The sequence below is a fragment of the Lepidochelys kempii genome, chromosome 6 (genome assembly GCF_965140265.1).
Source record: "Lepidochelys kempii isolate rLepKem1 chromosome 6, rLepKem1.hap2, whole genome shotgun sequence".
Lineage (NCBI taxonomy): Eukaryota > Metazoa > Chordata > Testudines > Cheloniidae > Lepidochelys > Lepidochelys kempii.
In genome coordinates this window covers 2,145,367-2,213,112 of record NC_133261.1, presented here as the reverse complement: position 1 = coordinate 2,213,112, position 67,746 = coordinate 2,145,367, and the positions used below count along the sequence as shown (strand labels likewise).

The window sequence follows — 67,746 nt, the reverse complement described above, 5'->3', positions numbered from 1 at the left end:
AGGGCTGGGCAGGGGGGCAGGGCTGGGCTAGCAGGGGGCTGTGGGTCAGGCGTGAGGGGCACCGGCAGGGCTGGAGTGGGGGGGCAGGGCTGGGCTAGCTGGGGGCTGTGGGTCAGGCGTGAGGGGCACCGGCAGGGCTGGGCAGGGGAGCAGGGCTGGGCTGGGCTAGCAGGGGGCTGTGGGTCAGGCGTGAGGGGCACCGGCAGGGCTGGAGTGGGGGGGCAGGGCTGGGCTAGCTAGGGGCTGTGGGTCAGGCGTGAGGGGCACCGGCAGGGCTGGGCGAGCAGGGGGCTGTGGGTCAGGCGTGAGGGGCACCGGCAGGGCTGGAGTGGGGGGGCAGGGCTGGGCTAGCTGGGGGCTGTGGGTCAGGCGTGAGGGGCACCGGCAGGGCTGGGCAGGGGGGCAGGGCTGGGCGAGCAGGGGGCTGTGGGTCAGGCGTGAGGGGCACCGGCAGGGCTGGAGTGGGGGGGCAGGGCTGGGCTAGCTGGGGCCTGTGGGTTAGGCGTGAGGGGCACCGGCAGGGCTGGGCAGGGGGGCAGGGCTGGGTGAGCAGGGGGCTGTGGGTCAGGCGTGAGGGGCACCATGCTGTCACTCACCCACGTAGACCCGGCCGTGCTCGGTGCTGACGGGAATGGCCCGGAGCAGCCTTCGTCCCGTCTGCAGCCCTTTCTCGTAGAATTCCTTCATTAGTGGGTGTTTCTCCCCATAGATCCCCGTGGGGCGCAGGGCGCAGGTCACCAGCCATCGACCACCCCCCAGCTGTGGGCAGACATGGGGGTGAGCACCCGGATGCCTGGGTTCCCAGTCCCTAACCTGGACGCCTGGGTCCCATCCCCTCACTCCCCAGAGGCTGGGTGCTCTGTGTGATGCCCTCCCGGACGCCTGGGTCCCATTCCCCATCCCAATCTCTCCCCCCCACCCCACCCCCCGATGGCTGCAGAGTCGTTAGTGGGCTAGTCCTGGATGTCTGGGTTCCATTTCTTTTCCCGGACACCTGAGTCCCATTCACTCCCTCCCTGGTGCTGGGGGGCTCCCTAGAGGTGCTGACCGTTCCTTGACTCGGACACCTGGGTCCCATTTCCTTCCTCCTGTGGGGTTACAGGACAGAGGATGCAGAGGTCCATGGCGAGGGGGGTCTAACGGATGCGTAGGTCTCATTCCCCATCCCAGGGGCTGTGCCAGGGGGTTGGGGGCTACTTACAGGCATCCCATTGGCCTCAATGACCATGCGCTCGGCCCGCGCCTTGCTCAGAGGGTACGGCTGCTCGTGCAGGGCATCATAGGCCGAGTCCTCATTCCCCCTGCAACGGGCAAGACACAGACACTCAGGGGCAGTGCCGCTTCCTTCCTGCCCGTCCCCTTTCCAGGATCCCACGGCCCCCACCATCCCTCTGCTCTGAGCTCTGGCAGTCCCCGCACCCCTCCTCTTAAGCCCTTCCCCCTCTGCTGGGATCCCACTACCCCCACCATCACCTTGCTCTGAGCTCTGGCAGTCCCCGCCCCCCTCCCCTTAAGCCCTTCCCAGTCTGCTATGATCCCACCACCCGTCTTGCTCTGGACCATGGTGTGATGAAGTGGGACTGTTCTTAATGTTTCCTCTGAATACTGCAGGGGTGCCTCAGTTTCCCCTAGGCATTTCTTAAGTCTCTAGGTGGTGGGATAAGAGGGTGTAATTGTTGCAGAGCAAAGGGCCACTGTACATAAATGGCCGACACTCTGTCTCCTGGCAGCTGATGGCCTGGCCCTTCCCCCGTGCAAGGTGAGAGCTAAAGGGTTGGAGAACAAAGGAATCAGGTGACGTCCTGGCCCGGGAAAGGGACAAAGCCCAGAGGAGGAGGGGCTGGAGGGTGAGTTAGTTGGGGGCTGGCTGGGGACGTGGAGTGAGGTGCAGACGGGGTTGTCTGGCTCACTGCCCCCCAAAATGGACCCGGCTGAGGAGTCTTGTTCTCTTCACCTACAAGCTCTGTGTTAGACCATGTTCCTGTCGTCTAATAAACCTCTGTTTTACTGGCTGGCTGAGAGTCCCGTCTGACTGCGAAGTTGGGGGACCGGACCCTCTGGCTTCCCCAGGACCCCGCCGGGGCGGACTCGCTGTGGGAAGCGCCCGGAGGGGCAGAGGAGGCTGAATGCTCCGAGGTCAGACCCAGGAAGGTGGAGCCGGGGGAGCTGTGTGTCCTGCAGACAGGCTGCTCCCCGAGAGGAGACTTCCCCAGCGTCCTGCCTGGCTGCATAGGGGGCAGCTCCAGAGCATCGCCCGGGGACCCCGGGACACATGGCCACCTGCCCAGCCTCTCCCCCTCTGCTATTCCCCACCACCCCACCCTGGAACCTCCCCAGCCGGCTCCAAGCAATGGAGGGACATTGAAACAACCCCCAGCCAGCGCTGGGTGGAAGCTGCTGTCCCCAGCCACCCACAGCTGGAGGGGCCACGCTGGAACCGTGTGCAGCAAAAAACAGACAGAGCACAGCTGCTTGCCTCCTGAAAAGCTTCAGGATATGAGAACAGGACCCAGGCATCCGGGATGGCAGACAGGCGTAGCCCGGGCCGGGGCGGGGAGAGACAAAGATGGGGAACGGGACCCAGGCACCCGGGAAGGGCGTCACGGCTCAACGTGCCCAATGCCTGCAGTGTGTTTGTTTCATGTGGCGGTTGCCATGGGGCTGGGGTGGGACCCCTGAGGGAAGCCCTGGGTGGGGCTGGAAACAGCTGAGCCGGGGTGGGAGCCAGAGACCGCAGGCAGGGAGGGGCGGGGAGTCATGGAACCACAGAGTCACAGAACCGGAGGGGACCTCGAGAGATCCCATCCCCTGCACTCACGGCAGGACGAAGTATGATCTAGACCCATGGTTCCCAAACTGGGGGGGTCATGAACCCTTGGAGGGTTTGTGAAATGCATCTCAGAAAAAATTCGGGAATGAGGGACAGAGCCATCCCTAGGGACCCCGGGCGTGGGGGCTGGCAGCCCATGACCATGACTTCCTGGCAAAACGACTTGAAGCTTTGCTATAGCCGGGTGTTTGTTTTCCTGGACTGCTCAGGACCCGAAGGCTTGGGGGAGGAACTCTTTAATTGCGTTGGCTTCTTAAATACCTTCCTGCTATTTCAGGTCTGATACTCCCTGATAAAACACGGAGGAGGCTTAATCGAAGAGATAGAAGCTACAGCCGTGAAGTCTTGGAAGAGCATTGCCGTTTTCATAATGTAATACAATTAATAATGTAACGATACGTAATAATGTAATACTAAATGGTGTGCAGTGAGGGTACCAAATTATTTCGAAGAACTCCACATCTGTAATTTATGCTCAGGCAAGGGAGAAAATCCCTGGAAATGTTCATTTTTCAGAGGGGGTTCGTGAGAGCCGATATTTTCGTGAAAGGGATTCGCGGGTTGTTTAAATTTGGGAACCACTGATCTAGACCATCCCTGACAGGGGTTTGTCCAACCGGCTCTTAAAAATCCCTAATGATGGAGACTCCACCACCTCCCTGGGCAAGTTATTCCAGGCCTTAGCCACCCTGACAGTTACAAACTTTTTCCTAATGTCCAACCTAAACCGCCCTTGCTGCAATTTAAGCCCATTGCATCTTGTCCTATCCTCAGAGGTTAAGAAGAACAATTTTTCTCCCTCCTCCTTGTAACAACCTTTTACAGACTTGAAAACTGTTCTCACGTCCCCTCTCCGTCTTCTCTTCTCCAGACTAAACAAACCCAGTTCTTTCAATCTTCCCTCACAGCTCATGGCTTCTAGACCTTGAATCGTTTTTGTTGCTCTTCTCTGGACTCTCTCCAATTTGTCCACATCTTTCCTGAAATGTGGCGCCCAGAACCAGACCCGATACTCCAGCTAAGACCGTATCCGCGCGGAGTAGAGCGGAAGAATTACTGCTCGTGTCTTGCTGCCAACACTCCTGCTGATACAGCCCAGAAGGATATTTGCTTTTTTTGCTACAGCGTGACACTTTGAACTCATATTTAGCTTGTGATCCGCTCTGACCCCCAGATCCCTGTCCGCAGTCCTCCTTCCTAGGCCGTCATTTCCCATTCTGTGTGTGTGCAACTGGTTGTTCCTTCCTAAGGATGGAGGGCCTTTAACCCCTAGGACGCCTGGGTTCTGTCCCTGGCTCTAGGAGGGGACTAGGGTCTAGTGGTTAGAGCGGGGGGGGGGGGCTGGGAGCCAGGAGCCTAGGTACCTGTAGAAGGGATCCCCCTTGGTGTTGGGGCCCACAACCTCCATGCTGCTGGTGTAGATCAGATACTGGGTCCCATGCTCAATGCAGGCGTCAATCACATTCTTGGTCCCTGGAGGTGGGGGTTGGGGGAAAGGAAAACATGAGGTTAATCAGGTATCTGAGCACCCCTAACTCTGCCTGGCATGAGAGCCTTCTCCTCCACAACCCAGCCCCTGCACCAGGTCCTGGAACAGCCAGAGGGGTGGGGGCTGGGAGCCAGGACTCCACGGTACCTCAGTTTCCCTTCTGCACCTAAATTCTCCAGCTCGGGAATCATTCTCTGTTCCTCAGAAGAGGCGGATCGGGCTGCTGGGGCCGGGACCTTGGGCAGGGCTCGTGCGGGGGCTAGTGGGCCCCCCCGGATTCACTGGCCCACCCAGTAACGCTATTTGTGTTTGGTAAAGAGCTCGCAGAGGCGTCACCTGCAGCCTCTTCCCTCTTTAGTCACTGGGCTGCATGGGAGGGATTTTCCGAAGCTCAGGGTTTTCCGTGGAAACCTGGAGACGAGACAGACGGCCCGAGCCAAGAGCAGCGGAGATCGCTCCGAGGAGCGGGAAAGGAGAGGAGACGTTCAGGATTGCAGTCCCAGGCTCAGCCTCAAGGGGGTGCTGGCTGTTGGGGGTGGGGGGGGGTGTTCCCGGCTACTCCAGAGCCAGCAGGGGGGCGCTATCGAGCGCGAGGCAGGAAGGCTGGCTGCCAGGGGAGAGCACCCCCGCCGCGCTCCCTACAGCAAAGCGCACCCCCACCCCCACCCCCAGCGACGTGAGCCGCCCCAGCCCCTTCCCATACCGTGAACGTTCACCTCTGTGATCTTCTCGGGCGGGACCCTGCCCCACACGTCCACCAAGCTGGCTGCGTGGATCACCACGTCCGCCCCCTTCACGGCAGCTCCAACGTCCGTGGGGCTACTGATGTCCCCCCGGATCAGGTTCACCTTCACCTTCTCTGAAACAGAGAGACAGAGCCCCGGTGAGATGGCTTGAAATGGGGCAGCGGGCTGGGAGCCCGGACTCCTGGGTTCTCTCCCCAGCTCTGGGAGGGGAGTGGGGTCTGGTGGTTAGAGCAGGGGGGCTGGGAGCCTGGACTCCTGGGTTCTCTCCCCAGCTCTGGGAGGGGAGTGGGGTCTGGTGGTTAGAGCAGGGGGGCTGGGAGCCCGGACTCCTGGGTTCTCTCCCTCGCTCTGGGAGCAGAGTGGGGTCACTTCTTTTACTGGTGTCTTGACAGTCCCCGATCCTCTTTCCTGCCAGCTGGGCCGGGTGTCATCCAGGATTCCTGGCTCCCATCCAGTGCCAGCCCCCCTCCGCATTCCTGTCCGGCCACCACCTGACCCCTTCGTGTCTCTCCATCCCTGCCTTCCAGCTGTTTCCTCGGCCTTCGGGGGAAGGAGACGTTCCTCCGGCCTTGAAACACATTTTCCGATATGAGCCACCAGAGAGAAACAGACAATGGGACATCCTCCCGCAGAGAGAGGATCACGCAAGCACAGGAGATTTGGGAAATGGGAAACAGGACAGGGCGCCTTTCGCCTCTAGGGGGCGCCGGCCCTGATCCAGCCCCAGGGTGGGGACTGGCTGGCTCCGGGGGGTGTGGGGTGGGATTTGAGGCCCAGATGAAAGGTGATTTCTCAACTCAATTTTCTCAGAAAAAACTTGATTCCCTGTTTAATTGGCTCCAGTCAGGAATCCAGTGGAAACTCTCCAGGCATTTAGAAACGGAGCCGTGATTAATTTATCTTATGGAGCAAAGCAAGTTTGAAAGCCAGTTTCTTCCAATGGAAGTTTCCTAACACATAGCTCTGCCGGTGCCCCTCGCTCCCGACCCACAGCCCCCTGCCAGCCCAGCCCTGCCCCCCAGCTCTGCCGGTGCCCCTCACTCCCGACCCGCAGCCCCCTGCCAGCCCAGCCCTGCCCCCCAGCTCTGCCAGTGCCCCTCGCTCCCGACCCGCAGCCCCCTGCCAGCCCAGCCCTGCCCCCCAGCTCTGCCGGTGCCCCCTCGCTCCCGACCCGCAGCCCCCTGCCAGCCCAGCCCTGCCCCCCAGCTCTGCCGGTGCCCCTCGCTCCCAACCCGCAGCCCCCTGCCAGCCCAGCCCTGCCCCCCAGCTCTGCCGGTGCCCCTCACTCCCGACCCGCAGCCCCCTGCCAGCCCAGCCCTGCCCCCCAGCTCTGCCGGTGCCCCTCGCTCCCAACCCGCAGCCCCCTGCCAGCCCAGCCCTGGGCTCCCCCACGAGCCCTGCCGGTGCCCCTCACTCCCGACCCACAGCCCCCTGCCAGCCCAGCCCTGCCCCTACCCCTCACTCCCAACCCGCAGCCCCCTGCCAGCCCAGCCCTGCCCCTCCAGCTCTGCCGGTGCCCCTCACACCCGACCCACACCCTCCTGCCAGCCCAGCCCTGATCTGCACCCCTCTTTCTGCTGGCTCTCCCGTTTCACCTCTCTCTTTGGGCAGGGGCTGGCGGGAGCAGGATTCCGGTTAAAGGCCTGCCTGGGTTATGCTGGGGTGTTGCCAAGGTGAACGAGTCCAGAGCCTGGCCCAAGACCATAAATATCAGGGCCCTGCCAGCTCAGGATCAAATCAATTCTGTTCCTGCCTCCAGCTCACTGACAGTTTCTGGTCCTGCCTGGGAGCAGCTCTCCGCTGCCTCCAAGGGGTCAGGCGCGAGGCAAACGCTGACCCCACAGCGTGGGTGCTGCTGGAAACCAAATAGACGCTCCAGCCGCCTGCTCTAACCCCCAGACCCCACTCCCCTCCTTCAGCTGGGAGAGAACCCAGGAGTCCTGGCTCCAGCCACCCCCCCACACACTCTAACCACTAGCCCACACTCCCCTCCCAGTGCTGGGATAGAACCCAGGAGTCCTGGCTCCCAGCCCCTCCCTGTTCTAACCACCAGACCCCACTCCCCTTCCAGGGCCAGGTACAGAACCCAGGCATCCTAGGGACTAGTGATGAGCACTCTGGAGCTGGAAGTCCCTCCACCCCCACCCAACACGCACACACAAAACACAGACACAAATGCTATTGTTCTGGGGTGACCCACAGAGGCAACTGCTAGAGATTCAGCCCTCCCCCACGCAGCTGTCTGATCCCCCCCCCACACACTCACTCTGAGATCACCACCTGCATGCCGAGCCCTCAGATAGGAACCAGCAAAACATGTTACTTCCTTCAGTGTCCGTGTGTGTCTGTGTGTACTTCCCCCGGCTGGAGGGAATCGGGGCCAGGTGGGTTGGAGACAAAGTGGGAATGGTCTATACTATTTTTAGGACCTCCCCCATGTGTGCCTCAGTTTCCCTCTGTACTTTGCTTGGCTGCCTGGGGTGGGGGAACAAAAGGGTTAACGCTGGTCGTGGAACAGCATAGGAGACGGGGTGGGGAGGGGTCGGACACCGGGCTGTCTCGGACACAGTAAGGGACGGGTTGAAAATGACCCAGATCAACAGGGATCCGCAGAGACAAGCTCAGCTCCCAGGATGCTCAACCGCGGGAAGCTCAGGCCGGGTGGCGGGGATGAACTCAGCCTGGCCCTGCCTGGAGAATGAGGCCCGAGCTGGGACCAGCAGAGGATAAAGCAGGGGGGTGCTCCTGGAGGAAGCTGGGCACTCACTCCCGGCTCTGGGCGAAGCTAAGGGGGGCCAGGGCTGGAGGCCAAGTGAGCAACAAACCTGGCGCTGCTTGGACAAGGTGGCTGGATGTCCCTGCCAATGCTAGCTGGGTGCCGTGGGTCCTGCAGCGTGGACATGCCTGTACACCCAGGGGTCTGGACTCGCCAGGCAAGGCTAGAGGAGCAAAGCAGTGGGGGCTGGAGCCCAGACACTCCGTCTCAGAGGCGGGGAGGCTGCAGGGCCGCCCCTGAAGGAAGAGAGGGACCCCTCGGGGGTCCATCCCAGGTACGGGGGTCCCTCCAAGAGACTGTTTAAAACCTGGGGCGTAGCACCAGTCCTGTGGCTCCAGGACAGGTGGTGGCAGAAGTGGGATCCACAATCCACCAGGAGCATTTGCCGAGAAGTGACTTGTGGGCAGTAAAAACAAAGTCAAAGGAAACAGCAGGAGAACGGTGCCTAAGCCCCGCTCTCGCTCGGACAGGGAGAGAGGGGTGAGCACCGGCAGATCCTGGATCTGGAGAAGGGGAGGGGCAAGAGGACCCACAGAGGGGTAACTGGGGAAAGGCCCTGGGGTGCCCATTCCGCAGGGAGCCAAGATACCAAATTGTTGCCTCAATTTACAGGGGTTGTGGGGGGGTATGGATGCCGACCTCATGGCCGGCGAGAAGTCCTGCACTTTGAACCTGGTCAGCCCCGCGGCCCGGCCCCTCCCTCGCACCCCCTCCTCGGTCCCAGAGCGAGAGTGGTGGGTGGCCGGGGAAGTTCCCAAAGGCCCCATTGCTGCTGTCTGAATTCACACCTTATCAGGGTGTTCAGAGGACTCAGGGTGTGACACCCCCCCGCCCCCCCAGCAGGAGAATATCTCCACAAGCGGGGGCCGGGTGCAGGGCTCACGCCGCTGGAGGATTCATTTAATCCGGCCGGGTTGGAGCGACTCTCGGAGATCCGCCCCCACGAGGGCAGAACGTGGCTGGACAGGAAGCTGGGGGAGCTGCTGAGCGTAGGCCGGCGGGCAGACAAATTTGCAGAGAGTAAGCTGAAGGGGAGTGGGCCAGGTCGGGGGCTCCCACGCGGGCAGACCTCCTGCAAGGGATCTCAGGGGGAGGTGCAACCTTTATAGGAAAAGAGGGCACAGGTGTCCGATGAAATCAGGTTTGCCCGGAACGGAGGCGATCACTCATCCGCCGCCCAGCCAGGGAGGGCAAACTCTGGGATTGATCTCTGGGGGGAAAGCCATCACCCAGCCAGACCCCTTGGGGGCAGGGAGGATCCCACGGCAAGCACCATCTCCTGCTGGAGTCTCCTGGGTCTCAGACTCCTGTGGTCCCCAGTGGGGTCAATGGGGAGACCGCTACTGGGTGGAGAGATTCTAGGATGGAGGGAAACCTGGCATGATAATGACATAGCGAGGACACTTATAAGTTTGCGGACGATACCAAGCTAGGAGGGGTTGTGAGCGCTCTGGAGGATAGGATGAAAATTCAAAATGATCTGGACAAACTGGAGAACTGGTCTGAAGTCAGTAAGATGCAATTCAACAAGGACAAATGCAAAGGACTCCACTTAGGAAGGAACAATCAGTTGCACACACAGAATGGGAAATGATGGCCTAGGAAGGAGGACTGCGGACAGGGATCTGGGGGTCAGAGTGGATCACAAGCTAAGTGTGAGTCAACAGTGTCACGCTGTTGCAAAAAAAAGCAAACATCCTTCTGGGCTGTATCAGCAGGAGTGTTGTCAGCAAGACACGAGGAGTAATTCTTCCGCTCTAATTAGGCCTCAAGTGGAGTATCGGGTCCAGTTCTGGGTGCCACATTTCAGGAAGGATGTGGACAAATTGGAGAGAGTCCAGAGAAGAGCAACAAAAATGATTCAAGGTCTAGAAGCCATGAGCTGTGAGGGAAGATTGAAAGAACTGGGTTTGTTTAGTCTGGAGAAGAGAAGACGGAGAGGGGACATGAGAACAGTTTTCAAGTCTGTAAAATGTCGTTACAAGGAGGAGGGAGAAAAATTGTTCTTCTTAACCTCTGAGGATAGGACAAGACGCAATGGGCTTAATTGCAGCAAGGTGGGTTTAGGTTGGACATCAGGAAAAACTTCCTACCTGTCCGGGTGGTTAAGCCCTGGAAGAAATTGCCCAGGGCGGTTGTGGAATCTCCATCATTAGGGATTTTTAAGAGCCTGTTGGACAAACACCTGTCAGGGACGGTCTAGATTATACTCAGTCCTGCCGTGAGTGCAGGGGACGGGACTGGACGACCTCTCGAGGTCCCTTCCAGTCCTGGGATTCTGTTCCAACCCCCTCCAACGCTGCAGGGCCGTGGGACCCGGGCTAAGGGCCCAGGTGCGGAGCTATTTGGCTCAGATCCCTGGACAGACACAGGACGGCTCGGGCAGGGGGTGGGAAGTGGGGGCTCCCCAGCTTGGATGCCCTCCTCGGGAAGGACAGCGTCACTTCGAGCCACAAGTCAGGCCCTGGAGCTGTGCCAGCTGAAAGTTCAAACCAGGGCTCAGAGCGGAGACGTCATCGAAAGTGCAAACAACTGAAATGGCAGGGAGCGGACGGTCCCTCCCCAGGCTTTGCCCCTAACACAGAGGAAAGGCCCTTGAGCCTCAGGACGCCCATCATCAACCCTGGCCCGTGAGCGGGACCGAGCCCCAGCCAGCTCTGCACGCGAGACATGAGTCACACGGGCGTGCCTGCAGCTCGCAGCCGTGACCCAGGGAGCAAGCTCCCGGCCTGCCCGCCCTGGCCGGGACAGCCGAGCCCGGTGGGATCGGAGCCCATGGCAAGAGATGCGGGCAGGCTCACCCTGGCCGGGTCGCGGGAGAAGCCCCAGGGAAGGGGAAAGCAGCCGAGAGGTGGCGGCCGGCCACAGAGACACCCGCTCAGAGTGTGACACGGCCCCGGGGGGTTCCCTTAACCAACAGAGCCCAAATCACAGCCCCCCGGGGGGCAAGGGGGGGGAAGAGGACCCTGCCCTGGGCAGGAGGGCAACGGGGCCCTTGCATGCACACAGCCCTGGGGGGACCTGCCAATGTGGGGGAGCACCCTGCGCCCCTGGCCAGCAGAGCCCCAGGGATAGGGCTCAGTTAAGACCCAACTTTGCAGGGGGACAAACCTACACTGCCCCTTCCCCCAGATACTCAGGGGGTCCTTCCCTCCCTCCCCCACAGCTTAGGGGGATGGGCACCCCAAGCCAGCTGAGCCATGGGAGAAGGTGAGTCCCCTGCCCCCCTCACCCCCTGGCAGATGAGGGGAGGGGGTCATGGCAGGACCCAGCCCACTTTCACACCCAAAGGTTTCAGGGTGGCAGATGGGTGCTGAGTGGGGGGGGCATGAAAACTTCCCCCTCCCCCCATACACCCAGTTAGCATCATCTAACGGAGCAGCCCTACCGGGGGGAGGGGAAAACTGCTCCGCACGGAGCGTCAGCCCCTGAGTTTGGTGGTTAAGAAACCAAGCTGGAAGGATCTGAAAGTGGCTGGCAGATAATGTGGGCGGCTTTGAACTCCCCCCGGGACACGGGTTAACACGCCCCTGCTTGGTTTGGCCTCCAAAGGGGAGGGGAGGAATGAAGTGGGAATTTCCTGTAATATTTTCCAGAATCCCACTCTGCCTCAGTTTCCCTCTGTTCTTTTCACAGCTGTCCCGGGAGGGCGGGGGGGACGGTTTGGAGACCTACAGCTCAGTCTAGGAGGTGGGGAGGCCACGGGGCCAACCCTGAAGGAAGGGGGCGGGGTCCCTTGGGGGTCTGGCCTATTGGTGGGGTTCCCCCAAGGGACTGTTTCAACCCTGGGGTACAGCCCCATGCAGCCCTGCCCCCTGCTGGAGGGAATTGGGGGGGGGGAGGGTGCACACCCCACGCCTCACCTGTCCCCAGCTGCCCCAGGGCCGGATCCAGCTGCAGATCGAAGACACGGACCTCGGCCACGTTGGGCGACCGCTCCACCAGCATCCGCACCAGATGGGAGCCCAGAAACCCGCAGCCGCCCGTCACCAGATAGACCTGGCGGGCCCGGTGCCACTCCATCAGGCCCTGCGGGGAGAAGGCAGACAGGACGGGGGTTAGGCAAGGGGGGTGGAGATGGCAGGCCAGGGGGAGCTCAGGCCGGGGAGGCAGGCGGGGAGTTCGCATACCGATCCTTTCTCTCTGCCCTGGATGCCTCCTTCCCGTCCCCTTCACTCCCTGGGAAATACGGGGCCCCTCGAGATCAACTCTCAGCACTGTGGTCCCGGACTCCTGGGTCCCAGCCTGCCACCATCCCGAGACCCTCCCGTCCCCAAATGGCATGGCTCAGATGTCCCAGACTTAATGACCCCTCTGTGGCAGCTGCCGACTCCCAGGGCTATAATTTACGGCTTTGCTACCCCGGATGCCTGGGTTCCTGCCTCAGGGTTGCGGCTTGTGGGAACCATAAGCAGACTGGAGAGCAATTTCCTTTCTGAAATAGCGAAAGACAAAAGGAAGTCTGTGTGTTTATGAGCCCTTGTCAATAGCCAGGAAGCAAAGCTGCTCTTGAATTTACAACAGCCCAAACCATTTTCCACATCACAACGAACAACAGGGGAGGACAAGCGGCGGCTGGGCTGGCTCTGGGGTGGGGAACCAAGGGAACAGCCGTACAGGGACGCCGAGATGCAGCCACTTCTGGGGCGGGGCAGCTGGGGAACAGCCGCACATAAATAGGTGGGAGAGATAGCTTAGTGGTTTGAGCATTGGCCTGCTAAACCCAGGGTTGTGAGTTCAATCCTTGAGGGGGTCATTTAGGGATCTGGGGCAAAAAAAAATTGGGGATTGGGCCTGCTTTGAGCAGGGGGTTGGACCAGATGATCTTCTGAGGTTCCTTCCAACTCTGATAGTCTATGAGTCCAAACACCACACGGGGGACGGCTCACCTGGCCCTGAGATGCAGCCACCTCGGGGCGGGGGCAGCTGAGGAATGGCCGCCCAACCCCTTTCCCAGCCTCCTCTGCGTCTCAGAGGGAACATTTCACGCCGTAAGCAGCTGGGCTATTTTAAAGAGCGGTCTGGAGGTGACCTTAGCATGTCCTGTCGCTTTTCAAAGAACTTCCTTTTCTGGCTCTTTCTGGTTCACTGCGGTTGGAAGCCGTGTGCTGTAAGGACTGGGGGGGCTCGGTAGGGGGCGCTCTCCCCTGGCAGCCAGGGCCGGCCCCGATGCCCCAGTGTGACACTAGGGGGCGCTGTGCTGCGAGGATCAGGGCAAAGGCTCAGTAGGGGGTGCTCTCCCCTGGCAGCTAGGGCTGGCCCCACTGTGGTGTCTCTCAGCTGCATGCATTACAGTTGAGTTTTTCTATTGCATTAGCACCTTCACCCTACAAAACGTTGGGGCCCCGTAGTGCCGGGTGCTGCCCAGACCCACAGCGGGAGCCAGCCCCTGCCCCGCAGGGCTCACAGTCTAACCGGACAAAGGCAAGAACGCTCTGCCCCTTTTACAGCTGGGGAAGCTGAGGCTCAGAGAGACCCAGGACTTGCGCAAGGTCCCACAGGGAGTCTAAGGCAGAGCCAGAGATAGAACCCAGGCGTCCTGGCTCTCAGCCCTGCTCCTGCTGTAACCACTAAACCCCGCTCCCCTCCCAGAGGCAGGGATAGAACCCAGGAATCTGGATCACCCAGCCCAGCACCCTAAGCACGGCTCAGTTCCGGTCTCGATTTCCCAGCAACAGGAAGGCCAGTAAATGCGGGAAACCTGCTTAGGAGAGGGAAATGACAGGGATCACTTGGTGCTTCCCTGACGCAGGACAAATTATCCACCCCCAACCCCCCAGCAGCCCAGCCAGCCAGGGTCTGCACTCAGGCAGTGACTAGATGCTGCATGCCAGCCAACCCCATCCCTCCTCCGAGGGCAGAACCCAGGAGTGCTGGCTCCCAGCCTGCCTGCTCTAACCACTAGATCCCACTCCCCTCCCAGAGCCAGGAGAGAACCCAGGAGTCCTAGCTCCCAGGCCCCCCTGCTCTAACCACTTGACCCCACTCCCCTCCCAGAGCCAGGAGAGAACCCAGGAGTCCTGGCTCCCAGCCCCCCCGCTCTAACCCACTAGACCCCACTCCCCTCCCAGAGCCAGGAGAGAACCCAGGAGTCCTAGCTCCCAGGCCCCCCTGCTCTAACCACTTGACCCCACTCCCCTCCCAGAGCCAGGAGAGAACCCAGGAGTCCTAGCTCCCAGCCCCCCGCTGCTCTAACCCAACATGGTGGGAAGGGAGCGCACCCGTGCTCTGCCCCTTGGCAGCAGGGCACGCAGGCAGCCGAGTTGTTGGGAGCCAGCCATTTAATCCAGCGTCTGTAAATAATTGCCAGGGGATGTCCCCAGATCACCGCACACCAGCTCAGACTTCAAGCGGTTGACAGGGAAGAGATCCCCCCCCCCACTCCCCGGCACTGCAAAAGTCATTGCAAGCCCCCGGCTTATGTGGGGAGAAGGGGGCCGGCCCTGGCACAGCTGGGGGAAGGGGGGGCCACACAGGTCAGGAGGGAGGGGCACTGGCAGAGCTGAGAGCGGACAGGGGTGGAATCTGTCTCAGATCGGCCCAGGCCGGTGCGTCTCGTCTTCTGGAGACAGAAGAGGTTAGATCCATCTCGTTTATCAACCATCTCATGGGCCCGGCCTGGCCGGACCATCCCCACGGCACACCCGCAGAAAGCCGGGGCTGCACCGCACCGGGTCGTGCCGATGCCCCGCAGACAAGGGGGGAGGGATAGCTCAATGGTTTGAGCATGGGCCTGCTAAACCCAGGGTTGGGAGTTCAGTCCTTGAGGGGGCCATTTAGGGATCTGGGGCAAAAATTGGGGACTGGTCCTGCTTTGAGCAAGGGGTTGGACTAGATGACCTCCTGAGGTCCCTTCCAACCCTGAGATTCTATGGCGGGCCAGGTGTTCACAGTTACCCGGCTGCCTTCCGGCAGGGAGCGAGACACTTTCCCGCCCGCTTCAGAAGCCTTGGCTCATTACCCAGGGCAGGGCAGCTGGACGTGGGGACATGAAGAACAGACGGAGCCCGTCCTGAGAGCCCTCCGGTCTTGGGAAAATCACAGGTGAACAGCACCTGAGCTCAGCACCCTGCAGGACAGCAACCCCTAGCGTCGCCCTGGGGCATTGGGGCCAGCCCTGACCACCAGGGGAGAGCGCTCCCTACTGAGCCCTCTGCTGTGCCCCCTAGCGTCGCTTTGGGGCATTGGGGCCAGCCCTGACCACCAGGGCTCTCATCCTGGTTCATTCCCAGCCCACAGTAGCTGTGTTCCCCTGTTGGCGCCTCCCGGCGCCCCCCTCCCCGCTTCCAGAGGCGAGTAGCCAAGGTGAAGCAGAGATAAGATGCGTGGGCGAGCATGGCCATGAGATTAGAACCAGCTCTGCCCTTGACCGGCCGCCAACACGTAAAGCCGTCACCCCGGCCCTCCCAGAGCTGGGGATGGAACCCAGGAGTCCTGGCTCCCAGCCCCCGCTGTTCTAACCCACCAGCCCCCACTCCCCTCCCAGAGCTGGGGAGAGAACCCAGGAGTCCTGGCTCCCAGCCCCCGCTGTTCTAACCCACCAGCTCCCACTTCCCTCCCAGAGCTGGGGAGAGAACCCAGGAGTCCTGGCTCCCAGCCCCCGCTGTTCTAACCCACCAGCCCCCACTCCCCTCCCAGAGCTGGGGAGAGAACCCAGGAGTCCTGGCTCCCAGCCCCCGCTGTTCTAACCCACCAGCTCCCACTTCCCTCCCAGAGCTGGGGATGGAACCCAGGAGTCCTGGCTCCCAGCCCCCACTGTTCTAACCCACCAGCCCCCACCCCCCTCCCAGAGCTGGGGACGGAACCCAGGAGTCCTGGCTCCCAGCCCTCCCCCATACAGAACTCTGGGCCCATCTGGCCACTCCCAGAAGGTGCCCTGCACCGATTAGGGCCATGCGGAGCTGCCCGACCCCGGCTGAGAGATGCCCCGACGCATGGGTGTGACCCGGTCTCATGTAAACGAGACCAGCCGGACGAGCAGGTGCTGTTACTTCAGAGCATAAGAGTCCAGCCAGGGTGGAAACACGGCCCTAGTTCTTCGAGCAGATCGCAGCCCCCAGCCAGGAGAGGCGTTAACCCCAGGCCCAGAACAGGGGCCAGAGACCGGGCTAGATGGGCCCCTGGCTGGCAGGGCGGGGGCAGGATGCCAGGCTGGACGGGGCTGCAGGCTCCGACAGGGAAGCACCTGTTCTCATGCAAGCAGGAAGGGCCGCGAAGGGGTTAACCGAGCAGAGATGGAAATGGAAAATTTCTCAGACGCTGAATTTGCTCCAGCTTCTACGCATCAGAGCAACTGGTGTGTGTCCCCCCCCCGCCCCCCGCACAGGGAGTCCTAGATCCCTTCCCCCGCCAACTTCAACCCACCAGAGCCCACTCCCCTCCCAGAGCTGGGGAGAGAACCCAGGAGTCCTGGCTCCCAGACCCCACTCTCCTCCCAGAGTTGTGGAGAGAACCCAGGAGTCCTGACTCCCAGACCCCACTCTCCTCCCAGAGCTAGGGAAAGAACCCAGGAGTCCTGGCTCCCAGACCCCCCTGCTCTAACCCACCAGACCCCACTCCCCTCCCAGAGCCGGGGAGAGAAGCCAGGAGTCCTAGCTCCCAGCCCCTCCCCCCGCTCTAACCCAGCAGACCCCACTCCCCTCCCAGAGCTGGGGAGAGAACCCAGGAGTCCTGACTCCCAGACCCCACTCCCCTCCCAGAGCCGGGGAGAGAACCCAGGAGTCCTGACTCCCAGAGCCGGGGAGAGAACCCAGGAGTCCTGACTCCCAGACCCCACTCCCCTCCCAGAGCTGGGGAGAGAACCCAGGAGTCCTGGCTCCCAGCCCCTCCCCCCGCTCTAACCCACCAGACCCCACTCCCCTCCCAGAGCTGGGGAGAGAACCCAGAAGTCCTGGCTCCCAGCCCTCCCCACCCAGAACCCAACATAGAACCCAGGAGTCCTGGAAGCGCCCAGCCCGGTGCGCAGCTCCCAGCCCAGCACCCCCAGGGCCACGCAGCCCGGCAGTGGCGCGGGAGGGGGCGGATCGGGGCCGGCGGGGGGCACGGTACCTGCTCGGCCCTGGGCTCCCAGGACTCCGGGGTTCCCGGCTGCCCTCCGCTGTGTCCTCCCTGCAGTGCCATCCTCCGGCTCTGAGCCCCTCCATGGTGCTGCCTTTGTACGCACTGACAGCTGCCGCCCCGCCCTCCGCCTGCGGGTCCTAGTGCCCGCCTAGCGGCCTCCGGACTCCTGGGTTCTCTCCCCAGCTGCGGGAAGGGAGTGGGGGGCTAGTGGGTTAGACCGGGGGGGGGGCTGGAGGGAGCCAGGACTCCTGGGTTCTCTCCCCAGCTGCGGGAAGGGAGTGGGGGCTAGTGGGTTTGACGGGGGGGGGGGGGCTGGAGGGAGCCAGGACTCCTGGGTTCTCTCCCCAGCTGCGGGAAGGGAGTGGGGTCTAATGGGTAGAGCGAGGGGGCTGGAGGGAGCCAGGACTCCTGGGTTCTCTCCCCAGCTCCGGGAAGGGAGTGGGGGCTAGTGGGTTAGACGGGGGGGGGGGGGCTGGAGGGAGCCAGGACTCCTGGGTTCTCTCCCCAGCTGCGGGAAGGGAGTGGGGGCTGGTGGGTTAGACCAGGGGGTGGGGCTGGGAGCCAGGACTCCTGGGTTCTCTCCCCAGCTGCGGGAAGGGAGTGGGGGCTGGTGGGTTAGACCAGGGGGTGGGGCTGGGAGCCAGGACTCCTGGGTTCTCTCCCCAGCTGCGGGAAGGGAGTGGGGGCTAGTGGGTTAGACCGGGCGGCGGGGCTGGGAGCCAGGACTCCTGGGTTCTCTCCCCAGCTGCGGGAAGGGAGTGGGGGCTAGTGGGTTAGACCAGGGGGTGGGGCTGGGAGCCAGGACTCCTGGGTTCTCTCCCCAGCTGCGGGAAGGGAGTGGGGGCTAGTGGGTTAGACGGGGGGGGGGGGGCTGGAGGGAGCCAGGACTCCTGGGTTCTCTCCCCAGCTGCGGGAAGGGAGTGGGGTCTAATGGGTAGAGCGAGGGGGCTGGAGGGAGCCAGGACTCCTGGGTTCTCTCCCCAGCTCCGGGAAGGGAGTGGGGGCTAGTGGGTTAGACCAGGGGGTGGGGCTGGGAGCCAGGACTCCTGGGTTCTCTCCCCAGCTGCGGGAAGGGAGTGGGGTCTAATGGGTAGAGCGAGGCAGCGTGAGGGAGCCAGGACTCCTGGGTTCTCTCCCCACCTAGGGGAGGGAGGTGGGGTGGGGGGCAAGGAGTCAGGACTCCTGGGTTCTATTCCCCTTTCTCCCTGGAGTCTGTAGGTGCTGGCGGGGCGGCCCCAGGGCTCGAAGCGATTTCAGTCGGGGAGGGGGGTGCGGGGGCAGCAAGAACCTAGAACCTACTCCCCCCTCGTCACCGCGTTGGGCTGGATCCGAGCCGACACCCCCGAGTGGGGCAGGGCCCCCGTGTCCCCCCCTGCCCCATCTTTCTATTCTCTGGCCCCCATCCTTGGCCTGTGGGACCCCAGTGGCGTGGGGAGCGTGGCCGGAGGGGGGGGGAATACCACGTGCAGGGGCAACTGGATCCATTCAAGTTCCAGGCTGGGATCCCCTGTCTCCCCCCCCCGCCCCCAAACCACTACCTGTTTCGGCCCCGTGACTGACAGGCCCTTTTTCCGCTACAACAGAACCACTTCCCTATTCCCAGCACCTCACCGGATCTGGGGCGGGGAGGGAGCCCCCCCCCTTCTTCCCCCACCTGGCCGGGGCGGGCGGGGGTGGGGGGTGCTCTTGGAAATGCACCGAGCGCCTCTTGTGGCCAAGGGGCAGCAGCCCAGTTGCGGCACTTGCTGGATTTAAAATAAAATCGCAGCAGGTGTGGGAGGAGCGTGGGGTGAAGAGTAGGGAGGGGAGGAAGAACCCAGGAGTCCTGGCTCCCAGCCCCCCCCGCTCTAACGCACTAGACCCCACTCCCCTGCCAGACCTGGGGAATAGGACCCAGGAGTCCTGGCTCCCGGCCCCCCCCGCTCTAACGCACTAGACCCCACTCCCCTGCCAGACCTGGGGAATAGGACCCAGGAGTCCTGGCTCCCGGCCCCCCCCCGCTCTAACGCACTAGACCCCACTCCCCTGCCAGACCTGGGGAATAGGACCCAGGAGTCCTGGCTCCCAGCCCCCCCGCTCTAACCCACTAGACCCCACTCCCCTGCCAGACCTGGGGAATAGGACCCAGGAGTCCTGGCTCCCAGCCCCACCCCACCCTGCTCCAACCACTACACCCCACTCCCCTCCCAGTCCAGGGAAAAGGCAGCTATCCAACTCCAGCAGGAATTCACCCCCCACCCCAGCTCCAGCCACATGGGGGGGGGGGGCACAGGGCAGATCCAGGTGGATTCTTACCTTGCCGGCCTGCGCCGCTCGCCAGGAGGCGGTGACGCAAGGAGACCGTAACCGGATCCCGGGGTTCCTCTTTCACCCAGCGAGACACTTTCGCTTCTAAACAGCTGGGCTCGCCAGCCAGCCCCGGCGTGTCTGCCACCAGCAGGGCGGGGATCCGTGATGAGCTCTTGTGCCGGATCAGAGCCCGCGACCCCCCCCCTCGAAGGGGGGGGTCTATTCCGCACCCTCCCCCCCAGCCAGCCGGTCCCCCACCCTTGGGCCAACACCTCCTAGAGGGGAAAAGCCCCATGTCCCATTCCCGCCCCCCTGAGCAAGCTACTCTCCTGGCCAGGGGTTGGAGCAGGGCCGGGCCCCCCCAGAGCAGGAGTGGCCAACCTGGGGCTCCGGAGCCCCGTGCGGCTCCTTGTCTAGGCACCGACTCCCGGGCTGGAGCGACAGGCACCAGCTTTTCAGTGCGCCGGGGGGTGCTCACTGCTCAAGCCCTGGCTCTGCCCCCACTCCACCCCTTCCCGCCCTTCCTCCCCCCAGCTGCCCAGAGCCTCCTGCACACCACAAAACAGCTAATCGGGGGGGGGGGGGAGGAGACAGCGCTGATCAGCAGGGCAGCGGGTGGGGGCAGGAGGCACGGGAGGCAGGAGCTGATGGGGGGGCTGCTGGCGTATTACTGGGGCTCTTTGGCACTGTACATGGGTAAATTCTGGCCCCGGCTCAGGCTGGCCACCTCTGCCCTAGAGGGTAAAGGCCCCATGTCCTATTCCCCACCCCTGGGCCAGCCAGTCCTGGGTCGAGATTGGAAAACCAGCCAATCACACACACTCTCTCTCTCGCTCTCTCACAGATGAGCGGGGAGAAGGGGGAGAGAGAGACACACACGAAAACGTAAGACGCACAACCAGGATCAGAAAAAATATAAATAACCCCCGATTGGGTGCCTGTATTTTTTTTTTTTTAAACAATAAAAGTTTAATGACATTTATAAAAATGTGCTCTCGGGCACCAAGTATTGAATCCACAACTTATTAACATATGTACAGTAGGGAACCGAGGAGAGCAAATTAAAGAGAGAGCGCACGGAGTGAAATCGCTCACATTGTGGTGAAGAAGGGGCAGGGGAACGTGTCTGTTTTCTTCACTCTCTGAGCTGAACACAGTCGTTCAGCTCCCCCCGCTGGAGAGATCTTTGACAACACACACAGAGAAGGGGGGGGGGACTTTTGGGGGGGTGTTTTTTGACCTACCCTAGAGCTCTGGGAGTCGGTTCTGAGTGGGTTTTGTCTAATACAGATGTATGGGGTGATCTTTTCTCCCATCTGAGTTTCTGATCTCGGCTCAGAAGCTAATGCTGGACAGAGATCACTGGAAACTGCTTTGCATCCATGTCTAGTTCTTGATATTCTCTATGTCCCGACCTGGAGGAAGATTCCTTCTTTGGGGGTTATTTCCAAGAAAGCGACAATTCAGCTGGGATGGGAGAAGAGAGATCCCAAAGCACCCCATACCCAAAAGATCCAAACCCTCAAAGGCAGAAGGGAGGAAATCTCAAGACGACAGATGCCTGTTTCAGAGACCTACTTAATGTGATTGCTGAACGCAAGGTTGGCTGAGTTCCAGTAGAAACGGACGAGGACTTTGACAGGTTGGGATGCAGACAAGACACAGGTCTGGTTGACTCTTAAATCGAAGTCCGTCAGATGGTCTGGCATCGCTTTCCATTCATGGGGAATGTCTGGGGAGTTAAGAGGGGAAGAGTTCGTGGCTTTGGAGTTAAATCAAGAGGAGGTGTTGACAAAAAAAGAAAAAAGAAAAATGAAATACATCAGCTGCTGGGGTCAGAGGGCAGGGCGATTCATGCCGGTTTGGGGCAGCTATCAGGACAGATATTCCCCACAGTAGATGGGGTTTGAAATTGATTTTCTCCCTCCAGAATGAGCAAAAGGTGAAGCTGTGATTTTTCAAAAGCCTATCCTCGTCGGCGGGTCTGCGCCTTTCCAACCAGGGCGATTTAGAAACCCGACTCCCATTTATCATTGAAGCTCAATCTCGTCTTTGGAAAGACGCAGGGCTCGCTGAGATCCAACGAGACACAGGAGCTGTGGCCCATACACACTGAAGGCAACAGAGTTAGACGTCTATATACCGTCGAGAATCTGGACCTGTCTCTAAATCCTGTGGGTCTCTAAGTGACCAAGGTAGCTTTGAAAAGTTTCAGAGACTAGCCTAAAAGCCTTGACGAATATACATATTCCAGAGCAAGGGCCTGAAATCTTGCTTTCTGAGCTGACAGGAGGTCCCCATTTTCCCCACACACGTGTGGAGCCAGATTGGCAAAAACATTTACTCGGACACCAAAAGCTAGAAGTGAGCCCAGAGATTAAAATCAGTATTGAGAAAATGAGGCAAGTTACAAACCATTGCAGACAGAAACGGTTAAAAAAAATCAAACAAGGAGCTGGTGGGTTTAAATATTGGTAAACCAGCTTCAAATTGGGGGAGTTCTGAGTTGTTAGGCACATGTTAAATGCCGCGTATCACAGCCCTACAGAGATTGCTTTCTGGCTTAGAGCCCGCTCGGAAGAGGGGACACATGAGTGTAAGGTTTTAAAAACAGGCCTTTTCTTCTCTTCTCCTCCGCGCCCAAGAGGGAAAATTGATGTCCAAGATGATCTCATTGGGAGGAAAAGTTAGGCACTGTATTAAAGTTGAATTAAAAAATACACAGAGGAAACTGCCAGTTTCAGTGGGTTTAGAGGTTCGAGTCTATAGCCCATGGCTGATGTATTTCTACCTAGCGAGTTGCAGGGGGAACGGCAGGTTTAGACGTTGTCTTCATTGTGCACAGGGTGGAGTTTGGACAAGACACACGCTCAGTTATGATTCAGCGAGAAATAAATTTGTCACAAATGTCACTCTACAGGAAGGGGCAGATTCTGCTCCAGGAGTAAATCCAGAGTGAATCTGCTGATGCCAAGTGTGAATCTGCAATCAATTCCACTGATTCCAACAAAAGTTTGTTACACCAGAGGAAATCTGGAGTAACTTTAATGGAGACTCTCCAGGTTCAGACTGGTGTGACTGGGATCAGAATTTGGCCATAGCCCTGCAGAACTCAGTGGAGTCACTCTGGATTTACCTCAAGATTCTCCCACTGCCCATCTCAGATGAACCATTACCCAGTTCAATTTCATTTGCTAAAAACTCTCCAAGGGACAGGGACAGCAGCTGCCAGAAAGACCAGTGTGTTTTCCCAGCATGGCGATGTGATGGTAGAAACAAAGCAGTTTCCAATCAAAGCCAGGAAGGTTTCCAACAGCCAAGGTTCAGCGGTTCGATCTCATGAGATGTTGAGGCCTTCGGACTGCCATCAGGAGAAAGATTTGCGCTCAAGACAAAAAGCTTTCGAAGCAGACTTGAGGAAAGAACAGCCTTGATTCTTCAGACACTGCCATTTCAGGGGTGCCCACACTGACACCTGAAAGAGGCCTGACTTTCAGGAAATGCTGACTATCTTCCCCCTGGAAGCCAGATATTTGTGTGGGATCTCGAGCTAGCCAACCCAAAAATCACTAGCCAGTTTGGAAAAGTGGACACTTGGCTGGCAAAGGAGAACAGTGCTAAGGGTTACAATTTGGCTGTCGATCTCAGCTCTGGCTTTACACCTTGGAGTCCCGTATAGGAAGGGCAAATGTATTGGCGTCTAGATCGGCCCTGTGGATGAGAGAAGAGAATTTGCGGATGGATACATGGATAATCTGAACCTTGGGAAGGTGAATGCAAAACTTAACGAGAAGAGAATCTGGGGAAGGAACTGTAGGTATGGATAATCCAAACCTCGAAAAGGCAGATGCAGCAACAAACAAGATTTGGTGATTTACGCTTTAGGACAGAACAGCCCAAAGCTCAGAAACAGGGACAGGAATTTAACTGCTTTCCCAAACCAAATCCCATCAAAACACAGAGTGGAAGGCAAATCAACATCTCATAGATTGGACCCTGGACAGTCCAGCCACCTTGACAAATCTACTGGGGGGAAGCATTCATCTTTTGAAAACAGAGCCATAATCCCAACCAGCGTCGGGTTGAGACGCGCGAACGACACCACAAAAGCTGGGGCAAGATTGGCTTGTGGATATGGAGCCCGATTTCCTGTTTTCCCGTCTTTCAGAACCGACTCCCATAAAAAAAGCAACTCAAACTATATTTTCTCCAGTGCCCATCCATAAAGGGCTTTCTGCTTTCACCCCAGAGATAATAAAGCAAACTTTCCCTCGAAGGAAATTAAATTGAGGCGAGGGGAAAAAAAGAGCTGTTATTTACAACCATTTTTTTTCTTTTTTAGTAGGAAGAGGGAAAAAAAATAATAAAAAGAATATTTACATACCAATAACTTTTGTGTGTTTCTACAAGAAACAGCCAGTCCATCTGGAATATATACACAACTTTCTTCTCCTAAAGAAAAATTAACAGGGGGTCTTGATTCTGGTCTCGGCTTACGCTGGAGATACGCTCTGCCCGAGCGACACTGGGGTGAGCGAGAGGAGAATCCAGCCCCTTTATTATTATCTATTTGTGTTTTTATTTTTTTTAATATGTCGGGGGGGAGGGGCACACACTGATTGGCAGCAGGATACGGAGATGAAGTGATTTGATTGATTCTGTTATATTTGAGAGGGGACTGGGTATTGTTTTGTTTTGTCCAGAGGGAAAGATTTCTCCCCCTTTAGAGGGGAAAGAAATATCAGGACTTTAATGCTAAAGGGGTGCGGGACTTTGCGAGGCACTGCAATCAAAGGGTGAAGGCTGTGATCATTGTGAAGTGAATCAGGAGTGGCACCTGTTATAAAATTGATGAGAGGGGGAACAGAACAGTAGAAACCCGACCATGCTAAACAGATCCTCCCCCTCTGTAGAGGGCGCTCGGGAGCTACCTGGTGCGGGTGGGGGACTGGGTGGGAAGAGCAGCAGGGACAAACAGATGGGGGGACAGGAAGAGTCTGCTTCAGGCTCTAATGCTTTGGACTCCGACCCCTTGGATGATTAGATACACAGCTGGCGCTTTCAGCTGCTTGCGTACTGACCATGGCAAGACCACGGCATTTCCCACCATGCTCGGCTCCCTTCCCCTGACAACTGGGTGGCGACAGGTGTCCATCAAGCAGGAGGACAGGGGAGAAGGAAGGGGTCCTGCAGGCAAGGACCCGAATTCCTCTTCAGAGGCAGGGAATATAAATGCAACGCAAAACTCCCAACTGCGTTGGAAAGAGGGCAGCTCCGCTCCCAGCACACACTCTGCTCTGCTGCCCCCAAAGCATCCTGGGGATTTGGGTCAAGCGCCCCTGGTCCTAAGCAGATCTGCATGCTGGGAGTCATGGGCGGGGAAGGAACGAGTCTTGCCTGGGAAAAGCTGCTTCCAACTCAGCTCCTGCCAAAATGCTGTCAACATTGGCTCTGGAGCCAATCTGCAGGGTGGTTGGGGATCACTAAAGGCAACCTGAATCCGGACCTGGCTTCCCCAGGGGGAGGGTGGATCCCGGCAGAGAACCGACTGGCCGCGGGCCCCATTACCAAGCCACGTGGAGCTCATAAGGCGCCGGAGGACGGGGCAGGGAACACAATAAATACGGCTCTCAGTTCAGGGTGCCGCGGCAGTTCTCGGTGCCGCACAGGCAGGGAATCTTGTTCTCCTCGATGGGGAACTTGTAGTCGTAGGTGATCTCCTCGTTGACGCTGATGGGCTGCTTGGAATAGATGACGATCTTCTTCTGAGCCTCTATGGTGATCACTTTGGCGTAGCAGTTGGGCTGAGGGATACAGGGAGTGGGGTTAGCTACAGCCACGTTATCCACACCCGCCCCAGCTGGGAGGGCCCTCCCGAGGGGACATGGAGAGCCCACCCCAGCGCCCCTGAGCCCTGCTCTCATCGGTACACAGGCTACGGAGGGCAGGGACCCAGGAGATTGGGGATCAATCCTGCTCTGCCACTGACTCCCTGTGTGAACGCAGAGTCGCTGCATCTCTCCGGGCCTTGGCTTCCCCAGCTGTAAAGCGGCACCATATAGGCAGGGTGGCCCAGACTGACAGACCAAGCTTGGAGACAAGCGAGGGGACGGAGGGGCGGACAGAGAACTGGGAGGGAGGGACGGGTGGAAGCAGACAGAGCCTGGATGGGTGGATGATCAAATCCAGGAACAGAGGGAGCCCGGCCCAGCGGCTCCGACCCCTACCCAGGGCTCTGTGTACAGACTCTCATGAAGCCACCAGATCCGGGCCTGGGTGGAGAGGGAGGGGATGAGGAACAACCTGGAGCACAGATGCCCCCACACCGACTCGACAGCCACTGAGGCCCCTCCCTGAGCCCACAGGCACCCCCACAGGATGAGAAGCCAGCAGCCTGGTCCCCCCTCCCTGAGTCCACGTGTGCCCCCACTCAGGGCAAGAAGCCCAGCAGCTCTGTCCCCCCTCTTGAACCCACAGGCGCCCGCCTCAGGGAATGAAGCCTGCAGCTCTGTCCCCTTTCCTTGAGCCCACAGATGCTCCCCCAGCATGAGAAGCCAGCAGCCCTGTCCCCACTCCCTGAGCCCACGGGTGCCCCCCCGGCCCGGGTGAGAAGCCAGCAGCCCCGTCCCCTCACCGTGCAGCAGTGGTTGATGAAGCGGGCCAGGTTGCCGCACTTGGTGGCATCGATGATGGTGTCGTGGTCGACGCGGAACAGGTAGCTGCTGCCGATGCCCTCCTGCACATAGCGCTTCTCCCGCATGTCGGCCACCACCTGCAGGCAGGGGGATAGCGGTGAAGACACCGAGAGCCTGGGCCATGCACTGCCCACAGCCTGCCACTGAGCCCTGCGGGAACAGCTGCACACCGACGGCTCGCCTGGCACCGCATTGCAGCCAGCTCTGGGGAGGGGCAGCTGGAGAAGAGCCGCACTGCACACGGATGGCTCACCCGGTGCCGAGATGCAGCCACCTGTGGGTAGGGCAACTGGGGGACAGACCCTTGTCAATTTCACCCCCCCCACACACACCGCCCCCCCCCCCCACACACACAGAGCCTGGCACCGAAAGGACTCCCACCCCCGGACTCACCTGCCGGATGTTCTGCCCCACATACTCAATCACCATCTCATCGGCAGCGATCGGCTCCATGGCGAACAGGCCCCACTCGTGGATACGGCTCCGGCCAAACCGCAGCTTCTTCTTACGGAACTGGAGTGAGGGTTACGGTACTGGTGTGACTGGGACACACTGGTCTTAGGGGCAGTCATGTCCCTGCACCGAACTGCTGCCCCACACCCTGCTGCACAGGGCCCCTAGAGCCGCAGTGGGCAAGGGGGCCAGGGCTGACCGCCAGGGGAGAGCGCCCCCTGCTGAGCCCTCCGCCCCCCTCCCTGCAGCACAGGGCCCCCTAGTGCATTGGGGTCAGTGCCTCCCAAGACATCCTCTGCCCTTCTGCAGCCAGGGAAGCCGGTCCTGCCCCACATGCCCCACCGAGGATCCGCAGCGCTGAGCACGTACCTTGAGCTGATTGAGCTTCAGCAAGTCGCTGTCCAGGATGGCAGAGGAGCCGATGGCGCTGAGCAGACGCCGCTGCTCCGACCTCCGCTCCGACAGGATGCGGTTGGTGCCCTGGGAGACGGCGGGAGAGGGGGTTAGAGCATCTGTCCCCGCAAAAGGGATCACACCACCGACGCCCCCACCCACTCTCCAAGTCTGCAAGGGGAACAGGCGATCGGGGATGATTCAGCCCTGGGTGGGGACAAGCGAGATGGGCCCGACTGGGGCATCTCCATTTCTGCCAGGGGAACAGGCAGTCAGGGACAATCCTGCCCCAAGTGGAGATGGGCCCCCCAGGGCGTCTCCATCTCTGCCAGGGGCTCAGGCTGCCGGGGACGCTCCTGATACCTGGGTGTCCATCACCTCCAGCTCCTGTGCCGTCACAGGACACACGTCGAGATATTTGTCCTTCTCCTTTTTGCTGATGGGGTAGTAGCCTTCACTGCGGGCACAGCCAGTCTGGTGCTCCCGCAGGTCCGACGACTTCCGCTTCCGCTTGGGGTTGGCAATGTTGGTGAGTGGGGGCAGAGGTTAAGGAAAAGGCCGGCTGGGAGAGACCAACATGCCCAGACTCCTCATCCCCTCCACGGGACAGGATCCATGGGCTGTTCAGCCTCTCTCGGGCTGGCAGCATCAGGCTGTGCCAACAGGGGCAGACAGGGATGCCAACCGCTCAGGCCACAGGGTACAGATCCCACAATCTCATGTTCTCTAGGACACCAGGCATTCAGCTGACTGCTAAACCTCTGGGGCCTTATGGGAGCCAGCGCCCCCAGAGGGGAAGGGTCCCGTGTCCCATTTCTCACTCCCTGAGCCAGCAGGTCCCTCACCCTGGGGCCAGATTGGAGCCAGCTCCCCCTAGAGGGGAACCCCCCCTGCTCCCCGTCACCTTCCCCACCTCCAGCCCCGTGCTGAACGGGATGGGAGCCAGCACCCCCTAGAGGGGAAAGGTCCCGTGTCCCATTGCCAGCCCCCCTCCACCCCACCTGGGATGGGATGGGAGCCAGCGCCCCCCCAGAGGCTCCACAGTAAGGATATTGGTGTGGTGCACCCAGTGGGTGTCGTTGAGCCAGTCGGTGCTGTTGTCCTCCTGCAGCAGGCGCTCGTAGGTGAGTTTCAGGTAGTGCATGTCCTCCACGTCCAGTCCCGAGTTCCAGATGTCGTAGAGGATGGTCATCTGCTCGAACTCGCTGCGGGTCTCGAAGGAGGGAAGGGGCTGAGGCCAGGGCTTGTGCGAGTGGGAGCGCAGCGTCCGCCGGCGCGTCTCGCCAGCGTCAGCGTCCTCGCTCTCCTCCTCCTCTTCTTCGCTCTCCGAGGGGCAGGGCTCCGAGGCCGGGGAGTCCGGTGCCTCCTCTTTGTCTCGGTGTCGCTTCCTCCTGGCCCGCTCCTCCCCAGCCAGTGCCAGGAGGGCGCCCACCTCGGGCTCAGCCTTGGCCTCGCTGGCCTCCGCCACCACCTCCTCCGGCGCCTCCAGCACCTCCCCGACGTGCCCTCCGAAGAGATCCACCCGCAGCAGCTCAGCTGGGCCCGGGGCCGCCTCCTCGGCCTTGGCTGCTCTCCGGGGAGCTGGCGGTGCCGCTCTCACAGCCATGGCGTAGTTGTGCTCCAGGAGGATGCTGTTGTCTCGGGGTGCAGGCAGGGCGCGGGGGGGCGACTGCTCCTCCGCCTCATCGGACGTCTCCGTGCCCTCCGAATCCTCAGCCTCCTCTTTGGCGCAGCCAATGGGCATCTTCAGGGCGATGTCTGCCAGCACGGCCAGGTCCACGCCGCCCTCCTCGGGCTGGTTGGCCAGCTCCAGGAGGGACGAGGCGCCCAGCTGCTCCCGAAGCCGCAGCCGCTCGGCCTCCCCGCTGGCCAGGGGCCGGGGGGGCTCTGAGGAGCGGGAACGGGAGCGACGGCGGCTGCCGGCAGGTGGCTCCTCGGCCCAGCACTTCACCAGCGAGGCGTGGTCGGCCGGCAGGTTGCTGATGGTTCTTGGGCTGGCTTTGGGGGGCTCCCGCTTACGCCCCCCACTGAAGGGAGGCTTGGGGGCAGGGGGCGGCGTGGCAGGGCGGGGGGTGTCCTGCGCTAAGGGCACTTGGGGCATTGGCGAGGCGGGTTCCACAGGCACTACCAGGGGGGACGCTAGCTCCTCGGCAGGGGGCGGGGGAGGAAGGGGAAGCGGGGGCGGGGCTGCTTCGGCCACCTTCTCTGCCCCCGCCTTGGCCACCTCCTCCTCGCCAGGGGCTGAGAAGGAGACTGTTTTCCGGCGCTTCTTGGGGGGTGGCAGGAGGGGGATGGGCGAGGAGGGGCGGGGAGTCAGCTCAGCCTCACGCTCCTCCGGGGGGGCGGCTTTCTGCTCCGCTGCGGGCTCTGTGAGGAGGGAGATCACGGGGGTTAGAGACCCCCCCAACCACACACCGAGATGGAACCCAGGGCCCCTCACTGCCTCCTGGCCTGGCCCGTCCTGCAGCCCACTTCAGTGCCTCCCACCACAGGCCTCAGCCGGAAGAGCCTTTGTCAGCTCAACCCTTTCCCGACAGGGCCCCCATCCTGCCGTCCGTGGGCCCCGACACATGGCATGATATCCCTGATCTCCAACAACGTACTCTCACCCTCCGCTCCTGCCAGACGGGGCATCTCCATCTCTGCCAGGGAGCAGATGGCTGGGGACGACCCTGCCCCGGGTGGGCATGGGCGAGATGGGCCCAAATGGGGCATCTCCATCTCTACCAAGGTCGGGGAAAACCCTGCCCTGGGTGGAGGCAGGTGAGATGGGCCCGGATGGGGTCTCTCCATCTCTGCCGGGAAGCAGACGGTTGGGAACGATGCTGCCCTTCCTGAGGGGATGGATGTAATTGGTTATGTACCTAGCGTGGCCTCTTTGACCTTCTCCAGTTCCGTGCCTGCCAAGGACGCAGCTTTGCTCTCCTTCCCTGCTGGCTCCACGGGGCAGCTGTCCATGGTGGACTCGTCCATGGTGTTCTCCGCTTCGTCCGAGGAGGAGGAGGAGGAGGAGGACGAGCTGCTCTCAGAGTCCGAAGCGCTGTCGCTGTCTTCGTCTGATTCCTCGTAGAGGGAGTATATAGAGGAGTCCTCGCTCTCTGCTGCTTCTAGGCAAAGCAAAGGGCAGCTCAGTCTCCACTGTATAGCGATCTATTGTCGCGATGCAGCCACCTCTGGGGAGGAGCAGCTGGGAACAGCCGCACAGTGACTGCACAGGGATGGCTCTTCCCGTGCCACGATGCAGCCACCTCTGGGGAGGAGCAGCTGGGAACAGCCACACAGTGACTGCACAGGGATGGCTCTTCCCGTGCCACGATGCAGCCACCTCTGGGGAGGAGCAGCTGGGAACAGCCGCACAGTGACTGCACAGGGGTGGCTCTCCCCGTGCCACGATGCAGCCACCTCTGGGGCGGGGCAGCTGGGAACAGCTGCACAGTGACTGCACAGGGATGGCTCTTCCCGTGCCACGATGCAGCCACCTCTGGGGAGGAGCAGCTGGGAACAGCTGCACAGTGACTGCACAGGGATGGCTCTCCCCGTGCTGAGATGCAGCCACCTCTGGGGCGGGGCAGCTGGGAACAGCTGCACAGTGACGCCTCTCCCCGTGCTGAGATGCAGCCACCTCTGGGGAGGAGCAGCTGGGAACAGCTGCACAGTGACTGCACAGGGATGGCTCTCCCCGTGCTGAGATGCAGCCACCTCTGGGGCAGGGCAGCTGGGAACAGCCGCACAGTAACTCTGCACAGGGATGCGCGGCAGCTGAGGAACAGTGCTACCACATGGGGGCGGCTCGCCCAGTGCTGGGGGGCAGCTGGGTAACAGCCCCACACAAACATTCAATCTTTCGGGGGGAAGCGATGGAGAGTTCTGCGTTGGGCTGGATGCACAGGGGGGGCGGAGGGAGCCAGAGCGCAGCAAGCGGATCTGGCCAGCACACCGGGGTTCGTGCTCCGACCCTTGCTGAAGAGGATCCAGGACTTTTGATCACCATCGAACATCAGAGGCCTGGTCTCTGCCTCACCTGACAGATGGATCTTTATGTGCTGTTAACACTGGGCACTGGGGCCAGCACTGATTGTCAGGGCTGAGCGCCCCCTGCTGAGCCCTGCCTCGCCCCCTAGTGCCAACAATGGGAAACATCCCAGTTCTTTTACCTTCTGATTCCTCTTCCTTGTCGCTGTGTGCTGCATCCTCCTCTTCCTCCTCCTGCCGCTGCTCTTCCTCCTCCTCCTCTTCATCCGGCTCGTCGTCTTCCTCCTCCTTGAAAGGATAAAGTAGGGCACATGGAGAGAGCTCTTGGGGTTCTGGAAAGGCTGGGAGAATCTTTTACCTTTGGGGGCTCCCTGACCCCCAGGCAAACCACCCTCAACTTACCTGGGAGATGGAGTCTTCAAATGGGATGGGGAAACTGAGGCAGACAGACGGGGAAGGGATTACATGCTGGGAAGATGGGCCCGGACAGGGGGTCTCCACCTGTGCCGGGGAACAGACTGCTGGAGATGGGCTAGAAGTGGCGGCTACTCTCACCTTCTCCGAGGATGACTCTTCAGAGGTCTCTTCCCCTTCGCTGTCCAGGCAGAAGAGCTTCCGGCGCTTGCCCGGCCCCTTGATCCACTCTTCATCCCGCTTGGATCCCTTTGGTCCTTGAGCAGCCTCCTTGTCTGTGAGGGGCAAGGGCAGGGAACATTTACAGGGAGATGGACCCAGGAGTCCTGCTGGCTGCCAGCCAGCCAGCCCGCCCCCGCCCCCGGCCCCCTTCTCCAATCCACTAGAGCCCACTGCCCTCCCAGAGCTGGGGAAAGATCCCAGGAGTCCTGGCTCCAAGCCAACTACTCTAACCCACCAGACCCACTCTCCTCCCAGGGCCAGGGACAGAATCCAGGAGTCCTGGCTCCCAGCCCCCACTATTTTAACCCACTAGAACCAGCTCCCCTCCCAGTGCTGGGGATAGAACCCAGCTGTCCTGGCTCAAAGCCCCCCCCACTCTAACCCACAAGACCCCACTGCCATCCCAAAGGTAGGGGGAGAATCGAGGCTCCCCGCTCTCACCCACTAAACTGCCACCCCCCTCCCAGGGCCGGGGATAGAACTCCCAGTCCCACTGACACCGCTCACAAGAGACTGCTCACCATCCTCCTCCTCCTCCTCTGCGGGAGTGGAAGGCCGGGGTCGCGTCTCTTCACTGCCCTCCGAGATCTCAGAAGGCTCTTTCCTTTTCACCTGCAAAGAGCACAGTGGCTGCCAGGGACAGGAGCAGCTTGCGGAGTTGACAGGCTAAGAGCAGGCGCCCCCTTGAGGGGAAAGGCCCCATGTCCATCTGACCCCCGTCACCCCATCAGCCAGCCAGTCCCACGCCCTGGGACCAGATGAGAGCCAGCGTCCCCCAAAGGGGAAAGGCCCCATGTCCATTCCCTGCCCCCCCATCAGCCAGCCAGTCCCACGCCCTGGGACCAGATGAGAGCCAGCGTCCCCCAAAGGGGACAGGCCCCATGTCCATTCCCAGGCAGCTGAGGTACATTTACCTTGAAGGATGGGAGCCTGAGTGCCCCACGGAGGCCGGTTCCGAAGCTGAAGCCCTCGAGGCTGACGGTGCCGCCGCTCTTGGCCCAGTCGACCAAGGACAGCAGGGCCGGATCTTTGAGTTTGGTTTTCTCCTTCTCCTCCTCCTTGGCCTGTTGCTTGGCTGCGTTTTGGAAGGGCTGAAGCCAGGACACCCTATTATAACTCTGCCAAGAGCCACGTGACAAGGCCCCACGCCGGGGGGGGGGCTGAGTTCTGCCTTGGGAACGGCACGGGGTGCAGAAGTGCACATTGAACCCAGCCCCCCTGCTCTAACCCACTAGACCCCACTCCCGTCCCAGAGCTGGGAACTGAACCCAGGAGTCCTCACTCCCAGGCCCAGCCCCCATTCAAACCCACCAGACCCTCTGCCCTCCCAAGGGTGGAATAGAATCCAGGCACATCCTGACTTCCAGCCCCCACTCTGAAAATGGAACCCACCCCCCTTTCCGACAAGGCCTGAGTCAGGAACAGTGCCAACCAGTGGCTTGACACAGTGAGGGGTGGGGGCACGCCCTCAGCATCTGGAAATGGGGAAGCGGGAGGGAGATAAAAGGGCTGGAGGGGCTCATGGCTGCGGGGATGGAGAGGCACACTCCTGCACCACCCAGTAGGCTGGCGGTAGGGTGCGGGGGAGCGGTCAGTGCTCTGATTTCCAGGGGGTTGGTGGAGAGGGGGAGAGATACCAGGGCTGGAGGCTGGGGAGGTCCCACTGCTCCAACTCACAACGGGCTGGAGGCTGGGGAGGCCCCACTGCTCCAATAGTGGGGGGCTCCTGGCTCTCACCTTGGCTTTCTGCTCCTTGCGCTCCCACCACTTGTCGAAGGTGCTGAAGGCCACATTCTCCACCATCTTGCGGTTGAGGTCACGCTGCATGATGCTCTTCATCTCCTGCGTTAGGGTGGCCAGGACGCTGTCCACAGTGGAGGCATGTGGGTCGCAGGGTGCCTCCTCCTGGTAGCCCCACGTCGCTGCCCGGTAGTCCAGCAGTCGCTGCGGTTGTGACGGGGGCGGCGGAGGCGGGGGCTGCTCCGAGCCGGGCGGTGGCTCCTCGGTGCTGGCTGGCTGCTGCAGGAAAAGCTGGTCTCTCGGGAAGTGGCGGCTGTCCTGGTCCAGCAGGTAGTGCCCATAGAGTGGGTGGCTGGCGAACGCTGCCTCCTGATGGTAGGGGAAGGGCTCTTCGAACTGCCCCTTGCCCTGTCGCAGCTGGTGCAGCCGGCTCAGCATCTGGGTCTGCATCTGGAAGGACATGGGCATCCCGCCCCACTGGTTGCCCAGCCGGTTCATCAGCTCCAGGGAGTTAACGAAGTCATAGATGTGGGGGGGAGCAGCCGCCCCGGGTCCTGTGCCCGCCGTGCCTGCCTGCGCCCCGTAGTCCGGGAGGCCCGGCGCCTGCAGGTGGTGGGGCGGTGGGGCCTGGGGGTAGTCGGCCTCGCCCGTCAGGTGGGGCAGGGAGACTGACATGAGGGGCTGCAGTGGGTAGGTAGGGGGCGGCTCCGGCGGGTGGGCGAAGGCCGAGACACCCAGCGGGAGGTGGCCGAGGCCCGCAGGCAGCACCGGGAAGTGTGGATCGGCCGGCGCCGACCCCGTGGGCTCCTCCTCCGCCTCCTCCTCCGAGATCTCCATGTCCTCGCCCGATGACTGCTGGGAGGCCTAGGGAAGGAGGCGGGGTTATGACACGCCCCCCCTGTTCCAGCAACAGGCCCTGTCCTACCCAGACACCCGCCGCCCCCTCCCGCAGCACTCCCACCCCCACCCCACCCTCCAATCCCACCCCTCTCCTCCCTCTGCAAACCCACATCATCCCCACAAGTCCTGGCTCCCAGCCCCCCTGCTCTAACCCACTAGATCCCACTCCCCTCCCACAATTGCTGATAGAACCCAGGAGTCCTGACTCCCAGCGCCCCCCTTCCCCCGCCCTCTAATGCACTAGACCCCACCCCCTCCCAGACCCCAGAAGCAGCATCTCACCCTGTCCTGCCCGTTGGCCTTAGGCGACTCTACCCCGGCGTCCGGAGCTGGTACCACATCCTCAAAGCTGACAGGCAGGGGTGGGGGCGGGGTGCAGGGCCCATGCGGTTCTGCCCCCTTTGCCCCCGCCTTGCCCCCTTCCTCCTCGTCTTCCTCAGTGTCTGAATTGAGGAAGGAGAACTTGGACCTCTGCTCCTTCAGCAGCATCTCAATGCGCGAATCCAGGCTGCTGTGGTGGGCAAATGGGACGCTCTCATTGGTGGTCTCTGGTGCCGGGGAGCCCAAACGGGCCGGCGAGGCCTGGGGGGCCGGCGACTGGGCCTGATCTTCAGCGCTGGCAGCCGCAGGGCTGGGCTCTTCCTTGCTTTCCTGAGCCAGAAATTCCGTGGGGGGCAGGGAGTTGGCAGCAAAGGTCTCAGCCGTGGGCAGCAGCCGGTAATCCTGATCACAGGGGTGTGGCTCCGGGGGTAGCGGGAAGGGCTCCAGGGGGGCCGGGTAGGGAGGGTAGATGGCACTAGGGGCTGTGAAGGACTCCCCTTGCTGGCTGAAGCTGTGGCTGTTCTGGAAGAGGGTCCCATCCGGCGTGGCTGGAGCCACGGGGTAAGAAGCTGCTGTGGTGGAAGCGGAGGAGGAAGAGGAAGAAGAAGAGGAGGAGGAGGAAGAGGAAGAAGAGGAGGAGGAGGAAGAAGAGGAAGAAGAAGCAGGGGTGGGATCCTCCCGCTGGGGGCGCTCCCGGTGCCGGGACTGATAAGTGGAGTCCTCTCTTTGGTGGGAGCGGTGGCCGGAGGAAGAGGAGGAGTGGTGGGAGGAGGAGCGTCCCTCGGAGGAGTGACGGCGCTGGTAGCGACTGCCTGCCCCCTCGTACTGCTGGTTGTAGGGCGAGTAGTGGGGGTCATTGGGGCGGTAGTGCGAGGAGGAGGCGGTGGCGGCAGCTGTGGAGGAGGAGGAAGAGGCGGCGGCGGCGGAGGCAGAGTAGTGTCGGCGGGAATACGACTCCGGGTAGCTGTTCTCGTGTCTGCGGGACTTGTAGGAGGTCGGCTCCGGGTGATAGCTGGAGTAGCTGGGCGTGCCTTGCCTAGGAGATGGGGGAGGAAAGACCCAGGCAGTGAAATCCGGGCACTGCAGGAACAGCTGTTAGACCCACCGCTGCTCACACCGAGCTGCAGCCACTGCTGGGTAGGGGCAGCTGGACCACAGCCACACACAACGCCGGCTCATCCAGCACTGAGATACCGAGGCCAGCCCTGACTGCCAAAGGAGAGCGGCCCCTACTGAGGCCCTGCCCCCTAGCACAGCGCCCCCTAGCACTGCACTGACTGCCAGGGGAGAGCGCACCCTGCTGACTCCCTTCCCTGCAACACAGCGCCCCCTAGTGCCACACAGGGGCCAGCACTGACTCCGGGGGGGAGCGGCCCCTACTGAGCCCCTGCCCTGCTCCCTGCAGCACAGTGCCCCCTAGTGCCACACTGGGGCATTGGGGCCTGGAACTGACTGCCGGGGAAAGCACCCACCACTGAGCCCCTGCCCCACTCCCTGCAGCACCCTCTCAGTCTCCCATCCAGGCTCAGCTCCAGCCCAGCTGCTTGGAGTGAGCATCAATGGAGCAGGGAAGCTGAGCGGTAGGTCCAGCAGAGAGTGCAGAGCAGGTACCTGCTGGAGTAGGCCGAGTCTTGGGAATACGGCGTTCCTCCTCGGGGGGTGTGCGGGGTCCCCTGGGACGACTGGGGGGTAAACTGACCATAGAACGAGGGGGTGTCCTGGCGAGCACTGGAGTATGGGGTGTCCTGAGAGCAAGGGGTCCCATTGCCGGGCGTCGAACCCACAGTGCTGGCTGAGTAGGAGGAGTCGGTGGACTGGCGCCGTCGGGACTCTGACTACAGGAGGAAGGAAAAGAAGTTTAAAGACATCTGGGGCGGGGCAGCTGGGAACCGCCACACAGCGACACCGCATGGGGATGGCTCGCCTGGCTCTGAGATGCAGCCACCTCTGGGGCGGGGCAGCTGGGGACCGCTACACAGCGACACCGCACGGGGATGGCTCGCCCGGCTCTGAGATACAGCCACCTCTGGGGCGGGGCAGCTGGGAACCGCCACACAGCGACACCGCATGGGGATGGCTCGCCCGGCTCTGAGATGCAGCCACCTCTGGGGCAGGGCAGCTGGAGAACAGCCACACACAGCACTGCACAGGGGTGGCTCGCCAGGCTCTGAGATGCAGCCACCTCTGGGGCAGGGCAGCTGGGGAACAGCCACACACAGCACTGCACAGGGGTGGCTCGCCAGGCACTCAGATGCAGGCACCCCTGGACAGGAGCACCTGAAGGACAGCTGCACAGCAGCGCCACATGGGGATGGCTCACCTGGCAGTGAGATGCAGCCAGCTCTGGGGCGATGCAGCAGGATAATGGCTACACACAACGCTGCACAGGGATGGCTTGCCTGGAGCTGAGATGCAGCCACCTCTTGGGCAGCTGGAGAACAGTTTGTAGCTCTGACAAGTCAGGCTACTTATTCCCAATCCTAAACATGGCCATCGGTGCCCGAATTTGAGACGTGGAGTAAGAGCCTGGCTCCCAGCCCACCCCGCCAGCCTCCTGTACCGTCTCAGCCTGGGTCACAGGCGCTGGGAATTTCTCGCTCAGAGATTTGCCCCCGGTGGGAACAGTCTGAGGGGTGTAGGAGCCGTTGACGATCAGCTCATAGTACTTCATCCGCTGCTGTCCTGTAGGGGCAGGGAGAGAGCACATTTGAGAGAAAAGGTCAGGCTTGGTAATTCTAGTCGGTGATTCACGATGCAGCCGCTCCTGGGGCAGAGCACAACAGCGACATCGAATACCACTAAATGGCACCCACCCCATTTTTCCAGTTTGCTGACAGAACGGCTCAGCTAAGCGGTGATCGCAGCATATCCGGGAGGTGGAAAGACAGAGTGGGACTCTTAGGGAAACAGGAAGCCAGCCAGATACAGAGTCCTGGCACATCTGGGGTCCTTTATGGAATGGGGATGGCACAAGGATGAGTGAAAGGCGGCAGCAACCGGCCATTCTTCGTCCCAGCAGCTTCCCTCAGAAGGAAGCTGGGGCTTAAGCTGGGTCACCGTGCTGGCCGTCTGATCTCGGCTGCCCCTACGGCTGCCCCCTTGATCAATCCCTGGGGCACAGTTTAGTTTCCTGAAGACTGAGCTGCTTCAGTCTAAAGTCTCTGGGCTCCGTATAGGGGTGTACGGGCACAAACCACCAGCCTGGGTCATACAGGAGGCCAAATTAGATGTTCCGTTGGTCCCTTCTGGCCTGAAACGATGACACGCAACGGGTGCAAGGGTCCGATTTGGGATTTCCCTCTGTTATCACACAAAGAGGAGCCAGCTACCACAGGATCCCAGCAGAGAAAACCAGTCCCAATGGGGAGATGCCAGGGGTCGGAGACGAGAAGCACTCTCTGACCCCAATGGGGAGGTATTTAAAATACAAGACACCTCCTGCGGAGGACGCTTCCCAGGTGACTGGAGGGTGACAAGATCTGCTCTAGCTGACAGGAGCTGTGGGCCTGGGTTATCCAGGAGGTCAGACCAGATGCAGGCTCTGAATGCCTGCAGGAACCAGATGCACTCCTGCATTCCGAACAGAGCCTAAGGGTCCCCTGCCCCCCACCCCTTCTGCGAGCGCAGCCACCCCTGCCACGTGGCGGGTCTTTGACCGGAGAGGTTTCAGCCACTTTCCTTAGAAAGTTGTTGGCATCCTGTTGCCAGTTAAGGGCCTAGATCCCCAGCTGGGGGACTGAGGGAAGAGCACCCCCTACTGAGCCCCCAACACTGCTACATTGTCTTCATTCCCATTGGCTTTTAAGGAGCGACAGTGATTTGCACCAGCTGGGGAACTGACCCACAGGGAAAGGAATGAACCACAATGGGGAGCATGGGGCCCAAGGAGAGGGGAGGGAAGGGCTCCAAGGTGAGGTTGGTACCTTTGATGTCCAGCTGGGCGTGGATGATGTTGCCCATGACCGAGGTGTTATGCAGGTTCTTCACAGTCTCCTTGGCTCCACGGGTGCTGGTGAAAAGCACCTTGGCCAGGCCCAGGTGCTTGCGGTTCTTGGGGTTGTAGAGAATCTCGATCTCCTCGATCTCCCCATACTTCTTGCACATCTCGGCCAGGAAGGGCTCCTTGATGTTGTCATTCAGCCGGGCGAAGGTCACCTCCTTCAGCGGGATCTGCCCAATGTAGAACTCGTCCAGCTGCCACCGGGGAGAGGGGAAAGATCAGCACCCACACACTGACCCCCATCGGCCTCCAGGCAGGGGGAATGGGCCCCTTCCCACCTAGGGGGCACCAGCTGTGATCCAGCACCAGGGCAGAGGGACTGACTGGCTGGCTCAGGGGTAGGGAATGGGACACAGGGCCTTTCCCCTCTAGGGGGCACTGGCTCCAACGCAGGCCCATGTGGGGAGAATCCCACCTACCCCTCTTCACTACACAGCAGCCCCCAGTGGCCAAAAGGCTCTGGAAGATGGCTAGATCCCAGCACACATCCAGATGGGAATGGCCTAGCTGAAGGATTAGCAGCTCACTGAGAGCCGCTGCAGTAGGCTCCCTGGTGCTGGCTCAGGGAGCGGCAGAGGGGAGCTTGCTGTCATACTAGGGAGCTGGGACGCTCCAGGGAGACCTGAGACCAGGCAAACCCCGCCCTGCTTACCTTGAACTTGGGAACAGGGAGCGACAGGTCTCTGTGCTTGGACCATATCCTGCGTGGCCGGGGGTCTCGTACGTCACCCACAGGAGTATATCCTGAATCCTGGGGCGGGAGGAAGAAAGGTTAGCTGAAGGTTATCTTGCAAAGGACCTCAGTGGGTACCTGGACCAGAAAGACATGGGTATTAGGACTCCCAGATTTTATCCCTGGCTCTGGGAGCAGAGTGGGGGCTAGTGGTTAGAACAGGGGGCTGGCAGTCAGGACTCCTGAGTTCAGTTCCTGTTCTCTGGATTGTCTAGGACACAAGACAGCATTCATGTTTGAACAAGAGCATACAATAATCACCCCTAGCTCTTAAGTCACACACTCTCATAAATCTCAGAACACTTTACAAGGGAAGTCAGGCTCACTAACTCCATTTTAAAGAAGGGGAAACTGAATCACAGTGGGAGACAGTGACTTGCCCAGGGTTACCCAACAAGCCAGTGGCAGTAACTCAGGTCTCCAGAATCCCAGCCCAATGCTCTACTCACTAGGCCATGCTACCATAACATCCAATCTTCATTTTAAAATGCCAGGGATGGAGAATCTACCAATTTACCAACTGGTAAATTTTTCCAACAGTGAATTCCCCTCACTTACACCTGATTTCCAGTCTGACTGTGTCTGGCTTCCACTTCCAGCCACTGGATTGTGTTAGACCTTCGTTTGCTGGATTGCAGGGCCCATTATCAAATGTTTGTTCCCAAAGGAGATACTTACAGCAAGGTTCGCGGCGATTAGATTTTTATCTGTAAACGTTGTTTTCGCTGTACGCACACAAACTGACAAAAAATATTTCCTTCAATAATAACTGAAATTTACATCTAGGCAAAGTAAGAAAAATGCTGCTTGAGAGTTTTTTTTTTGACATGGGATGCTGACAATGTGTGTTTGAATGGTTATAAACCTTGAACTTTTTGAATGTCAGTGTCTGCGGTCATTAATTATTGTTCCATCCCCCCATAACTTTACCTGTGAAAATCTAAATTGATAAAAATCGAAAGAGCTGCTTTAAAAGAAACATGGATATTATCCATCATAATTATACAAGAAAAACTGAATTCTGCTAAGCCTACTTACAGATTGTTACCCCTTCCCTTTCCCCATGTGGTGGATTTCTCTGCATTTGTTTTAACATGGTTTTATTTTCGTATAGCACTCTTCTCACACTATAGAAGGACAGCTGTGTTCTCGATTGGCATCCTGCGATCTCTAGGGGCTAATATTTGTTTCACAGAGACAAAATCAGAGCCCTAATCTAGAGAAGTCAAGTTCTCAGCTCCAGCACGCAGGGCTCATTCTCTTATGAAGGGCTCTGGGGAAGGTGATAGGTCAGCTTAATCAAGGGTTTTTATCTGAGGTTAGCTATGGTTATTGTTATTCCTACCGGCTGTCATGAGCAACTTGAACTAGTCAATTTCAGAAGTGGTTTCACAGAGGAACTGGAATCAGATTGCTAGGTTATGTGATTTCCAACTGTGCTATGTATATTCATAGATTCCAGAAAAGCTCATTGTGATCATCTAGTCTGACCTCCTTTGTAACACAGGCCATAGAACTTCTCCCAAACAATTCCTAGAGCAGATCTTTTAGAAAAGCTATCCAACCTTGATTTTAAAATGGTCATTGATGGGGAATCCACCACGACCCCTGCTGAATTGTTCCAATGGTTAATTACTCTCACTGTTAAAAATCTACACTTTATAAACAAGTTTCTCTCCCCTCCCTGCTGCTCTGGGAAAGACCCCAACAAAACAACAGCAGGGGAAAGGGACTGTCAAGGAAGGGAGTGAAACTGACCAGACATAAAGCAATCAAACGAAGGCTGGGAAGGGGTAGGAGTGCTCTCTCTAAACATATATAATCTATAGGGGAGATACTGTTATTTACATATGGGATCTCAGCAGTCAGATACCACATGTATATAATCTATCCTCTACTCCAATATGTTATATTATATAAATACACACAGTCCGGGGATAGATTATATCTAAATATAGGCTCTGATTGCTCAGATTATATATTGTACAACCTATTCCCATCCCACGATTATATGTATTATCATATACCCTGTACATAATATATATGTGGGGGGGATTTGACTGAGGGTGCTTTTAGATATACAGTGTTTCTTTAGGCAGAGATTTTGATGCAATGCACAGTTAGCCTGTGGAATTCACTGCTTTGAGGCCAAGAGCTAAGCAAAATTCTAAGGAAGCCAGGACTTTTCTGAGGATAATGAGAAGATCCATGGTTGTAGCGGTAAATATCAAAGAGACAGGCATTTTGCATGGGATATAAACCCTCATGCAAGAGGGTGCAAGCTCTGATGGGGGCTAGAAAGAAATTTGCCCAAAGGGGCAGGTTATTCCAGAATTGTCCCCTTCCTCTGAAGCAGTTGGTGCTGGCTACTGTCGGAGAAGGAAAAGAAACCTAGATGGACTGTCCGTCTGATCTGAGGTGGCAGGACACCAGGCTAAATGGGCACATAGGTCTGATCTGAGCAAGTGGGATACCAACCTATATGGGCCCACAGGTTTGATCTGGGGCAGCAGGGATGGGGGCAGGTGATCTAGATGGGCCCATGTGTCTGATCCAGGGCAAGAGGGATACTAAGTTAGACTGGCCCATAGGTTTGATCCAGGGTGGAAGGGAGGAGGTGTGATATCAGACTAGATGGGCCCATGAGCCTAAACCAGGGCGGCATGGTAAGGGCAGGATACCAAGCTAAATGGGCCCAGAGGTCTGATCTGGGCGGGTCAGGGATGGGGAGCAAAATATCAGGCTAGATGGACCCATGGGTCCAATCTGTGGTGGCAATTATGTTTCTAATTACGCATTTTGTTTGAAACCTGTAGCAAAGTCTTCTCTCTTTGGACACTGGTAACCACCTAGGGATAAAGGGTTGCCATAGGCGGGGAAAAGAAAATCTTAAGAATAAACTGCACAAGACCGCTGAGTTTCAGCTGTGGGGGGACAGGCATATTGGAACAGACAGACTCGATCAGATCCATGGGCCCATCTAGCCTGGTTTCCTGCCCCTTCTGTGTCACCCTGGGTCAGACCCATGGGCCCATCTAGATCAGCATCCTGCCCACTCCCTGTCTCTCTGGATCACATCTAGCCTGGGATCCTGTCTCTCACAAGCTTTAGAGAAAAGGATCTGGGAGACTGGCAGTGGGCTCTGCTCAATTCTGCAGCTGCACAGAGATCTGTGCGATGGGTTTTTAAGTCATGCCACTTGTCATTTATATAAATCTAAATAAAAAAACCCTGTGAGATAGAATTATGGGGTAACCTGCTGATAGGTCTATATTGTGGTAGGACCTAAAAGCCAGAATCATGGCCCAGGACCCCACTGTACTAGGTGCTGAAAAAAAAACACAGAACAAAAAGATGCTCCCTGCCCCAGAGAGCTTATGATCTAAGTATAAGACAAGAGACAACAGGTGAAGACAGAAAGACAAGCAGATGGGGAAGTACACTGAGCCACGGTGGTGAGCCCAGCACACCTTTTTGTCAGCATCACGACAACGGAGAATTTTGAGGAGGGATTTTAAGGACAATGGGGTAGCTTTGCAGCTGTTCGTGTGCAGCTCCTCACAGACAGCAGGGGTAGCCCGGGAGAAAGCACAAAAGTGCCTGTTTAAAAACATCACAAGTGAGCAGCGGCGGCCATAGGCAGACATCTCAAAAGCAAATGAGACAGGACAGATTGGGTGGGGACCAGCCGTGGAAGGGAAGACAAGCAGCTTAACTGTGATGCAATGGAGAAGGGGGAGCTAGTGTAGGGATGCAAAGTGAGGGGTGACACAGGTAAAGCGATGGGCTTGGAGAACTATCTTTGCAGCAGCATTCTGAATGCATACGAGCAAGGCAAGCCCGCATTTGTCAACGCCAGAGAAGAGGACACTGCAACGGTCCAGACGAGATCATGAGAGCCTAGGGATTGTGTTTCTTCCTCACCTGAGGCAAGCAGAAATTGGCATCTGCCTGATATATCAGGGTTTATATAGCCTAAGAAAATGTGTCAGAGATCCACACGGTCTGGTCTATGTCCCAGCCTGTGACTAATCCCTTGGGAGTGACCCTTTTACAGGGCCAAACCCCACAGGTTCACAAAGTTCCATGGTGGCAGGCCCATGTTCTCCATGAGTGGGCCTTTGGCATCAACAATCCCACGCTCTCTTCATGGCTCCCTGCAGCAAATCCAGCCTGTGGGAGGCTGGTACTGGGCCCTCAGGGTGGATAAAAATCAACGTTTTTTTTAAAAAATAAAATAAAAAAAAATCGAATTTATTTGATCTAAATCGGATTGTTTTGCTAAAATGCTTTTTGAGGAAAAAAAACCTATCTAAAGATAGTTTTAATTAAGAAGCATTATAGATCAAAGAGATCTCATCACGGAATAGGGATTAAAAATTCTAATTCTATAGGATGAGACAATATATTCATGTCATGTTTAAGAAAAGTTTTGCAAATGAGTTCCAATAGTTCATGGATTAGGGACCCAATCTTATGGGGTTCCAGGTGCTTCTGTACAGGTTATTTAGGTTAATCTTTCTATCGACCCAATGGGACTCCTGCTCAGTCTAGAAGATACCATCAGAGATGCTTAGTTTTGCAGTTCTCAAACTGAGGATTTGTGTCTCCAGAGATAACATGCTTGTTAACAGCAAAAATTATTTTAAATATATATTTATTTATTTAGAGGTGAGAAATAACAGACCTCAATCTTATTGTCCCTCTGCAAATTTGTGTACAGAGTCAATCCCTTACCTCTCTCTAAAAGTGCAAACTTTCAAAAAGCTCAATGAATAGAAGATTTCTGGGGGGCAGAATAGATCTGGACAAGGAGAAGAAGTCTGGAGATAAATGTGAGAAAGGAGGGACAGGCAGCAGAAACAAAAGTGAAACTCTTTGAGCAGCATATTCCAGAAGTCTTGAGGTCTTTCTGAGTGTAGCCTTCATTGATTTGAGATCTACCATATCATTCTCTCACTAGAAGGAAAAACCTATAATGGCAGCAGGCCGTAAGAGAGACCCAAGTTTGGGAATATTTTAATGAAGTTTCTCTACCTGTGGGTAAGACAGGCATGCATACAAAATGCAAACAGTGCAACAAAGGCATAGTTGCCCGAATGAAACATCATCATGAGAAGTGTTCCTTCTCAGGAGGAAGCTGCGTTGAAGATGATAAAAGGAACATGCAGCATCTTGAGGTTGGTAACAACCAAGAAGAATGCACTTTTATGTAGAAATCCATGATTAAATCGAGTCTTCCTGACTAGTGATTTAAATCATGATTTAAATCAAATCCACCCTGGGGTCCCTCCAGGGTGCAAGGCTCCCAGTCAGTATTTGCAGCAACACAGACAGCCTTTTCAAAACCAAGTAATTTACTAGCCACCTGGCTACAGCATCTGATAGTCCTGAGGTTAGCAAACAGAGGCAGAAGTTAAGCCCTAGTCCATTCTAGCCAAGTCAGTGCCACGAGCCAGCCCAGCAGTGAGAGATTCTCACTGTCACTTTGTCCATCCAGATGATAGCAGCTGGGGCTAGGAACACAGGGGCTAGCGGGGCTAGGAACTGCAGAAAGGCAGGCCTGCCAAGAGGACTGCCTCATTTGGATGCCAATGATGGACTTAGGGCGACATGAGCCCAGACAGGGCAGAGCACTGACTTCCTTGGTACTCTACAGAGCCCAGGTGTGATGGAAGAGTTAATTTGGGACTTTGGGTAACCCTGATCTTGCCAGAGGACTACCCCACCGCAATGTGGAAGGCATCGGAGGCTAAGCGGATCAGCTGGAGACTAGGAGGGAAACTGAGGAAGAGCCACTGCCATGCCAAGCCAGAAGGGGGCACCAGCCATGGAAAAATGTTAGATTTTACTTTTTAAAATCTTTCAATTAAACATCCTTTTCTGTGTAACATTGGATAGTCACACACAAATCTGAGGCAGGTTTGAATGCAAAGCAAGTGAGAGGATGGTACAGCACCTAGTGCCAGGGGCATGATGCTGATCCAGGAGTGGGGCTACGTAGTGCTAATGCCAAACAAAACGTTTACTGGCTCAATGTTTTCCTAATCTGCCAGGTCTCTGTCTAGAGTCACCTGTTGTCACCTGTCTCGTACTTAGTTTGGCAGCTCTATGAGGCAGGGACTGTTATGTCTGCCCAATGCCTAGCACGATGGGGTCTTGGGCCAGGACTGGGCTCCTAGGCACTACCATAATATACCTAATAAATAACAGACAGCCCCTGGCACAACGGCCACCTGGTCCATGACTGGGCTCCTAAAGGTTACAGTGACATAAACAACAGGAGTGTCACCCACTTCGTAGCTTCTGTCAGCCAAGCACAATGCCCACTTTAGGGGCTCCTGGCATCCCTAGATCCCGGCCCCCACCAAGATCCCTGGATATTCCCCTTTCATCCCCCATATTTCAGGGACTCCCTGCAACCCCCCACCACCAGGACTGTGTTCTCTCCCCCGCCCCCATCTTCCCATGCCAGGGGCCAGGTATGTCCCCAATACCCAAGAGGCTCTTTGTATCCCATGTCCCCACATTCCTCTGATGTCAGGGGTTCTGTGTCCCACATTCCTCTCTTCCCCTTACCACGGCTGTCTCTCACCCATCCCCACCAATAGCAGGGGATCTGTGCCCGCCCCCCATGCCTCCTGTGCCATATACCAGGGGTTGTGCATGGCCCTCCATGTCCCAAAGGGCCAGGTGACAAAGACCAGGCCCACAGGGAAAACCACCATGGCCTGCAGCTCAATAAGAGGGTGCGAAACCGAGTGTGACGCTAGGGAGAGGAGAGCTGGGAGACACACTCTCTAAATAGGGCTGGGAGCATAGAAAGAGGTCCTGGGAAACGGGACAGTATGGATTGGCAAGAAGATAGCCCAGTTATTTAGGGCCCCCAGGGACAGCGTGGGTGCCACTTCACATGAGGGTGCAGCAATCATTGCTAATGGGGGAGGCTGAAGGGAGTGAGCAGAGGCCTGGGAGCCGACTGACTGGCAAATAAAAACAGAGCCTCTGAGAGGAAGGGCAAGGCTGGGTTTGAGAGTGTTTGAATCGCTGGTTTATACCCCAAAAGGAGGTGGACTTTGGGGAGCGCTGGGAGCCGGAAAATGACAAACAGAAGGGGAAACTGAGGCACGGTAGGGCAACACCATGTGGAATTTAACAGACATTATGGGAGCACTTCTCCTCCCGAGATTTGCAAAAGGTTTTTACAACTCATCACCCACCCTTGGTGTTTTATTGGCTTCAACGGGCGTCCCTGGTGCAGGGCAGCAAGGTACATCAGAAACACACGCGCGTTCAGGATGAGGAAATGGAGGAACAGGACTTGATATGCATAGCACCACCTACCACCCCGTGGTTTACAACTTAGCCACAATATGACATGACAGCAAGTGAGAACACTTTGTGGTTCAGCAGCCCTTTTCACAAGTAGACCCACTGTGCTTTACCCAGAGCAATTAGTGACCCTCACAAACCCACCCACCAAGCTTTCACCCTATTTTACACATGAAGAAACTGAGGCACAGAGCACAGGGAGGGACGTGCCCTAAGTTACACAATGAGACAGAAGCAGGGAAATAGAGCCCAGGAGTCCTGACCCCTAGCCTTAACTTGCTCTAACTCATTAGACCCCACTCCCCTCCCAGAGCTGGGGATAGAACCCACGAGTCCTGGCTCCCAGCCTCCACTGCTCTGATGTAGAAGCCCACAATAAGAGGTGAGCAAGTGTTGTCCACGGTGGGCCTATGCAGTGGGCTAGCACCAGATACTGCCCCAGGCAGAAGGGGAGGGAAGAAGGCTTCCTTTTCTTTGTTGGCAAGCCCCCAGCCCCCCAAATCACGCAGTGAATCCCCACTGCCACCCATGCCTGGACTCACGGGAGCACTGAAGTGGACTCCATCGTAGCGGTAGACTTTCTGCGGGGCCCGCCGCAGCGCCGGGTCAATGACGAGCTTGTAGCTTCTCCACTGGAAGTTGGGGGCTTTCTGGATGTCACCCCCACTTTCCTGATCCATTATGACTCATTTAAACTGAGAGGGAGATAGAGAGGAGAAAAACCACTATCAGCCATGTAGTACAGACACACACACGCAGTACCCCCTGCTGGCCACCTCTGGGATTGCTCTGCCACGCTGCTCGCATCTCCCGCAATCCCAGAAAGCCTCCAGGTCCAGAGAGGAAAGCGCCTCTCTATCCACTCCACCAGACACACCCCCACAAAACACAGAACCAGGAGGGCCCCTCGATCCCAGCAAGCTGGAGACCAACTAGGCTATCGAGACAAGGTTTGCCAGGATTACTGGGGAAGCCTGGAAGAATTTCAGAGAGTTCCAGGCCAAAAAGTCCCATTAGATCACCTAGTCTGACCTCTTGAATAGCATGGATCAGTCAGTTTCACCCAGGTCCCCCTGTGCTGAGCCCACTGATTTGGATTAGACCAAGTCCTCGGGAGGCTAAACTATAGCCCTTCTACCCAACTACAAGTGCTGGGTCCAGATCAGGTGGGAAAACAACTGGCCCCTCTCGGGTTCAGGTCGGACCAGCTCTCCTCCTGTCCACGGGGTTGGCGCGAAGGAGACTGCATGCCCTGTTCCTGCTGGCTGCCCGCCACCTCGCTGCACTGTGCGCACTGCAGAGTGCATGTCCTGAGGAACCCCAAGCTAGCAGAAGCAGGGCACGCAGGTTCAGCGGGAAGGGCTGGCATAGGCGGGAAAACAACTCAATCCTCATGGGCTTGGATCCGGTTTGAGTCAGGCTTAAACTTTAGGTCTGTGCAGATTCTAGACTCAGCCATTGTGAAAACAGGAAAGGCTGAGGGGGTAATAATGCTGGGCTAAATGGGCCCTTGAGTCTGATCTGAGATGGCAGGGAGAGGGCAGGATACTGGGCTAGATGGGCCCAGGGGTCTGATCTGGGGTGGTCAGAAAGGGGAAGGATACCAGGCTAGATGGGCCCCTGCGTCTGATTTAGGGTGGCAGGGATGGGGGTGGGACACTGAGTCCTCTCAAACGGCAGGGAATTGATTAGGTGAGTCATGCACAGATGATCTCATCAGGTGATCCATACCCTGTGCTGCAGATGGAGGCAACCCCCCCAGCCCCACTCCAAGGTCCCTGCAGGTCTGACCCAGGGGAAATTCCTTCCAGACCATGAATCTGGTGAGCCAGACCCACCAGCCATGCAGTTAACCACGGCGAGCTGAGTTAAGCAGCAGGTTCATAATTACTGTCAATCGGTGTTTGAACAGCATCAAAGCCAAGCGTGGGGGGAAATTCTTTAGGATGGGAAAAGAGAACTAGAAGCAACAAGGAAATTCAGGAAAATTTAGGTCAAGCCTTAGGAAATATTTCCCATGAGAGAGGAGTCTAATAAGTGATGTTCTCATCTCTCTCACGGGAAAGGACAGGAGCCTCCTCACTTTGGAGACCAGAAATTAAGAGCCCTGGATAATAATCTGTGGGGGACGATTCCACCCCGGGTGAGGAGGGCCCGGATGGGGTAACTCCATCTCTGCTGGGGGAACAGCCAGTGGGGGGACGAGCAAGATGGACCAGTTCTCATCAGTCTAGGCTTTTCCTAGTCTCTGGCTTCAAGGCTAGCACGGAATAGCAAACAGTCTCTAACTTCCCCTCCCTGGCCCAGGTGACATAAGCTCGCTTGCAGGAGCCCGGGGAATCTGGTCCCTTTCCTCTACCTGTAAACTGGGGCTCTTGTGGATAGATCCAATTACAGCAACTGCCTGCCTTGGAACTGGTGGGTGGGTTACAAACATGCCTATTAGTCCCTTAAATTTCACCACAAAGAGTTTGCCTATACAGACATCGCCTGGCACTGAGATGCAGTTGCCTCTGTGGACAGGTAGCTAGGTAACAGCTGCACAGTGATGCCTCACCTACTGTTGAGATGCAGCCACCTCTGGGTCAGGGCAGCTGGGGAACACAGAGATCTCTAGCCCAGCATTGAGAAACTCAGCTACCCCAGCCGTACAGCAATGCCCCACAAGGATGGTTCGCTTGGCACAGAGATGCAGCCACCTCTGGGGTGGAGCAACTGGATAACATCTGCACAGTGGCGCTGTATTGGGATGGCTTGCCTGGAGCTCAGATGGAGCCATCTCTGGGGCGGGGCAATTGGATAACAGCCACACCACATAGAAATCACTTGTCTGGCACTGCATTTCAGCCATCTCTGGGATAGGGCAGCAGGGTAACAGTGCATAATTTAGGACAGAAAGTGCAGAAAAATCCCATGTCCTCATGAAATTGCAAGAGGACTGTCAGGAGGGCAAAATGTAATTAGACACGTTGGAATGTGCCCAGGAAAGTTGTGACACACAGAGCTACACCTTCACATGTACCCACGAACACTGCACGCTTTGAAGCCAAACTGGCAGTGGGGCAGACGATACCAAGTGGGATGGGGAGGACAGAGTCCTTTCAGATCTACGTGTTCATCTCAACACACTGGACACCAAGACAGAGCTAATGAGTTATACACGTGCTGAGGGGAGCGGTAGAAGTTCAAAGGAACTAGATCACCCTGCTTTTTCCATCCACAATCAGCCCTGCCCTTATAGCAGCTGTAAAGAGTCAGATACAAATGTATACGTCAGATCTGGAGACTGAGTGCGCACTGTGGGTATAATCTGGGCACTGGCAAGGTAAACCAACCCAATCCCCACAGAGCTTAATGGGGATCTGTTTAGAGATCTGGGTTGTTACCAGCACTCCAAGGCTAGAGTGGGGACCATAGAAAGAGCAGAGCTTCCGTTCCAATGCGTGTAGCTAGTGGTGCGCCCTGATTTTCATCCTGAACCCCTCAACTCCCTGTTCCACAACCCCCCTAAAGACCAGAATTTTCTGTCCATTTCCTGCCTCTTAGGAATTGTGCACGAAAACAGCTCAGCTGTTCTTCAGGATACTCCCCCACCCATGTTTATGTATATTAAATATGCCTGGCACTATAATGTCACATCTGTGAGAGCAACCAACTGAGGATTTCCTGGAAGGCTGGGGGTGGGGCAGGACCCCCCCTTGGGGAATTTTCCAGAGGTCCCGTGGAGCCATCAATACCACCAGGAAAGCCCACATTAGTTTTATCAAGCGATGCAACCCAGCGTAGCAGATCTGAGCTTCACTTACAGAAACTTTATCATGTATATTGAGATAGCATGTGGAGAGCCCCATCCGGGACTGGAGGGTCTCTGCCACTGGGCTGGGTGCTGCACAGACCCCACCCCTCAATGACAATCATGGACTCCCATCGCATAGGTGCCATGCAGACATACAGGGAGAGACAGCTCACAGCCTAAACAGAAAAGGCCAGAACAGAGAGGGGAGGCTATTGTTGTGCTGGGTGCCTCACAGACCCCCACCCTGATCAAGGTCTGGGTTCCCCCAGCGTTCTGGAAGCCGCACAGATGCCCCCACCCCGATCCCAGGGGGCACCGCTACATAAATGCAGATATGCAAACCAGTCCAGCACTGCAAGATGCCTTCGTAAACAGTGCCTTGTTTGAATACCATCCTACACAGGATATGCTAGGCGTGATCAGACAGGGCAACACCCACTCCTGCCCCTTGGGAAGGAAGGTGTCTGTGCATCCCCAGGGCAGCGGGAGGGAGAGCACAGGTACAGAACCCTGATTCCTGCCAGCAGGGGGCAACATTACCCATACATACACGCACAAACCCTCAATTCTCTCCAGCAGGAGACAGAGCCACACACCCACAGAGCTCCAATTCCTCCAGCAGGGGGCAGTATCACCCACCCACCCTGATTCCCTCAAGCCGGGAGCACTAGAATTCCCCTGACCCCACCAGTGTGCCTCAACCCAGCCCTGAAAATCGAATCCAGATCGGTAGGAGATAGGTAGGAAATCGTACCTGTTATGGATGATTTGTTTTGTGCTCTTGACAGCAAGGAAAGAAGACGAGTGTCTGTAAATGCGGCAGGCTTCTTTCCAATGCAATGGGGCAGATGTTTAGTCCATAACGCAGAGTGGGGCCTCGAAGAACTGGGAGGGAAGCAAAAGAAATGGGGGTTAAGCCTCAGAGGAATAAAGAGGAAAGGGGGTAAGGGGGGGCTTATGCTGTGTATTACAGAGGTTGCATCCAGAACATACAAACAGTGGTGCCCTACCGTGTGAGAGGGCAACTGTACTGGAGTCAGGACTCCTGGGTTCTATCCCCACATCTGGAAGGGGAGTGAGATCCAGTGGGTTAGGCAGGGAGGGCTGGAAGGCAGGACTCCTGGGTTCAATTCCAAGCTCCTGTATGATATTAGAGTTTCCAACCAACTTATCTACCAGCAAAAAAATTTTTTAAAAATTAAGAGATTCAAAAGACAAAAATGAAACCCAGGTTAAAAGTTATTTCACGATCTGGCATCTGAGACCTGATCTAACCCTCTCAAGCCAGATGCTGAGAAGGGCAGGCTGATAAATAAGATAAGATAGCACTACAGTGATGGGCTGCAGCATGAAACTCTAAATCAGGCCTCTGGTATTAGAGAGCGCGCCAGAGTCCAGCTCTGAATTTTGTAAAGCAGCCGTTTCCGAAGAGAAGGGAGTTACTATCTAAGCCTGGAAGCTGTAATGCAGGACCAAAGGGTGGTTACAACAGGGTCCCCTTTGATAACAACAGCTCGCTCTTCTACAGCCCCCTTCATCCAAAAATCAAACCCAGCCAGCCCCATTGTCATCCCCACTTTAGGTGTGAGAAAACTGAGGCACAAAGTAGCAAAGAGGCAAAGCTATGCAGCAGATCAGTGGCAGAGCCAAAAAAGAATCTAGGATTCCTAACTCCCGGCCTCATTATAGAGGCCATCATTATAGAGCACACCCACTTCCAGAGCCGGAAACAGAACTGAGGAGTCCAGACTCCGAGCCCCCCTGCTCTAACTGACCAGACCCCACTCCCCTCCTAGTACCAGGACAGAACCCAGGAGCTCTGACTCCCAGCCCCCCACCCACCACCACTATAATGCCCGCAGCCTCTCCCTACAGGACACCAGATCTCAGGTCGGGGCATGCCCCATGGCAGGAGCCAAAGCAGGTGTAACTGTCACTCTAACTCTGCTACCACCACCAAGGGGTTAAGTGAAGTCAGCCTACAGCAGGTACCCAGTAAGAGGGCAGGGGGAGACTGGGACATGCCATCTGAGCCCCCAGGGAGCTGGCGGGCAGCGGGCAGTGCCCAGGGCTCACACCCCAGACTGGCACCAAAGCCAAGAAATGAAGGGGACAGAGTCCACTCCTGCTTTTACCTTGGTGCCCCCTGCGAGCTCCAGGGATGCCACCTGGTATAATGCTCCCCTCCAAGCCCCCACCCTCACAGCCCTGCCCGGATCCTTAAACCCAGGGCCCACGCATCACCCTTGCCCCGCGCCCCACCCCGACTGCTCGGCAGCTCCCCCCCACTGGCATAGGCCCTTCCCCAACCCAACCCAACCGAGAGCACCCTCACCCCACAGGCTTTTCCTACTTCAGTGTGCCCACCCCCCGGCCAACATCTGCAATAGACCTTCCCTCAGATCTGCCCCCTTGGGTCCCCATGCCCCCAGGGCCTCTCTCCCCCACAATCCCCGTCCTCCAACCTCCCCCTTGCCAGGGGCTTCCCCCATCTCAGTGCTTCCCTTAGATTCCACTCCCCACCCCTCTGATCCTCTTGCCCCCCAGACCTCTCAGGGGCCACAGCTCCCCATCCCCTTCCAATTCTCTCCTCACCTCCCCCACCCCAAGATCTCTACCACTCAGGACCCCCAGGGGCCTCCCCCCCACTTCATCTCCCCCTTATTCCCCATCCGAACTTACCCCTGCAACACTCCCAAAACCCACCTCTCAACTCCCCCATTTTCCTCACACTCCCATGCCCCACCCCCGCAACACAAATCAACTTCCTCCCTCACAGGCCTCCCAGCTCCCCTCCCCGCAGGTGACCCCTGTATCCCCCCCTTAAAGACCTCAGCTTCCTCCCCACTTTTAAGCCCCTCCCCTCAGCTTCCCCACCCCCCATTCCCCAGGTTCCAACTCAGAGCTCTCCCTCTCCAGAGTGTGCCAACCAGACCCCCCCTCCCGACCTCAGCTTCCCCCTCCCCCCACTCCTAGAGTGCCTCTTCTCTCCAGCCTCCCTCCCCACCCAACCAGCCCCCCCCCCCGACCTCAGCTCCCTCCCCCCACTCCTAGAGTGCCTCTTCTCCCAGCCTCACTCCCCATCCGACCAGCCCCCCCCACCTCAGCTCCCCTCTCCCCCCACTCCTAGAGCGCCTCTTCTCCAGCCTCCCTCCCCATCCGACCAGCCCCCCGACCTCAGCTCTCCCTCCCCCCACTCCTAGAGCGCCTCTTCTCCCAGCCTCCCTCCCCAATCCGACCAGCCCCCCGACCTCAGCTCTCCCTCCCCCCACTCCTAGAGCGCCTCTTCTCCCAGCCTCCCTCCCATCCGACCAGCCCCCCCGACCTCAGCTCCCCCTCCCCCCACTCCTAGAGTGCCTCTTCTCCCAGCCTCCCTCCCAGCCGACCAGCCCCCCACCTCAGCTCCCCCTCCCCCCACTCCTAGAGCACCTCTTCTCCCAGCCTCCCTCCCCATCCGACCAGCCCCCCCACCTCAGCTCCCCTCCCCCCACTCCTAGAGCGCCTCTTCTCCCAGCCTCCCTCCCATCCGACCAGCCCCCCCCCGACCTCAGCTCCCCTCCCCCCACTCCTAGAGTGCCTCTTCTCCCAGCCTCCTCCCCATCCGACCAGCCCCCCAACCTCAGCTCCCCTCCCCCCACTCCTAGAGCGCCTCTTCTCCCAGCCTCCCTCCCATCCGACCAGCCCCCCCCCGACCTCAGCTCCCCCCTCCCCCCACTCCTAGAGCGCCTCTTCTCCCAGCCTCCCTCCCCATCCGACCAGCCCCCCACCTCAGCTCCCCCCTCCCCCCACTCCTAGAGCGCCTCTTCTCCCAGCCTCCCTCCCCATCCGACCAGCCCCCCCGACCTCAGCTCCCCTCCCCCCACTCCTAGAGCGCCTCTTCTCCCAGCCTCCCTCCCCATCCGACCAGCCCCCCGACCTCAGCTCTCCCTCCCCCCACTCCTAGAGCGCCTCTTCTCCCAGCCTCCCTCCCATCCGACCAGCCCCCCGACCACAGCTCCCCCCTCCCCCCACTCCTAGAGCACCTCTTCTCCCAGCCTCCCTCCCATCCGACCAGCCCCCCCGACCTCAGCTCCCCCCTCCCCCCACTCCTAGAGTGCCTCTTCTCCCAGCCTCCCTCCCCATCCGACCAGCCCCCCACCTCAGCTCCCCCCTCCCCCCACTCCTAGAGCACCTCTTCTCCCAGCCTCCCTCCCATCCGACCAGCTCCCCCACCTCAGCTCCCCCCTCCCCCCCACTCCTAGAGCGCCTCTTCTCCCAGCCTCCCTCCCCACCCGACCAGCCCCCCGACCTCAGCTCCCCCCTCCCCCACTCCTAGAGTGCCTCTTCTCCCAGCCTCCCTCCCCATCCGACCAGCCCCCCCGACCTCAGCTCCCCCCTCCCCCCACTCCTAGAGTGCCTCTTCTCCCAGCCTCCCTCCCCATCCGACCAGCCCCCCACCTCAGCTCCCCCCTCCCCCCACTCCTAGAGTGCCTCTTCTCCCAGCCTCCCTCCCATCCGACCAGCCCCCCCGACCTCAGCTCCCCCTCCCCCCACTCCTAGAGCGCCTCTTCTCCCAGCCTCCCTCCCCACCCGACCAGCCCCCCCGACCTCAGCTCCCCCTCCCCCCACTCCTAGAGCGCCTCTTCTCCCAGCCTCCCTCCCCACCCGACCAGCCCCCCCCCGACCTCAGCTCCCCCCTCCCCCCACTCCTAGAGCGCCTCTTCTCCCAGCCTCCCTCCCCATCCGACCAGCCCCCCGACCTCAGCTCCCCCTCCCCCCACTCCTAGAGCGCCTCTTCTCCCAGCCTCCCTCCCCATCCGACCACCCCCTCGACCTCAGCTCCCCCTCCCCCACTCCTAGAGCGCCTCTTCTCCCAGCCTCCCTCCCCATCCGACCAGCCCCCCCGACCTCAGCTCCCCCCTCCCCCCACTCCTAGAGTGCCTCTTCTCCCAGCCTCCCTCCCCATCCGACCAGCCCCCCACCTCAGCTCCCCCCTCCCCCCACTCCTAGAGTGCCTCTTCTCCCAGCCTCCCTCCCATCCGACCAGCCCCCCCGACCTCAGCTCCCCCTCCCCCCACTCCTAGAGCGCCTCTTCTCCCAGCCTCCCTCCCCACCCGACCAGCCCCCCCGACCTCAGCTCCCCCTCCCCCCACTCCTAGAGCGCCTCTTCTCCAGCCTCCCTCCCCACCCGACCAGCCCCCCCCCGACCTCAGCTCCCCCCTCCCCCCACTCCTAGAGCGCCTCTTCTCCCAGCCTCCCTCCCCATCCGACCAGCCCCCCGACCTCAGCTCCCCCCTCCCCCCACTCCTAGAGCGCCTCTTCTCCCAGCCTCCCTCCCCATCCGACCAGCCCCCCCCCGACCTCAGCTCCCCCTCCCCCCACTCCTAGAGCGCCTCTTCTCCCAGCCTCCCTCCCACCCGACCAGCCCCCCCGACCTCAGCTCCCCTCCCCCCACTCCTAGAGCGCCTCTTCTCCCAGCCTCCCTCCCCACCCGACCAGCCCCCCCCCGACCTCAGCTCCCCCCTCCCCCCACTCCTAGAGCGCCTCTTCTCCCAGCCTCCCTCCCCACCCGACCAGCCCCCCCGACCTCAGCTCCCCTCCCCCCACTCATAGAGCGCCTCTTCTCCCAGCCTCCCTCCCCATCCGACCAGCCCCCCGACCTCAGCTCCCCTCCCCCCACTCCTAGAGTGCCTCTTCTCCCAGCCTCCCTCCCATCCGACCAGCCCCCCGACCACAGCTCCCCCCTCCCCCCACTCCTAGAGCGCCTCTTCTCCCAGCCTCCCTCCCCACCCGACCAGCCCCCCCGACCTCAGCTCCCCCCTCCCCCCACTCCTAGAGTGCCTCTTCTCCCAGCCTCCCTCCCCACCCGACCAGCCCCCCCACCTCAGCTCCCCTCCCCCCACTCCTAGAGCGCCTCTTCTCCCAGCCTCCCTCCCATCCGACCAGCCCCCCGACCTCAGCTCCCCTCTCCCCCCACTCCTAGAGCGCCTCTTCTCCCAGCCCCCCGACCTCAGCTCCCCCCTCCCTCCACTCCTAGAGCGCCTCTTCTCCCAGCCTCCCTCCCCATCCGACCAGCCCCCCCGACCTCAGCTCCCCTCTCCCCCCACTCCTAGAGCGCCTCTTCTCCCAGCCCCCCGACCTCAGCTCCCCCCTCCCCCCACTCCTAGAGCGCCTCTTCTCCCAGCCTCCCTCCCCACCCGACCAGCCCCCCACCTCAGCTCCCCCCTCCCCCCACTCCTAGAGTGCCTCTTCTCCCAGCCTCCCTCCCATCCGACCAGCCCCCCCAACCTCAGCTCCCCTCCCCCCACTCCTAGAGCGCCTCTTCTCCCAGCCTCCCTCCCCATCCGACCAGCCCCCCCCGACCTCAGCTCCCCTCTCCCCCATTCCTAGAGTGCCTCTTCTCCCAGCCTCCCTCCCCACCCGACCAGCCCCCCGACCTCAGCTCCCCTCCCCCCACTCCTAGAGCGCCTCTTCTCCCAGCCTCCCTCCCCACCCGACCAGCCCCCCCGACCTCAGCTCCCCTCCCCCCACTCCTAGAGCGCCTCTTCTCCCAGCCTCCCTCCCACCCGACCAGCCCCCCCCCGACCTCAGCTCCCCTCCCCCCACTCCTAGAGCGCCTCTTCTCCCAGCCTCCCTCCCCATCCGACCAGCCCCCCCAACCTCAGCTCCCCCCTCCCCCCACTCCTAGAGCGCCTCTTCTCCCAGCCTCCCTCCCCATCCGACCAGCCCCCCGACCTCAGCTCCCCTCCCCCCACTCCTAGAGCGCCTCTTCTCCCAGCCTCCCTCCCCATCCGACCAGCCCCCCTGACCTCAGCTCCTCCCTCCCCCCACTCCTAGAGCGCCTCTTCTCCCAGCCTCCCTCCCCACCCGACCAGCCCCCCTGACCTCAGCTCCCCTCTCCCCCCACTTCTAGAGCGCCTCTTCTCCCAGCCTCCCTCCCATCCGACCAGCCCCCCCACCTCAGCTCCCCCCTCCCCCCACTCCTAGAGCACCTCTTCTCCCAGCCTCCCTCCCCCCCCACCCGACCAGCCCCCCCCCGACCTCAGCTCCCCCCTCCCCCCACTCCTAGAGCGCCTCTTCTCCCAGCCTCCCTCCCCACCCCGACCAGCCCCCCCACCTCAGCTCCCCTCCCCCCACTCCTAGAGCGCCTCTTCTCCCAGCCTCCCTCCCCATCCGACCAGCCCCCCCGACCTCAGCTCCCCCCTCCCCCCACTCCTAGAGCGCCTCTTCTCCCAGCCTCCCTCCCCACCCGACCAGCCCCCCGACCACAGCTCCCCTCCCCCCACTCCTAGAGCGCCTCTTCTCCCAGCCTCCCTCCCCATCCGACCAGCCCCCCCGACCTCAGCTCCCCTCCCCCACTCCTAGAGTGCCTCTTCTCCCAGCCTCCCTCCCCATCCGACCAGCCCCCCACCTCAGCTCCCCCTCCCCCCACTCCTAGAGTGCCTCTTCTCCCAGCCTCCCTCCCATCCGACCAGCCCCCCCACCTCAGCTCCCCTCCCCCCACTCCTAGAGCGCCTCTTCTCCCAGCCTCCCTCCCCACCCGACCAGCCCCCCCCGACCTCAGCTCCCCTCCCCCCACTCCTAGAGCGCCTCTTCTCCCAGCCTCCCTCCCCACCCGACCAGCCCCCCCTGACCTCAGCTCCCCTCCCCCCACTCCTAGAGTGCCTCTTCTCCCAGCCTCCCTCCCCACCCGACCAGCCCCCCCACCTCAGCTCCCCTCCCCCCACTCCTAGAGCGCCTCTTCTCCCAGCCTCCCTCCCCACCCGACCAGCCCCCCCACCTCAGCTCCCCTCCCCCCACTCCTAGAGCGCCTCTTCTCCCAGCCTCCCTCCCCACCCGACCAGCCCCCCCACCTCAGCTCCCCTCCCCCCACTCCTAGAGCGCCTCTTCTCCCAGCCTCCCTCCCATCCGACCAGCCCCCCCGACCTCAGCTCCCCCCTCCCCCCACTCCTAGAGCGCCTCTTCTCCCAGCCTCCCTCCCCAGCCGACCAGCCCCCCCGACCTCAGCTCCCCCCTCCCCCCACTCCTAGAGCGCCTCTTCTCCCAGCCTCCCTCCCCATCCGACCAGCCCCCCCACCTCAGCTCCCTCCCCCCACTCCTAGAGCGCCTCTTCTCCCAGCCTCCCTCCCCACCCGACCAGCCCCCCCACCTCAGCTCCCCTCCCCCCACTCCTAGAGCGCCTCTTCTCCCAGCCTCCCTCCCATCCGACCAGCCCCCCCACCTCAGCTCCCCCCTCCCCCCACTCCTAGAGCGCCTCTTCTCCCAGCCTCCCGACCTCAGCTCCCCCCTCCCTCCACTCCTAGAGCGCCTCTTCTCCCAGCCTCCCTCCCCACCCGACCAGCCCCCCCACCTCAGCTCCCCTCCCCCCACTCCTAGAGCGCCTCTTCTCCCAGCCTCCCTCCCATCCGACCAGCCCCCCCACCTCAGCTCCCCTCCCCCCACTCCTAGAGCACCTCTTCTCCCAGCCTCCCGACCTCAGCTCCCCCCTCCCTCCACTCCTAGAGCGCCTCTTCTCCCAGCCTCCCTCCCCACCCGACCAGCCCCCCCGACCTCAGCTCCCCTCCCCCCACTCCTAGAGCGCCTCTTCTCCAGCCTCCCTCCCATCCGACCAGCCCCCCCGACCTCAGCTCCCCCCTCCCCCCACTCCTAGAGCGCCTCTTCTCCCAGCCTCCCTCCCCACCCGACCAGCCCCCCCACCTCAGCTCCCCTCCCCCCACTCCTAGAGCGCCTCTTCTCCCAGCCTCCCTCCCCATCCGACCAGCCCCCCCGACCTCAGCTCCCCCCTCCCCCCACTCCTAGAGCGCCTCTTCTCCCAGCCTCCCTCCCCACCCGACCAGCCCCCCGACCACAGCTCCCCTCCCCCCACTCCTAGAGCGCCTCTTCTCCCAGCCTCCCTCCCCATCCGACCAGCCCCCCCGACCTCAGCTCCCCTCCCCCCACTCCTAGAGCGCCTCTTCTCCGAGCCTCCCTCCCCACCCGACCAGCCCCCCACCTCAGCTCCCCCCTCCCCCCACTCCTAGAGTGCCTCTTCTCCCAGCCTCCCTCCCATCCGACCAGCCCCCCCACCTCAGCTCCCTCCCCCCACTCCTAGAGCGCCTCTTCTCCCAGCCTCCCTCCCCACCCGACCAGCCCCCCCCGACCTCAGCTCCCCTCCCCCCACTCCTAGAGCGCCTCTTCTCCCAGCCTCCCTCCCCACCCGACCAGCCCCCCCTGACCTCAGCTCCCCTCCCCCCACTCCTAGAGTGCCTCTTCTCCCAGCCTCCCTCCCCACCCGACCAGCCCCCCCACCTCAGCTCCCCTCCCCCCACTCCTAGAGCGCCTCTTCTCCCAGCCTCCCTCCCCACCCGACCAGCCCCCCCACCTCAGCTCCCCTCCCCCCACTCCTAGAGCGCCTCTTCTCCCAGCCTCCCTCCCCACCCGACCAGCCCCCCCCACCTCAGCTCCCCTCCCCCCACTCCTAGAGCGCCTCTTCTCCCAGCCTCCCTCCCATCCGACCAGCCCCCCCGACCTCAGCTCCCCCCTCCCCCCACTCCTAGAGTGCCTCTTCTCCCAGCCTCCCTCCCCAGCCGACCAGCCCCCCCGACCTCAGCTCCCCCCTCCCCCCACTCCTAGAGCGCCTCTTCTCCCAGCCTCCCTCCCCATCCGACCAGCCCCCCCACCTCAGCTCCCCTCCCCCCACTCCTAGAGCGCCTCTTCTCCCAGCCTCCCTCCCCACCCGACCAGCCCCCCCACCTCAGCTCCCCTCCCCCACTCCTAGAGCGCCTCTTCTCCCAGCCTCCCTCCCATCCGACCAGCCCCCCCACCTCAGCTCCCCCCTCCCCCCACTCCTAGAGCGCCTCTTCTCCCAGCCTCCCGACCTCAGCTCCCCCCTCCCTCCACTCCTAGAGCGCCTCTTCTCCCAGCCTCCCTCCCCACCCGACCAGCCCCCCCACCTCAGCTCCCCTCCCCCCACTCCTAGAGCGCCTCTTCTCCCAGCCTCCCTCCCATCCGACCAGCCCCCCCACCTCAGCTCCCCTCCCCCCACTCCTAGAGCACCTCTTCTCCCAGCCTCCCGACCTCAGCTCCCCCCTCCCTCCACTCCTAGAGCGCCTCTTCTCCCAGCCTCCCTCCCCACCCGACCAGCCCCCCCGACCTCAGCTCCCCTCCCCCCACTCCTAGAGCGCCTCTTCTCCCAGCCTCCCTCCCATCCGACCAGCCCCCCCCGACCTCAGCTCCCCCCTCCCCCCACTCCTAGAGTGCCTCTTCTCCCAGCCTCCCTCCCCACCCGACCAGCCCCCCGACCACAGCTCCCCTCCCCCACACCAGTTTCCTCCCCCCCCCCGCTGTAACCGTCCCCTCGCGCGCCGCTCCTCACCCGCCGCCCGGCCCCGCCCCCCCCCGGCCTTCCGCGCGCGCGCGTCCCCGCCGCCGCTCTCACCTCGCTGCTCCCGGCCCCTCCCCCCCCGCGCGCGCGCGCGCCCGCGCGGCCTCCTCGCTCGGCGACCAGGGGGGGCCCGCCACTGCCGCCGCCGCCGCCGCCGCAGACAGGGAGAGGGGGCGGGGCCAACGGCCGACGTCCCGTCGGCTCGCGCGAGAGTTCCCGCTGGCTCGCGCTGCCCCCCGCCCCCCTCCTGTCACCGGCTCTCTGTGTTCGCGTCCGCGCTTTCGACGCAGGAAATTAGAGCGACTCGCCTCCGCTCCGGGTGGGGCCCGGCTGGAAGGCCGTCCTCCTCTCTCTCTCTTTCGTTGTGCTGGGGGACGATTATTTTTTTTCTTTTTCATCCCCAGCTCGGGAAAGATGACGAATCCGCCGAAGGGAAACAGCAGCTAGCCGCCCAGAAGAGAAGGAGGCGCATTTTCGCCACGGAATGGCATAAATTTAAATATATTTACATAATGAATCGCAACGTAGCGGGGAGGCCAAAGGAAGAACGTGAGTCGCCGTGATGCACCGCGCTATTTTTTGAAGAGGATAATTGGAGATATAGGGATTGAATCAGCTTTGGTGGAATCGCGGCTAGTTCCTAGGAGGAATATAAAACCTCAGCACTTTCGTCATGGGATGGAATAAATTTAAATAATATTAAGTAATCAATTACTACAGTCGTAACGGGTAAAACCATGACCCTTGATGCGTCATATTATTTTTAAAGCGGGGGGAGAGACTTGAATGTTTAGAGAACGAATCCGGTCTGGCGAACTCACAGGTAGGGGAGGAGAGTGTTATTTGCCTCCAGCACTTTCGCCATGGCCATGGATTCTATTTAAATAATCGAAATATTTGATTACACCGGCATAGACAAGGCAACAGGAGGTAGATGATCCCTGTCCCACCCCTTCTCGGCTCACACTACTTTTTTAGAGGGGAGAATGGGAGAGGCAGGGATCGAATCTACTTTGGGAACATCATAACTTGTTCCTTGGAAAGGAATGAGGGATTATTCAAACTCTGCACTTTCGCCATCGGAAGGAATACATTTAAATATATTTTAATAATTTAGTGCACAATTGTAGGAAAGCCAATAAAAGGAATGAGACACCCCCCCCCATATATCATATTTTATATTGGGGAAATAGGAGACTGAGAAATACAATTTTGCCAAAGGAAATTCTATCTAGTACCAAGGAAGGGAGGGGAAACCTACTCGTTCATTTGTACACAGCAGTTTCGTCATATGATTGAATACAGTGGATTAATTTTACGATATTGTTTACACTGTAATAACGGAGCCAATAGGACGAAAATGACCCCATCCTCCAAAAACAATCACCAAATTATTTGTGTGGAAAGTAATGGGAGGTTCAAGTATTTAATCTGCTTTGGCAACTTGCCAGCTGGTTCCATAGACGGGAGGGATACAGTTATTCTTACCTTCCACTTTCACTCTGAAATAGAAGAAATTTAAATACATTAAAGTAACGAATTACAATGCTAGAGGAGAATGAGAGGGAGGCAAGTGAGTCCATGGATTAGATAATATTATTTAAAAGGGAGTAATTGGATATCACAGGATTGAATCTGCAGTAGCGAAATCACAGCTAGTTCCAGTGGCTGGGGGAATCCTAAGGGATTGATTTGTCTACCGCACTTTTGCCACAGCGTGCAACAAATTACAATACATTAAAATAAATAATTTTAAAGAGTCACGAGTAGGAGAGGAATCAGATCCTGGATTAACATAATATAATTATTTAATTTTAAGGGTTATGCCGAACCTGCTAAAGCCAACTACAGCTGGAGCCAAGTAATGATGAGAGGAAGAAGGAAAAAAACTACTTTCTCATCCGCTGCCAGCACTTTCGTTACAGGGTAGAAAAATCATTAAGTAAATTATTTAAGGTTTCAGAATAATTAATTAAGTTACACAACTTCGGAGAGCAGAAATTCAACCGCTACGTCACTAACTTTTTTTAAGCCCATGGATAAATTGTGTGGAATCTAGATAGCTAATCAATCGCCTGATATTCCCACCCACCCTTCCCAGGAAGGCAATAAAAAGCCAGTGACTCGCCTTCAGCACTTTCTTCATTGTCAATTAATTGAAATAAATCTAAGTCATTAATAAAACCATCCAAAATCTCATAAGAAGCCAAATAAAATGCCAATTTATCAAGGCTGATAATTGTCATCTACTTGATAAAGGAGATGGGTGAGTCTGTTGAATCTGCTCGTGCCCTTCCATAGGCTCAATTACAACCTCTTGAGACCTATCTTGTGTCCTCTGGGACGTATTTTGCATCCTCTGACCTATCTTTTGATAGTCGGAAGCACTTTCAAAACGATTAATTACCACCGATTCTCCCTATTTCTTTAATCAGCCCCACCCATTCACATTTAGAGGAGGAGGCCGCATTTAATTACAAATGGTTCAATATATTTCCATATGTAGTTTTCACAAGTGTTGAATCTACTGACCTCAATGCACACCCCTGCTGTGTCGTTGCCACAAGGGGTCAACATAGTGTTGAGTGCAAGGAGATGCATTAGGTGCTCCCAGCTACTCTCCTCCTCAATTTACACGTTACACCAGTCCCCTTTGACGCCCGCTAGCATTGAAAGGCAGCAAGCTACATTCTGGGTCCTGCTCATCTTTATTAAGGGGGTTGGGTTATAAACCCCTTGTACCCAAGATCTGCCACCAATGGGCATATTATCATTGCACGAGGACAATACGCAGATAGCCCCCACAGATACCCCTGCCCCAGCAGATTCCACCACGTGTATAAATGAGACTTGTTGCCGTATAAAAGTGGATGGAGCATAGATGGAGAAGGCCATGCCCCCTTATTAACCCTCCTAACCAGCCGCTTATAAAGGCCACTTAATAGTCTTTGTCCTTTCCTAACCTCCCTATTTAACTCAAGCACCTGCCAACCATTGGTGGGAAAAGTTTGTTATGTGAAATACCCAACATGGTTTCAATTTAAGGCTGTGACAGACCTGATCCACATCTCCGGGGACTCCTAGGAGACTCCCAGCCAACCGAGGTAGGCAAAGTACAGTTTGTTCCAAGACTAAAGTGACATGAATTACAAAACTCCTTCAGGGCTTGTGTATGTAGAGGAAAGAAGTAAAAAAAAAAAATACACAAACATAGGATGACCAGATAGCAAATGTGAAAAATCGGGATGGGGGTGGCGGGTAATAGGTGCCTATATAAGAAAAAGCCCCAAATATCAGGACTGTCCCTATAAAATCGGGACATCTGGTGACCCTATGCTAACACATTGTGACGGTCGTTCTTGTGGTTAAGACACCAGACAGGCTCTGGATGGCTGGGTTCTATGCCCATCTCAGCCGCAGCCTCCCTCTGGGACTTTGGGCCAATCACTGAATCTCTCTGGGCCTCAGTTTCCCCATCTATGAAGCGAGAAGAATGATCCTGCCCTTGTCTATTTTGAACGCGAGCTCGCTGGGACAAGGATCCTGATCTCAGTCAGGGCCCGCAGGAAACAGGGAGTGAGAAGAACGAGATGAAGTAGAAATAACTAATAGCAACCCGGCATTTGATTTCCCTTGTTGCAGGTCACCTCTACAATCCCCTGGTGTAATTGACTCATTTCCCCCACCAGAGGGCAGCAGTTACCCAGATATTTCAGACCTAGCTTAAAACTAGCTCCCTACCTACCAACTGTTCTGTCCTTTGGGGTTACCTCTGTCTTGGAGACAGTTGGTTCCCAGTCAGAGGGTAGGATGGGAGTTGGCACCCCTAGAAGGGAAAGGCCCCATGCCCATTCCTCACCCTGGGGCCAGATGGGAGCTGGGACCCCCTACAAGGAAAAGGGCCCGTGTCCCATTCCCCAGCTAAAGTTTCACACTGAACAGCTGTTAATTCGTTTTCTCCACCCCTGACGAGCCCAGACCTGAGTTCAGCCCTGGGGGTTTCGGTTCATGGCGTCCCTAAAACCAGGCACACACCCTAAGCCTGCCCTTCCCTGAGTCTCACCGACACCCCGTTGCTGGGAGAGGCCGGGCCTGGAGTAGCGAGGAGCTCCCCGCACAGCCAGAGCTCCTGCCCTGCTCCTCACAGCACCCCCTGCTGGGTGAGGCAGGGATGCCAACATCTGCTCCACCTCTGGCCCTCCCATCCCAGACTCTGAGGCAGCCTGGCCCTTTGGGCTCCCTTTCCCAGGCCCTCATCTCGCTCTGGCCCTGGGCCCAGCTTGCCCCTCCCTCTCTGGCGAGCAGTGTAAATATTTCAAGGCTGGGTAAATGTTTATTCTGGATCAGGGCCATCAACAGAGTCTGTCCCAACTCAGGGCTCAGCCTGTCTTCGAGTGGGGGAGATGCAGGTGCCCCCTGCTCTAACGCAATAACCCCCATGCCCCTGCCAGAACTGGGGAGCGAACCCAGGAGTCCTGGCTCCCAACTCCCTAGTTCTAACCCACCAGACCCCACCCCTGTCCCAGAGCCGGGGGGAGAACCCAGGAGTCCTGGCTCTCAGCCCCTCTGGTGGAGGGAGCTGGGGCCATGCATGTGGGTCCAGCTGTTAGGCAGAAACTGCTTTGCCTCCAGAGAACCACCTGTGTCTACAATCGCTCCAGGGCTGCCCATGCAAATAAGTGTCCCCAGCCAGGCCCTTTGCCAAAGACAATCGTTTATTTACAAACTGACAAAAAATGACAGGCGCAAAAATACCAGAAAATCCACCAGCAGAGCCCAGGGGGCTGGAGCCAGCCACCATCCCCGGCGCGGGATCGAACTGTCGGCATCAGAGGGAACAGGCACCGCCCGGCTCTGACCCCCAGACCCCACTCCCCTCCCAGTACCAGGCTGCTGGTGATGATAAGGCACCGCAGTATGGCTGTGAATTGCTCTGCATATATTAATTTCTCAGTATCTCTTGCACATGGTTCTGTCCTTCCGGCTAAGACACACATTTCTGCTCACCGCCCCGCAGGGCGGAGTACACAATATTGTGGGCCCTACACAAAGCACTGGCAGTTTGTTTCCATTAAGCTACTTGCCCGCTCATTGGCTGAATCTGTGACAACATATTATAGGCCCTACCAAAACAAAAACAAAAAAGAAAAAAAACCAAAACCCCCACTGACTGGCTGTTTCAGTTAAGCAGCTGGCTGGAACTGCACCACCACATTATTACAGGTCCTGCCAAAAACACTGATTCGGCAAAGCAAGATATGCTCCCCTTCCATCCACAGACAACACCACATATCGTAGGTCCTACAAAAATATAGTCTGTTTTGCTCTGCTAAAGTACCTGTTCCCGGCTGATAGAAACGAAGCACAAGACACATTATAGGTCCTACAGAGCTGGCTTTTGTTTTGGTTTAGCAATGGGTGTTGCCTTCTGCTGGCTCCTTTAGGGACAGGGTATGGACCATATTATCAGAGGGCCTACATTAATGGTAGCTACCGTTTTGTTCTCTGCAGTGGGGCACTTGGCCGTAGCTAGAGAGCAAAAGTCGCGAGATCAGCTAGTGAGTCACTAATTCTATTTAATGACGAGTGGGGAAAAGGACACAGGCTCCAACCCAGCTGGGACTGGCTGGCTCAGGGGGACACGGGGCCTTCCCCCTCCAGGACAGGGCTGGGGGGTTGGCTGGGGGCCAGGGCTGGGGGGTTGGCTGGCCCCCAGCCCAGGTGCCTCTGGGACAAGCGCCCCACTCCCATAGCCACCGAAGGCTGGAGAGGCCGTCGTTGCGGAGATCCCCCACTAGGGGGCAGCGCAGAGGCAACGAGGTTGAGAACAACACCCCGGCATCTACCCCCAGCTCTGGGCCCGCTGTACCTGACGGGTGGGCGAGCCCCAGATCTGGGCGTATGCCCCACTGCAGACCCCAGCTTGGTCCTATCAGTGGCTATACATTCCCCCGATCAGTACCGGCGTGCCCCACACAGCACCCCCCTCCCCACCACCGCGAGCCCATTACCACAGCCCCAGCAGGGGAAGCACAGGAAGGAGAGGGGACAGGGAGCGGTTCGCCCAGCTGGCATCTCCTGGGCACTGCCCGGTCGGGCCGGAGAAACCAGCCCCACTTCCCCCACGATTGGGGCGGCGTGGTACGGAAAACCCAGCCCAAAAGCAGCAGAGGAAGGAGGAGAAGACGGCGGAGAACGCCCCCAGCTGTGGATCATCCCCCAGCCAGCCGCCGTCTCTCCTGTCCGGCTCACGCAGCCTCCGCTCGGGGTGTGGGGGAGCCGCGAATGTCTTCCGGCCATCCCCGGGGCAGCAGCCCGCTCCAGGCACCCCCTGCGGTCAGGAGTGGGGGGGGAGGGGGCGCCCCGGATCCGGCCTCACACAGTTTGCACCCCGGTCGCCTCCCCGTCCAGCTGGTACTTAATCTTGCTGAGCTCCTCCAGCTCCTGCTGGTGCCGGTCGGTCTTGTGGCTCACCAGCGAGCGGTAGAAGTGGAGGGCGAACACCACGAACACCACCCCCACCGGCACCATGATGACGGTGGAGGCCACGGCGGCGTCCCAGCCGCCGCGGCCCACGGGCATGAACTTGACCCAGCAGATGAGCACCACCTCGGTGAGGAAGAGGAAGATGCCCAGGGCGGTGGAGAAGCCCCAGGCCAGCTCGATGTAGCGATGCATGCGCTCGTGGGGCGACTCGTTGACTGAGTTGAGGTTGTGGATGTTGCTGACGGCCTCGATGTTGGGCAGGATGCAGGTGCTGACCATGAGGGCGAAGAGGTGCACGGCCACCAGCACCGTCGTGCAGGCGCTGAAGGCGATCAGCAGCCCCCGTGGGTAGTCGTACTTCTCCAGCTGCACCTCCACCATCGCCACCTGCAGGGGGCGCCGGAGACAGCGTCAGCCCTCGCGGGAGCCAGCCAGCCCACCCCCCCCCCCCCGGCCCTGGGCCCGGGTCAGAGCCCGTGCCCCCTGGAGGGGAAAGGCCCCATTCCCCACCCCCTGCCCCGGGACGGGATCACAGCCAGCTCCCCCTGGAGGGGAAAGGCCCCATTCCCCACCCCCTGCCCCGGGACGGGATCACAGCCAGCTCCCCCTGGAGGGGAAAGGCCCCAGGCCCCATTCCCCACCCCGGGACGGGATCACAGCCAGCTCCCCCTGGAGGGGACAGGCCCCATTCCCCACCCCCTGCCCCGGGACGGGATCACAGCCAGCTCCCCCTGGAGGGGACAGGCCCCAGGCCCCA

At 59.1% G+C, this 67,746-nt stretch overlaps 4 protein-coding genes across 12 annotated transcripts in view; 1 reads left to right on the top strand and 3 right to left on the bottom strand.

Annotated features, from left to right (window-relative positions):
• Positions 1–3,265, top strand: part of STX1B (syntaxin 1B) — a 50,697-nt gene extending 47,432 nt beyond the window's left edge. The window contains exon 10 of the mRNA XM_073346546.1: positions 3,108–3,265. Coding sequence (XP_073202647.1) covers positions 3,108–3,113 — 6 coding nt within the window. The 3' untranslated portion in view covers positions 3,114–3,265. The remainder of the gene's footprint in view (positions 1–3,107) is intronic.
• The window catches only part of HSD3B7 (hydroxy-delta-5-steroid dehydrogenase, 3 beta- and steroid delta-isomerase 7), a 21,276-nt gene extending 1,883 nt beyond the window's left edge, over positions 1–19,393 (bottom strand). The window contains exons 1-6 of one of the 3 annotated variants that reach the window (XM_073346543.1): positions 19,197–19,393; positions 11,705–11,870; positions 5,023–5,178; positions 4,195–4,303; positions 1,202–1,301; positions 597–759 (exon numbers count right to left, since the gene is read on the bottom strand). In XM_073346543.1, the coding sequence (XP_073202644.1) occupies positions 597–759; positions 1,202–1,301; positions 4,195–4,303; positions 5,023–5,178; positions 11,705–11,864 (688 nt within the window). In that variant the 5' untranslated portion in view covers positions 11,865–11,870; positions 19,197–19,393. Of the gene's footprint in view, positions 1–596; positions 760–1,201; positions 1,302–4,194; positions 4,304–5,022; positions 5,179–11,704; positions 11,871–12,730; positions 13,738–16,889; positions 17,073–19,196 lie in introns of those variants that run through there. The other 2 variants (XM_073346542.1, XM_073346544.1) reach the window with 2 other exon arrangements.
• Positions 19,394–20,132: 739 nt separating this feature from the next.
• Positions 20,133–60,697, bottom strand: SETD1A (SET domain containing 1A, histone lysine methyltransferase). 7 transcript variants are annotated; one of them, XR_012159270.1, is made up of 21 exons: positions 60,558–60,697; positions 50,916–51,046; positions 46,908–47,060; positions 38,953–39,051; positions 38,224–38,494; positions 36,861–36,982; positions 35,912–36,135; positions 34,262–35,336; positions 33,077–33,943; positions 32,254–32,430; positions 31,861–31,951; positions 31,259–31,392; positions 30,886–30,991; positions 29,596–29,838; positions 27,785–29,098; positions 27,095–27,264; positions 26,708–26,818; positions 26,279–26,398; positions 25,825–25,962; positions 23,575–24,994; positions 20,134–22,901 (listed from the first exon to the last, which is right to left on the bottom strand). XR_012159270.1 is itself a non-coding variant. In XM_073346535.1 (21 exons), the coding sequence occupies exons 4-21, from the start codon at positions 47,043–47,045 to the stop codon at positions 24,821–24,823; spliced, it is 5,574 nt and encodes a 1,857-aa protein (XP_073202636.1). In that variant the 5' UTR covers positions 47,046–47,060; positions 50,916–51,046; positions 51,172–51,333; positions 60,558–60,697; the 3' UTR covers positions 20,134–24,820. The 7 variants fall into 7 exon arrangements, 6 of the variants coding, with proteins under 6 accessions (XP_073202639.1, XP_073202640.1, XP_073202638.1 ...); XM_073346535.1 differs by adding an exon at positions 51,172–51,333 and having other exon boundaries at positions 20,134–24,994; XM_073346536.1 differs by adding an exon at positions 51,172–51,301 and having other exon boundaries at positions 20,134–24,994.
• A 2,250-nt stretch (positions 60,698–62,947) lies between these two features.
• LOC140912320 (protein orai-2-like) overlaps positions 62,948–67,746 on the bottom strand; it is a 7,455-nt gene continuing 2,656 nt past the window's right edge. Inside the window, exon 2 of the mRNA XM_073346541.1 lies at positions 62,948–67,376. Coding sequence (XP_073202642.1) covers positions 66,879–67,376 — 498 coding nt within the window. The 3' untranslated portion in view covers positions 62,948–66,878. The remainder of the gene's footprint in view (positions 67,377–67,746) is intronic.

What these genes read in the sequence shown, in the direction of transcription:
- SETD1A (XM_073346535.1), bottom strand. Translation starts at nt 47,045, where the DNA reads ATGGATCAGGAAAGTGGGGGTGACATCCAGAAAGCCCCCAACTTCCAG. An exon ending in GAGTCCACTTCAGTGCTCCC is followed by an intron (nt 39,052 to 46,907) that starts GTGAGTCCAGGC and finishes CTCCCGCCCCAG; the next exon opens with GATTCAGGATATACTCCTGT. An exon ending in TGGAGGTGATGGACACCCAG is followed by an intron (nt 26,819 to 27,094) that starts GTATCAGGAGCG and finishes GCCGTCTCCCAG; the next exon opens with GGCACCAACCGCATCCTGTC.